At 44.9% G+C, this 69425-nt stretch overlaps 2 protein-coding genes and 2 long non-coding RNA genes across 8 annotated transcripts; 2 read left to right on the forward strand and 2 right to left on the reverse strand.

Annotated features, from left to right (window-relative positions):
• Positions 1-1921: 1921 nt before the first annotated feature.
• Positions 1922-21191, forward strand: LOC138911754 (putative uncharacterized protein DDB_G0271606). Its single transcript, XM_070211136.1, has 15 exons — positions 1922-1933; positions 2023-2253; positions 2887-3063; positions 3134-3286; positions 4862-5317; positions 8724-8954; positions 9588-9764; positions 9835-9987; positions 14333-14563; positions 15197-15373; positions 15444-15596; positions 17089-17466; positions 18223-18382; positions 19313-19785; positions 21126-21191. Exons 1-15 carry the CDS (start codon positions 1922-1924, stop codon positions 21189-21191), a joined length of 3228 nt encoding a protein of 1075 aa, XP_070067237.1.
• Positions 21192-21193: 2 nt separating this feature from the next.
• Positions 21194-34617, forward strand: LOC138911756 (uncharacterized; the record flags this gene model as incomplete). The annotated part of the gene is given in 5 exon segments (XM_070211137.1): positions 21194-24722; positions 24843-24887; positions 25776-28783; positions 28785-32407; positions 34113-34617. Coding segments are annotated over 5 exon segments (8997 nt in total), but the record flags the coding sequence as incomplete, so codon positions are not given.
• LOC138911755 (uncharacterized) lies at positions 32749-33579 on the reverse strand. 3 transcript variants are annotated; one of them, XR_011417396.1, is made up of 3 exons: positions 33543-33579; positions 33026-33449; positions 32749-32971 (listed from the first exon to the last, which is right to left on the reverse strand). It is a non-coding gene; the product is annotated as an uncharacterized lncRNA (long non-coding RNA). The 3 variants fall into 3 exon arrangements; XR_011417395.1 differs by having other exon boundaries at positions 33505-33568; XR_011417394.1 differs by having other exon boundaries at positions 33026-33577.
• A 105-nt stretch (positions 34618-34722) lies between the features above and the next one.
• LOC116650242 (uncharacterized) lies at positions 34723-35553 on the reverse strand. 3 transcript variants are annotated; one of them, XR_004303213.2, is made up of 3 exons: positions 35517-35553; positions 35000-35423; positions 34723-34945 (listed from the first exon to the last, which is right to left on the reverse strand). It is a non-coding gene; the product is annotated as an uncharacterized lncRNA (long non-coding RNA). The 3 variants fall into 3 exon arrangements; XR_004303212.2 differs by having other exon boundaries at positions 35479-35542; XR_004303211.2 differs by having other exon boundaries at positions 35000-35551.
• Between the last annotated feature and the right edge of the window lie 33872 nt (positions 35554-69425).

Here is a 69425-nt window from a genome sequence, read left to right on the forward strand (position 1 = left end):
CGGCTCAACTCCTATGCCAAACAGCCCAAGAACCATAAAAACCTGAACTACCTCACCAGACATCACACCTAAACAACTAATCTATTACTAATCCTCAAGCAGGCGCGCATACTAACCACAACTAACAACCACAATATGCTCTACATTCCAAGCTAACCACCAACGCCCCAATTGCATATCGACCACCTATAAAACAATAAATACTACACCAAGCACAACAACCTCTAACCTGAACAGTCCACCAAGCGCCAAAACAAAGGCTACACCTAGCCTTACTCTGCAGAACCAACAACCGCCTCCCAAAACAACGACCGATTCCGCGTGGTCCGCTCAGCGGCGCAGTGCGGTAAACTTGCCCAGACCCTAGCCATCTCATGGATCTGGACCACCAGCCGTATGCACTGAGTAATAGACCAGTGTATACTACAAAAAAAAAACAAAAAAAAAAAAAAAAAAAAAAAAAAACAATTGCATATCGACCACCTATAAAACAATAAATACTACACCAAGCACAACAACCTCTAACCTGAACAGTCCACCAAGCGCCAAAACAAAGGCTACACCTAGCCTTACTCTGCAGAACCAACAACCGCCTCCCAAAACAACGACCGATTCCGCGTGGTCCGCTCAGCGGCGCAGTGCGGTAAACTTGCCCAGACCCTAGCCATCTCATGGATCTGGACCACCAGCCGTATGCACTGAGTAATAGACCAGTGTATACTACAAAAAAAAAAAAAAAAAAAAAAAAACGCCTCATATCGACCAATAAGCCTGCTTGCAGGTTTCTCCAAAATCTTTGAAAGGCTTCTCATGTACAGGCTCTATGAATGCTCTGAATTTGCAAAGGCCGTGCCACTACATCAATTTGGCTTTCGCAAAGATCATGGCACTGAGCAGCAACTAGCACGGGTAACCCAATTCATCCTGAGTGCATTTGAAAAGAAACAATACTGCTCAGCCGTCTATATCGATATACGCGAAGCATTTGATCGAGTATGGCACGAAGGATTGCTCTTGAAACTTGGCAAGATACTGCCTAATAGGCTGTATAATGTTCTCAAGAGCTATCTACTTGATCGCACATTCATCGTACATGGAAACGAGGGCATTAAATCTAGAATAGGCAAAGTTAGCGCTGGAGTGCCCCAGGGGAGCGTACTTGGGCCAATTCTATATATCATCTACACATCAGATATGCCATTACCACACATTGCAACACCTCCCAATCCAACAACAACAGCAGCAACAATAACAAATACAGAAACGTCCATAACTAACCCATACAACTGCAGCATGCTACTGTCAACGTTTGCCGATGACACAGTCATAATGAGCTCTGCTGACATACTGCAAACATCATACAGTGCAAATCAAACGTATCTGCGCCAATTCACCATTTGGTGCAATCGCTGGTGCATCCAAATTAATGACAGCAAATCAGCTCATGTAGTACATACTCTACGCAATTTAAACAGCCGAATGAATTACCTGACTCCACGACTCAATGGGCAAGAAATCCCCTCTAAACCAAGGCAAAAGTACCTAGGTGTCCATCTGGACCGAAAGCTCCACATGCAACACCATGTTACGCAGCTACGATGCCGTCTTAAAGCACTCTATAATAAACTAGAGTGGCTAATAGGAAACAAAAGCGTACTCTCTGTAGAATGCAAAATCACTATCTACAAGCAGATGATTGCGCCGATATGGAGATATGCTTTGCCGATCTGGGGTGCCATGATCTCTGACACACAGCTACGCCGAATAGAATCCACACAGAACTGGATTCTAAGGAAGATAGTGAAGGCCTCCTGGTGGACTAGAAACAAAGACATACGTGATACTTACGACATAGGCACAGTGGACGAAATATTCCATACTACAAGCAAAAGATTCGCCGACTCACTTGCTATTCATCCTAATGCCAACGCTCGTAAGCTAATCACAAGTCCGTATGTTCCAATTCGTCTTGATCGGCAAAGGTATAGTCTGCAACTACAACAACATGTTCGCCCTCTACAGCAACTAGTGCAGCAATCGCAAGAACAACAACAGCTGCCAACTCTGCTTCGCATGGAGCTTGAAGAAGAAGAAGCAAACTCGCTCAGAATGCAACAGCAGCAGCAACAGCAGACCCCACAACAACAGCCAGCCAGATTCAGCGAAATGAGGATAAATTCGCTAAGAAGGCACTACAGAGAGGGACGAATTACGCTCGAAGAGCTAAAACTAGCAATTAGGGAACAGCCATTGGTGATTCAGCAATTAGTACTGCCTCGCGAGCTGGCTATTCAAATATACCAGCAGCAACAACAGCAGCAGCAACAGCAACAACAGCAGCAGCAACAGCAACAACAGCAGCAGCAACAGCAACAACAGCAGCAGCAACAGCAACAACACCAGCAGCAACAGCAGCAGCAACAGCAACAAGAGCAGCAGCAACAACAGCAGCAGCAACACCAGTACCAACAGCAGCATCAGCAACAGCAACAACAGCAAATACAGCAGCAGCAACAACAGCTCGAGGGACTCCAGCATCAGCCAAATCAGTCGCCTGACGTCGAAATAGTGCTAGATACACCACAGCAGCAACAAGAGCAACAACTAGAACGGCCACTTCCACAACCTCAGCAAGCCAATTTACAACAGCAACGGCTAACTGAGGACGAGCAGCAGCTTGAGCACCGACTTGAAAGACTCAGGCAGCAACTTGAGCGCGAGATGGACGAGGCTGCAAATAACGAGCCAACTCAACAACAGCGAACACCAGAGCAGCAGCAATCAAACCAACAGCAACACACAATAGCCTTAACTGAAAATAAAAATACAAATATTAATCCAAACAACTCAGTCTGTGCCAATATAACAAATTTTTCTATTTCACAGAGCATAATAATAGCCCCATACAGCCTCATAAACATTGCCACAGATGCTCCTTGGCAACAAAATCAGCCCACAACCACACAACAGCTCCGCCAGCAGCACTCGAACCTTCACCAGCAGCACCTACAGCAACAACGGGAGGTAGTGGAGGCGCCCAGCAGCAACAACGCACAGTCAACAGTCAGGGGGGCTAAAAGAAGAAGAAGCAGTTCAACAAGCTGTATTGAACCCAAAAGACGCTCACCTGCAGCTCCTGACAACCAGCAACAGCGGCAACTCCACACTCTACTCGGCAAAAGGCACTCTGGGGGACCAGCTCAACACAACTGCTGGCCTCCAAAGCGCCAGAAGCTCGTGCAACAGCAGCAACAACGTCAAGCATGCCTTCGCAGAACACGGCTGGGTACATGTCAGCTGCAAATGCCCCACAGGCTGGGAATATGGCTCCTACTCTCCTGCTTTGGCATGCAAACACACCATAAGGTGCCCCAGAAGCTTGTGTGGGCACCTCCAGCAGACTACGGTCAATCCTCGACGAACGGCAGACACCTCCAAATTGCCAGAAGGCGCCCGTGGCACTCCTGGCAGCGGCTCCAACGTCGATGGTCCAATTGCGGGCGGCAAACACACAGGAAGGCCAGGCCGTATAACATATTAATCCATGAGACCTGAAATAGATAAATAATAAGTAAATTTGCACCAACTAGAATTATAAATTCCAACAAATCCTTAAATTCGCCCCTCTGGCAAACTATGTTTACAATTTAACTCAATCAATATGTTAACTCAGCTGTTCATAACGCAATCGAAAGCAGCCCTGATAACATTAACAGAGGTATGTTAATAACAGAACCAATTGAGTAATTGCTCAACTGTTCTGAACGCAATCGCCAACAACCCTGATAACGTTAACAGAGGCACTGTTAATAACAGAAATAGTACCGCCAACTGCTAAAATTCAAATAAGCCTGCCAAGCATAGTATTAAGTAATGTTAAATGTAAAAAATAATTGTTAAATGTTTATTTATCGTAATTCGTCACAATTTTCTTTTATGTTGTGATATGCATGTAAAATTTTGTTAAAATATGTCATACATGCCAGTAATTTGTCAGCTAGTCCGTTCCACAATTAGACCTATTTCGTTCCAATTCTGTCTCATATATTGCATTGTGAACTAGAATTAAGCAATGAAAAAGACAATAAAATGCGACTACTAGCTTAATCGCTAGAAGTTCGCCGTAGCGCACGCATGCGCAGCAATTTAAAAAACCGAGCAGAATTGGCGAAACATGGACACACGGTTCGCTTTGCCAGCGTCATTAAACATCGATTTGAGCGACGGCCACTTAACATGTTTGAAGTCGAACTGGCACCAAACGGCGACACCAACGACAAAGTACTGGAACTGAAAACTCTGGGAAACCAACACATTGAAGTAGAAAGACAGCTGAAGCGAGATGAGCCTGTACAGTGTCATCGGTGCCAATCGTTTGGGCATAGCAAGAACTACTGTCGTAGGCCTTTTGCATGTCTCAAATGCGGTGAACAGCACCCGACTACAACGTGTACTAAACCCAGAAACACACCTGCTAAGTGCGTTAACTGCAAGGCTGACCACATAGCCAGCTTTAAGGGATGCAGTGTGTACAAAATGGAGCGGGAAAAAACTAGCAGCAAACCGTGTCCGGGCGGCAATTGATAGGCAACAGCAGCACCAACAACAGCAGCAACAGCAACAACAACAGCAGCAGCAGCAGCAGCAACAGCAGCATCAGCAACAGCAACAGCAACAACAACAGCAACAACAGCAGCAGCAACAACAACAACAAAATCGGCAGCTACAACAACATCAGCAGCAGCAGCAACAACAACATCGGCAGCTACAACAACATCATCAGCAGCAGCAGCAACTACAACACCAACACCAGCAGCCACAATACCTAGCAATTAATACTTCAGCTCCTAGTGGAATTAAGTCGACTAAGGAACGGAAGCAACAGCAACAGCAACTTCGGCAACAACAGCAAAAGCAGCAGCAGCAACAACAGCAGCAACATCAACAGCTGAAGCCAAACAATCAACTGACTTATAGCCAAGTAGCCAGTGGACAAGCAAATACGAGCCTCAGTCACAACCCAGCCATGCAACACCTCAAGAAGTACCAGCAACAGCTACAACTGGAGCAGCAACAGCAGCAACGACAACAGCAGCAACAACAACAGCAGCAGCTACAGCCCGAGCAGCAGCAGCAACTTCAGAGGCAACAGCGACTGAGGCAACAACAACTACCTGAGCAGCAAAAACGGCAGCAATATCAACGACAGCAAGAGCAGCAATCACATGAGCAACAGCAACGACACCAGCAGCAATCGCAACAACAACAACATAGACAACAGGCGGACTCACCACTCTTGGAGGCGCTGCAGCAAAATGTGATAAGTATAAATGAGATGTCCAAGAAAATAGACATGCTAATTAGCCTGTTGCTCACAATGGCAGCAAGCAACACTAATATTAATAAACAAGGAGAACAACAAACAATCCCACTAACAACATCAACCTCTGATACCTTGAACAATGTCAATAAAAAAAACAATTTTCCTAATTTAATGAGTACATTGATTAGCACAGCACAGCCAATAAACAACAGCCAATCGGCAAACGCCAATTGTGAACACATAGCCACTGACAGTAGCCAGTATGTATAGAGCGAACAACACCAACAATGCCAGCGCGACTGCCACATTGAGTCAAGTCAATGATGGCAGACACACCACTCACACTACTAGTGACACCACAACTACTACAACAACACATTTGTCCAACCTTAACAGTCCATTGCTTAACAGGAGAAGGCCAAACATTATTCCAAATACGAACCACAGCAGCGACCAATATGGCAACTCTTTTAAAATTGCATATTGGAACGCTGCTGGCGTTAGAAACAAACTAAATGAATTAGAGGTTTTCATGAATCGACATAAAATTGATATTATGATGCTCGTCGAGCTACGATTGGGCCCCAGCGCTCTCAATCCAGGTCCCCCAATTACTATTAACGGCTACCATACATATGCGGCAACTCGCCCACCACCACACCATAGATGCGGGGGTGTTGCCACTTTAGTAAAACACGGAATCAAACACATTGCCCTGGAAGCAATTGTGTTTGAATCCATGCAATCTGCACCAGTAGCTGTGACCCTGGCAAAAAATGAGACCATTGTCCTAGCTCCAATTTATTGCCCACCGCAATATAATTGGAGCGCTGACATGTTTGCCAAACTTTTCCAACATTTTGAAAAATTGAGCGGGTCCGGGTTCATTTTATGTGGCGACTGGAACGCCAAACATTCCTGGTGGGGCAACCAACGTGCTTGTCGACGAGGGGTAGAGCTGCTAAGAAGCATTCACAGCAACAAGAAGCTGAACATTCTTGCTACAGGTGGGGCTACACACTTCCCATACACAAGTAGGAACAGGCCATCCGCTATCGATATTGCGGTCTACAGTGGCATTAACAATGACCGACTACAAACACACTCTACAATCGATCTAGAATCGGATCATCTACCTATACATATAGGCCTCAGAGTAGGCCGATTCCCGTATAAACAAACAACAATGCGATTGCTACCGATAAATGCAAACGTAAAAAAATTTCAAAACCATTTAGATAAAAACGTTCGTCTTAATACAGAAATAATATCGGGACCCGATATTGAAGACGCCATCGACATATTAAATAAAAACATATATAATGCTTCCTTAGCAGCAACACACCCACCTCGTAGACATCAACAGCAACAAAGACAAGGCACAAATACAAATCGCATGAACCATGGCCGTTTTAAATTAACAAACGAAACAATTAGACTTTTGGCAATAAAACGGCAGCGCAAGAGAGAACATATGGTTATGCGAACACCTCTCACGCGAAGCCGACTTAGCCAGGCCCAAAACAAACTAAAAAAAGCGCTTCGTATGGACAAGAAGAAACAAACGAACAAAATGTTTGAACAAATAGATGCCACTGATCGCTACAAGATACAAAAGCTTTGGCGCATCACAAACAACATCAAAAGGCAACCAGAGCCAAATTGGCCACTTAAAATACAAGCGACTGACAACAACAACAGTCGCAGCAATAGAACACAATGGACTAAAACTAGTAAAGAAAAGGCTGAGGTCTTCGCTGCATACCTGGAGCAACGTTTCAGCCCCATATTCTCAAATACGGCTGAATACAGACTCCAGGTGAATAATGAGATAAACACTAGACAGCAAACTAACGATTGCGACAGCGGCGCTGGCGTCGCTGGTGTTATCCCTTTTCGCCCAATTACATATACTGAGGTGACAAAAGAGATTGGCTGCTTGACAATAAAAAAGGCTGCAGGCATCGATAACATAGACAATAGAGTCATTAAAGCACTACCAAAGAAAGCAATACTGTACCTTGTCATGATATACAACTGCATACTCAGACATGGCCATTTCCCGCGACAGTGGAAATGCGCTGCCATAAAAACAATTTTAAAGCCTGGAAAACCCACAGAAGATGTCGCCTCATATCGACCAATAAGCCTGCTTGCAGGTTTCTCCAAAATCTTTGAAAGGCTTCTCATGTACAGGCTCTATGAATGCTCTGAATTTGCAAAGGCCGTGCCACTACATCAATTTGGCTTTCGCAAAGATCATGGCACTGAGCAGCAACTAGCACGGGTAACCCAATTCATCCTGAGTGCATTTGAAAAGAAACAATACTGCTCAGCCGTCTATATCGATATACGCGAAGCATTTGATCGAGTATGGCACGAAGGATTGCTCTTGAAACTTGGCAAGATACTGCCTAATAGGCTGTATAATGTTCTCAAGAGCTATCTACTTGATCGCACATTCATCGTACATGGAAACGAGGGCATTAAATCTAGAATAGGCAAAGTTAGCGCTGGAGTGCCCCAGGGGAGCGTACTTGGGCCAATTCTATATATCATCTACACATCAGATATGCCATTACCACACATTGCAACACCTCCCAATCCAACAACAACAGCAGCAACAATAACAAATACAGAAACGTCCATAACTAACCCATACAACTGCAGCATGCTACTGTCAACGTTTGCCGATGACACAGTCATAATGAGCTCTGCTGACATACTGCAAACATCATACAGTGCAAATCAAACGTATCTGCGCCAATTCACCATTTGGTGCAATCGCTGGTGCATCCAAATTAATGACAGCAAATCAGCTCATGTAGTACATACTCTACGCAATTTAAACAGCCGAATGAATTACCTGACTCCACGACTCAATGGGCAAGAAATCCCCTCTAAACCAAGGCAAAAGTACCTAGGTGTCCATCTGGACCGAAAGCTCCACATGCAACACCATGTTACGCAGCTACGATGCCGTCTTAAAGCACTCTATAATAAACTAGAGTGGCTAATAGGAAACAAAAGCGTACTCTCTGTAGAATGCAAAATCACTATCTACAAGCAGATGATTGCGCCGATATGGAGATATGCTTTGCCGATCTGGGGTGCCATGATCTCTGACACACAGCTACGCCGAATAGAATCCACACAGAACTGGATTCTAAGGAAGATAGTGAAGGCCTCCTGGTGGACTAGAAACAAAGACATACGTGATACTTACGACATAGGCACAGTGGACGAAATATTCCATACTACAAGCAAAAGATTCGCCGACTCACTTGCTATTCATCCTAATGCCAACGCTCGTAAGCTAATCACAAGTCCGTATGTTCCAATTCGTCTTGATCGGCAAAGGTATAGTCTGCAACTACAACAACATGTTCGCCCTCTACAGCAACTAGTGCAGCAATCGCAAGAACAACAACAGCTGCCAACTCTGCTTCGCATGGAGCTTGAAGAAGAAGAAGCAAACTCGCTCAGAATGCAACAGCAGCAGCAACAGCAGACCCCACAACAACAGCCAGCCAGATTCAGCGAAATGAGGATAAATTCGCTAAGAAGGCACTACAGAGAGGGACGAATTACGCTCGAAGAGCTAAAACTAGCAATTAGGGAACAGCCATTGGTGATTCAGCAATTAGTACTGCCTCGCGAGCTGGCTATTCAAATATACCAGCAGCAACAACAGCAGCAGCAACAGCAACAACAGCAGCAGCAACAGCAACAACAGCAGCAGCAACAGCAACAACAGCAGCAGCAACAGCAACAACACCAGCAGCAACAGCAGCAGCAACAGCAACAAGAGCAGCAGCAACAACAGCAGCAGCAACACCAGTACCAACAGCAGCATCAGCAACAGCAACAACAGCAAATACAGCAGCAGCAACAACAGCTCGAGGGACTCCAGCATCAGCCAAATCAGTCGCCTGACGTCGAAATAGTGCTAGATACACCACAGCAGCAACAAGAGCAACAACTAGAACGGCCACTTCCACAACCTCAGCAAGCCAATTTACAACAGCAACGGCTAACTGAGGACGAGCAGCAGCTTGAGCACCGACTTGAAAGACTCAGGCAGCAACTTGAGCGCGAGATGGACGAGGCTGCAAATAACGAGCCAACTCAACAACAGCGAACACCAGAGCAGCAGCAATCAAACCAACAGCAACACACAATAGCCTTAACTGAAAATAAAAATACAAATATTAATCCAAACAACTCAGTCTGTGCCAATATAACAAATTTTTCTATTTCACAGAGCATAATAATAGCCCCATACAGCCTCATAAACATTGCCACAGATGCTCCTTGGCAACAAAATCAGCCCACAACCACACAACAGCTCCGCCAGCAGCACTCGAACCTTCACCAGCAGCACCTACAGCAACAACGGGAGGTAGTGGAGGCGCCCAGCAGCAACAACGCACAGTCAACAGTCAGGGGGGCTAAAAGAAGAAGAAGCAGTTCAACAAGCTGTATTGAACCCAAAAGACGCTCACCTGCAGCTCCTGACAACCAGCAACAGCGGCAACTCCACACTCTACTCGGCAAAAGGCACTCTGGGGGACCAGCTCAACACAACTGCTGGCCTCCAAAGCGCCAGAAGCTCGTGCAACAGCAGCAACAACGTCAAGCATGCCTTCGCAGAACACGGCTGGGTACATGTCAGCTGCAAATGCCCCACAGGCTGGGAATATGGCTCCTACTCTCCTGCTTTGGCATGCAAACACACCATAAGGTGCCCCAGAAGCTTGTGTGGGCACCTCCAGCAGACTACGGTCAATCCTCGACGAACGGCAGACACCTCCAAATTGCCAGAAGGCGCCCGTGGCACTCCTGGCAGCGGCTCCAACGTCGATGGTCCAATTGCGGGCGGCAAACACACAGGAAGGCCAGGCCGTATAACATATTAATCCATGAGACCTGAAATAGATAAATAATAAGTAAATTTGCACCAACTAGAATTATAAATTCCAACAAATCCTTAAATTCGCCCCTCTGGCAAACTATGTTTACAATTTAACTCAATCAATATGTTAACTCAGCTGTTCATAACGCAATCGAAAGCAGCCCTGATAACATTAACAGAGGTATGTTAATAACAGAACCAATTGAGTAATTGCTCAACTGTTCTGAACGCAATCGCCAACAACCCTGATAACGTTAACAGAGGCACTGTTAATAACAGAAATAGTACCGCCAACTGCTAAAATTCAAATAAGCCTGCCAAGCATAGTATTAAGTAATGTTAAATGTAAAAAATAATTGTTAAATGTTTATTTATCGTAATTCGTCACAATTTTCTTTTATGTTGTGATATGCATGTAAAATTTTGTTAAAATATGTCATACATGCCAGTAATTTGTCAGCTAGTCCGTTCCACAATTAGACCTATTTCGTTCCAATTCTGTCTCATATATTGCATTGTGAACTAGAATTAAGCAATGAAAAAGACAATAAAATGCGACTACTAGCTTAATCGCTAGAAGTTCGCCGTAGCGCACGCATGCGCAGCAATTTAAAACCAGCAGCAATCGCAACAACAACAACATAGACAACAGGCGGACTCACCACTCTTGGAGGCGCTGCAGCAAAATGTGATAAGTATAAATGAGATGTCCAAGAAAATAGACATGCTAATTAGCCTGTTGCTCACAATGGCAGCAAGCAACACTAATATTAATAAACAAGGAGAACAACAAACAATCCCACTAACAACATCAACCTCTGATACCTTGAACAATGTCAATAAAAAAAACAATTTTCCTAATTTAATGAGTACATTGATTAGCACAGCACAGCCAATAAACAACAGCCAATCGGCAAACGCCAATTGTGAACACATAGCCACTGACAGTAGCCAGTATGTATAGAGCGAACAACACCAACAATGCCAGCGCGACTGCCACATTGAGTCAAGTCAATGATGGCAGACACACCACTCACACTACTAGTGACACCACAACTACTACAACAACACATTTGTCCAACCTTAACAGTCCATTGCTTAACAGGAGAAGGCCAAACATTATTCCAAATACGAACCACAGCAGCGACCAATATGGCAACTCTTTTAAAATTGCATATTGGAACGCTGCTGGCGTTAGAAACAAACTAAATGAATTAGAGGTTTTCATGAATCGACATAAAATTGATATTATGATGCTCGTCGAGCTACGATTGGGCCCCAGCGCTCTCAATCCAGGTCCCCCAATTACTATTAACGGCTACCATACATATGCGGCAACTCGCCCACCACCACACCATAGATGCGGGGGTGTTGCCACTTTAGTAAAACACGGAATCAAACACATTGCCCTGGAAGCAATTGTGTTTGAATCCATGCAATCTGCACCAGTAGCTGTGACCCTGGCAAAAAATGAGACCATTGTCCTAGCTCCAATTTATTGCCCACCGCAATATAATTGGAGCGCTGACATGTTTGCCAAACTTTTCCAACATTTTGAAAAATTGAGCGGGTCCGGGTTCATTTTATGTGGCGACTGGAACGCCAAACATTCCTGGTGGGGCAACCAACGTGCTTGTCGACGAGGGGTAGAGCTGCTAAGAAGCATTCACAGCAACAAGAAGCTGAACATTCTTGCTACAGGTGGGGCTACACACTTCCCATACACAAGTAGGAACAGGCCATCCGCTATCGATATTGCGGTCTACAGTGGCATTAACAATGACCGACTACAAACACACTCTACAATCGATCTAGAATCGGATCATCTACCTATACATATAGGCCTCAGAGTAGGCCGATTCCCGTATAAACAAACAACAATGCGATTGCTACCGATAAATGCAAACGTAAAAAAATTTCAAAACCATTTAGATAAAAACGTTCGTCTTAATACAGAAATAATATCGGGACCCGATATTGAAGACGCCATCGACATATTAAATAAAAACATATATAATGCTTCCTTAGCAGCAACACACCCACCTCGTAGACATCAACAGCAACAAAGACAAGGCACAAATACAAATCGCATGAACCATGGCCGTTTTAAATTAACAAACGAAACAATTAGACTTTTGGCAATAAAACGGCAGCGCAAGAGAGAACATATGGTTATGCGAACACCTCTCACGCGAAGCCGACTTAGCCAGGCCCAAAACAAACTAAAAAAAGCGCTTCGTATGGACAAGAAGAAACAAACGAACAAAATGTTTGAACAAATAGATGCCACTGATCGCTACAAGATACAAAAGCTTTGGCGCATCACAAACAACATCAAAAGGCAACCAGAGCCAAATTGGCCACTTAAAATACAAGCGACTGACAACAACAACAGTCGCAGCAATAGAACACAATGGACTAAAACTAGTAAAGAAAAGGCTGAGGTCTTCGCTACATACCTGGAGCAACGTTTCAGCCCCATATTCTCAAATACGGCTGAATACAGACTCCAGGTGAATAATGAGATAAACACTAGACAGCAAACTAACGATTGCGACAGCGGCGCTGGCGTCGCTGGTGTTATCCCTTTTCGCCCAATTACATATACTGAGGTGACAAAAGAGATTGGCTGCTTGACAATAAAAAAGGCTGCAGGCATCGATAACATAGACAATAGAGTCATTAAAGCACTACCAAAGAAAGCAATACTGTACCTTGTCATGATATACAACTGCATACTCAGACATGGCCATTTCCCGCGACAGTGGAAATGCGCTGCCATAAAAACAATTTTAAAGCCTGGAAAACCCACAGAAGATGTCGCCTCATATCGACCAATAAGCCTGCTTGCAGGTTTCTCCAAAATCTTTGAAAGGCTTCTCATGTACAGGCTCTATGAATGCTCTGAATTTGCAAAGGCCGTGCCACTACATCAATTTGGCTTTCGCAAAGATCATGGCACTGAGCAGCAACTAGCACGGGTAACCCAATTCATCCTGAGTGCATTTGAAAAGAAACAATACTGCTCAGCCGTCTATATCGATATACGCGAAGCATTTGATCGAGTATGGCACGAAGGATTGCTCTTGAAACTTGGCAAGATACTGCCTAATAGGCTGTATAATGTTCTCAAGAGCTATCTACTTGATCGCACATTCATCGTACATGGAAACGAGGGCATTAAATCTAGAATAGGCAAAGTTAGCGCTGGAGTGCCCCAGGGGAGCGTACTTGGGCCAATTCTATATATCATCTACACATCAGATATGCCATTACCACACATTGCAACACCTCCCAATCCAACAACAACAGCAGCAACAATAACAAATACAGAAACGTCCATAACTAACCCATACAACTGCAGCATGCTACTGTCAACGTTTGCCGATGACACAGTCATAATGAGCTCTGCTGACATACTGCAAACATCATACAGTGCAAATCAAACGTATCTGCGCCAATTCACCATTTGGTGCAATCGCTGGTGCATCCAAATTAATGACAGCAAATCAGCTCATGTAGTACATACTCTACGCAATTTAAACAGCCGAATGAATTACCTGACTCCACGACTCAATGGTCAAGAAATCCCCTCTAAACCAAGGCAAAAGTACCTAGGTGTCCATCTGGACCGAAAGCTCCACATGCAACACCATGTTACGCAGCTACGATGCCGTCTTAAAGCACTCTATAATAAACTAGAGTGGCTAATAGGAAACAAAAGCGTACTCTCTGTAGAATGCAAAATCACTATCTACAAGCAGATGATTGCGCCGATATGGAGATATGCTTTGCCGATCTGGGGTGCCATGATCTCTGACACACAGCTACGCCGAATAGAATCCACACAGAACTGGATTCTAAGGAAGATAGTGAAGGCCTCCTGGTGGACTAGAAACAAAGACATACGTGATACTTACGACATAGGCACAGTGGACGAAATATTCCATACTACAAGCAAAAGATTCGCCGACTCACTTGCTATTCATCCTAATGCCAACGCTCGTAAGCTAATCACAAGTCCGTATGTTCCAATTCGTCTTGATCGGCAAAGGTATAGTCTGCAACTACAACAACATGTTCGCCCTCTACAGCAACTAGTGCAGCAATCGCAAGAACAACAACAGCTGCCAACTCTGCTTCGCATGGAGCTTGAAGAAGAAGAAGCAAACTCGCTCAGAATGCAACAGCAGCAGCAACAGCAGACCCCACAACAACAGCCAGCCAGATTCAGCGAAATGAGGATAAATTCGCTAAGAAGGCACTACAGAGAGGGACGAATTACGCTCGAAGAGCTAAAACTAGCAATTAGGGAACAGCCATTGGTGATTCAGCAATTAGTACTGCCTCGCGAGCTGGCTATTCAAATATACCAGCAGCAACAACAGCAGCAGCAACAGCAACAACAGCAGCAGCAACAGCAACAACAGCAGCAGCAACAGCAACAACAGCAGCAGCAACAGCAACAACACCAGCAGCAACAGCAGCAGCAACAGCAACAAGAGCAGCAGCAACAACAGCAGCAGCAACACCAGTACCAACAGCAGCATCAGCAACAGCAACAACAGCAAATACAGCAGCAGCAACAACAGCTCGAGGGACTCCAGCATCAGCCAAATCAGTCGCCTGACGTCGAAATAGTGCTAGATACACCACAGCAGCAACAAGAGCAACAACTAGAACGGCCACTTCCACAACCTCAGCAAGCCAATTTACAACAGCAACGGCTAACTGAGGACGAGCAGCAGCTTGAGCACCGACTTGAAAGACTCAGGCAGCAACTTGAGCGCGAGATGGACGAGGCTGCAAATAACGAGCCAACTCAACAACAGCGAACACCAGAGCAGCAGCAATCAAACCAACAGCAACACACAATAGCCTTAACTGAAAATAAAAATACAAATATTAATCCAAACAACTCAGTCTGTGCCAATATAACAAATTTTTCTATTTCACAGAGCATAATAATAGCCCCATACAGCCTCATAAACATTGCCACAGATGCTCCTTGGCAACAAAATCAGCCCACAACCACACAACAGCTCCGCCAGCAGCACTCGAACCTTCACCAGCAGCACCTACAGCAACAACGGGAGGTAGTGGAGGCGCCCAGCAGCAACAACGCACAGTCAACAGTCAGGGGGGCTAAAAGAAGAAGAAGCAGTTCAACAAGCTGTATTGAACCCAAAAGACGCTCACCTGCAGCTCCTGACAACCAGCAACAGCGGCAACTCCACACTCTACTCGGCAAAAGGCACTCTGGGGGACCAGCTCAACACAACTGCTGGCCTCCAAAGCGCCAGAAGCTCGTGCAACAGCAGCAACAACGTCAAGCATGCCTTCGCAGAACACGGCTGGGTACATGTCAGCTGCAAATGCCCCACAGGCTGGGAATATGGCTCCTACTCTCCTGCTTTGGCATGCAAACACACCATAAGGTGCCCCAGAAGCTTGTGTGGGCACCTCCAGCAGACTACGGTCAATCCTCGACGAACGGCAGACACCTCCAAATTGCCAGAAGGCGCCCGTGGCACTCCTGGCAGCGGCTCCAACGTCGATGGTCCAATTGCGGGCGGCAAACACACAGGAAGGCCAGGCCGTATAACATATTAATCCATGAGACCTGAAATAGATAAATAATAAGTAAATTTGCACCAACTAGAATTATAAATTCCAACAAATCCTTAAATTCGCCCCTCTGGCAAACTATGTTTACAATTTAACTCAATCAATATGTTAACTCAGCTGTTCATAACGCAATCGAAAGCAGCCCTGATAACATTAACAGAGGTATGTTAATAACAGAACCAATTGAGTAATTGCTCAACTGTTCTGAACGCAATCGCCAACAACCCTGATAACGTTAACAGAGGCACTGTTAATAACAGAAATAGTACCGCCAACTGCTAAAATTCAAATAAGCCTGCCAAGCATAGTATTAAGTAATGTTAAATGTAAAAAATAATTGTTAAATGTTTATTTATCGTAATTCGTCACAATTTTCTTTTATGTTGTGATATGCATGTAAAATTTTGTTAAAATATGTCATACATGCCAGTAATTTGTCAGCTAGTCCGTTCCACAATTAGACCTATTTCGTTCCAATTCTGTCTCATATATTGCATTGTGAACTAGAATTAAGCAATGAAAAAGACAATAAAATGCGACTACTAGCTTAATCGCTAGAAGTTCGCCGTAGCGCACGCATGCGCAGCAATTTAAAAAAAAACAATTAGACCTATTTCGTTCCAATTCTGTCTCATATATTGCATTGTGAACTAGAATTAAGCAATGAAAAAGACAATAAAATGCGACTACTAGCTTAATCGCTAGAAGTTCGCCGTAGCGCACGCATGCGCAGCAATTTAAAAAAGCGCACGCATGCGCAGCAATTTAAAAAGCAATTTAAAAAGCAATTTAAATTAAATTTAAAAAAAAATTTAAAAAAAAGCAATTTAAAAAAAGCAATTTAAAATTAAAAAAAAAAAAAAAAGAATTTTTCAATTCTAACAAATAACATAAAACACAACTTAAAAATCAGAATTTTTCAATTCTAATAATTAACCAAGCTTGCAAATATATTTGTGAAGTTATCTGAGTAATTGCTAAACAGGCATAGTGGCAAGCAAATACAATAAATATTTAAAAGGTGCAAATAGTGGTAAAAGACAAACATAACTGCACCAGAAATAATATATAAAGTGCATAAATGCAAAAACCAACTGTGTCTAAAAGCCCGCCTAAAAGTCCGCATAACGCTTCTGAAATTACCGCAAACTCGGCTGTCCCCCCCCACCGCGCAACCGAAGAATGCAGCATAAGTGAAAGAGCGAAAAGTGAACTTTCACAGTTGCAGCAACAGCTCACAAAAAATCCGCAAAAGCAGCTCAGCCGAGAACACCGGCGACAGCAGTTGCTAAGGCTATGCGAAGAGGAGGAAAGGTTAATGCCCGATGTCCCAGCGCAGCAGCCGACGCTTACGCTCAAGCATAAGCCGAAGCTGAAAACAGTTCTCGCCAACTCTTCACCGCCCAGCTCGGCACCGCTGAGAATGTCTCTGACGAAGTCGTCGAAAGCTAAGGCAAGGAAAGAGAGCCAATCATCTGCCTGCAGAGAGAAAAGTCCAGAAGAGAACATCTATGTCAATGTGTTGGAGTCTGACGATGAAAGCGACATAGCAGCCAATAAAAATTATGACCAGCCGCAACAGCAGACAACTATTGCACAGGTACATAATTTCAATACAAATACTAGCATAACTAGCACTCCCAAAGCAGCCTCTCACTGTGATCCATCGCCAAACGTATCGGCACACGAAGTTGAACTTCATAATGTTGATAACACAAGAGAAGCTAGCTATGTTAATAACATTGATGAACTAACAGACGTCTTTGACGACGAAGATGATGATGATGACTGTTACCGGCCCGCTGCTGTTATTAACAGCTCAGTTGCTGACATGCTTAACAGAACAACTACTGTTGAGCATAACAGCACAGCCACTGCTAACAGAGGGGAAATTCTTGCAAATGTTAAAACATCTGATGCATTTGCTGCCAATAATATTAATAGTATTACTTTTGAAAAAATCGAACCAATTCCACAAACAATAACGCCAACAGTAGCAAAAGGACCTAAATTTAACTGCTCTATGCTACCTACGACTTCCCTGTCTGCCAAGAAAAGTTTAAAACGTAAAGGTACACTGCCGCAACAAAGCAAACAAAAGCGAGCACAGACACTGGCAGTACAAGGAAACTCACGACCAGGCATGAAGATACAGGACTTCTTGAAGTCATCAACAAGAGTAACTAAGGCAACAAATAAAGCAGCTATAATCAACAAATATAAAAAAAGCAATCGTAATACTAAAAAAGTAAACCCCTCTAGCAGCACTAAACTCAACAACAGCAGTATGGATATTGACCTGGATAGCAGCGACATATCAGCAAATAACATAGGCTCTGATGATGACATTGTTCAGATCCAGAGCAATGCACAAGAGGTTACAAACCACGCCACCAAAGTCCAGCAACAACAACAGCATCGACAGCAGCAACAACATCACCAGCAGCAGCAACAACAGCAACAGCAGCAGCCAACTAAAAGCACAAAAATTCCAACAATTTTTCTACCCAGCATAAGTGACATACAACAAATAATTGATATGCTCAATAATACAGTGGGTGCAAATAAATATACAACAAAGTGCACACAAAACGATGGAGTCAGAGTGCAATGCAGCGACTTACTATCGTATAATGCAGCTATAGCAATGCTCGGCGCCAATACGGAAATACAGATGCACACCCACCAGATGCGAAGCGAGCGAGGATACCGTGTTTTACTTAAAAATGTCCACCACTCCACGCCATGCGAGCAAATCCGAGCAGAATTGGCGAAACATGGACACACGGTTCGCTTTGCCAGCGTCATTAAACATCGATTTGAGCGACGGCCACTTAACATGTTTGAAGTCGAACTGGCACCAAACGGCGACACCAACGACAAAGTACTGGAACTGAAAACTCTGGGAAACCAACACATTGAAGTAGAAAGACAGCTGAAGCGAGATGAGCCTGTACAGTGTCATCGGTGCCAATCGTTTGGGCATAGCAAGAACTACTGTCGTAGGCCTTTTGCATGTCTCAAATGCGGTGAACAGCACCCGACTACAACGTGTACTAAACCCAGAAACACACCTGCTAAGTGCGTTAACTGCAAGGCTGACCACATAGCCAGCTTTAAGGGATGCAGTGTGTACAAAATGGAGCGGGAAAAACTAGCAGCAAACCGTGTCCGGGCGGCAATTGATAGGCAACAGCAGCACCAACAACAGCAGCAACAGCAACAACAACAGCAGCAGCAGCAGCAGCAACAGCAGCATCAGCAACAGCAACAGCAACAACAACAGCAACAACAGCAGCAGCAACAACAACAACAAAATCGGCAGCTACAACAACATCAGCAGCAGCAGCAACAACAACATCGGCAGCTACAACAACATCATCAGCAGCAGCAGCAACTACAACACCAACACCAGCAGCCACAATACCTAGCAATTAATACTTCAGCTCCTAGTGGAATTAAGTCGACTAAGGAACGGAAGCAACAGCAACAGCAACTTCGGCAACAACAGCAAAAGCAGCAGCAGCAACAACAGCAGCAACATCAACAGCTGAAGCCAAACAATCAACTGACTTATAGCCAAGTAGCCAGTGGACAAGCAAATACGAGCCTCAGTCACAACCCAGCCATGCAACACCTCAAGAAGTACCAGCAACAGCTACAACTGGAGCAGCAACAGCAGCAACGACAACAGCAGCAACAACAACAGCAGCAGCTACAGCCCGAGCAGCAGCAGCAACTTCAGAGGCAACAGCGACTGAGGCAACAACAACTACCTGAGCAGCAAAAACGGCAGCAATATCAACGACAGCAAGAGCAGCAATCACATGAGCAACAGCAACGACACCAGCAGCAATCGCAACAACAACAACATAGACAACAGGCGGACTCACCACTCTTGGAGGCGCTGCAGCAAAATGTGATAAGTATAAATGAGATGTCCAAGAAAATAGACATGCTAATTAGCCTGTTGCTCACAATGGCAGCAAGCAACACTAATATTAATAAACAAGGAGAACAACAAACAATCCCACTAACAACATCAACCTCTGATACCTTGAACAATGTCAATAAAAAAAACAATTTTCCTAATTTAATGAGTACATTGATTAGCACAGCACAGCCAATAAACAACAGCCAATCGGCAAACGCCAATTGTGAACACATAGCCACTGACAGTAGCCAGTATGTATAGAGCGAACAACACCAACAATGCCAGCGCGACTGCCACATTGAGTCAAGTCAATGATGGCAGACACACCACTCACACTACTAGTGACACCACAACTACTACAACAACACATTTGTCCAACCTTAACAGTCCATTGCTTAACAGGAGAAGGCCAAACATTATTCCAAATACGAACCACAGCAGCGACCAATATGGCAACTCTTTTAAAATTGCATATTGGAACGCTGCTGGCGTTAGAAACAAACTAAATGAATTAGAGGTTTTCATGAATCGACATAAAATTGATATTATGATGCTCGTCGAGCTACGATTGGGCCCCAGCGCTCTCAATCCAGGTCCCCCAATTACTATTAACGGCTACCATACATATGCGGCAACTCGCCCACCACCACACCATAGATGCGGGGGTGTTGCCACTTTAGTAAAACACGGAATCAAACACATTGCCCTGGAAGCAATTGTGTTTGAATCCATGCAATCTGCACCAGTAGCTGTGACCCTGGCAAAAAATGAGACCATTGTCCTAGCTCCAATTTATTGCCCACCGCAATATAATTGGAGCGCTGACATGTTTGCCAAACTTTTCCAACATTTTGAAAAATTGAGCGGGTCCGGGTTCATTTTATGTGGCGACTGGAACGCCAAACATTCCTGGTGGGGCAACCAACGTGCTTGTCGACGAGGGGTAGAGCTGCTAAGAAGCATTCACAGCAACAAGAAGCTGAACATTCTTGCTACAGGTGGGGCTACACACTTCCCATACACAAGTAGGAACAGGCCATCCGCTATCGATATTGCGGTCTACAGTGGCATTAACAATGACCGACTACAAACACACTCTACAATCGATCTAGAATCGGATCATCTACCTATACATATAGGCCTCAGAGTAGGCCGATTCCCGTATAAACAAACAACAATGCGATTGCTACCGATAAATGCAAACGTAAAAAAATTTCAAAACCATTTAGATAAAAACGTTCGTCTTAATACAGAAATAATATCGGGACCCGATATTGAAGACGCCATCGACATATTAAATAAAAACATATATAATGCTTCCTTAGCAGCAACACACCCACCTCGTAGACATCAACAGCAACAAAGACAAGGCACAAATACAAATCACATGAACCATGGCCGTTTTAAATTAACAAACGAAACAATTAGACTTTTGGCAATAAAACGGCAGCGCAAGAGAGAACATATGGTTATGCGAACACCTCTCACGCGAAGCCGACTTAGCCAGGCCCAAAACAAACTAAAAAAAGCGCTTCGTATGGACAAGAAGAAACAAACGAACAAAATGTTTGAACAAATAGATGCCACTGATCGCTACAAGATACAAAAGCTTTGGCGCATCACAAACAACATCAAAAGGCAACCAGAGCCAAATTGGCCACTTAAAATACAAGCGACTGACAACAACAACAGTCGCAGCAATAGAACACAATGGACTAAAACTAGTAAAGAAAAGGCTGAGGTCTTCGCTGCATACCTGGAGCAACGTTTCAGCCCCATATTCTCAAATACGGCTGAATACAGACTCCAGGTGAATAATGAGATAAACACTAGACAGCAAACTAACGATTGCGACAGCGGCGCTGGCGTCGCTGGTGTTATCCCTTTTCGCCCAATTACATATACTGAGGTGACAAAAGAGATTGGCTGCTTGACAATAAAAAAGGCTGCAGGCATCGATAACATAGACAATAGAGTCATTAAAGCACTACCAAAGAAAGCAATACTGTACCTTGTCATGATATACAACTGCATACTCAGACATGGCCATTTCCCGCGACAGTGGAAATGCGCTGCCATAAAAACAATTTTAAAGCCTGGAAAACCCACAGAAGATGTCGCCTCATATCGACCAATAAGCCTGCTTGCAGGTTTCTCCAAAATCTTTGAAAGGCTTCTCATGTACAGGCTCTATGAATGCTCTGAATTTGCAAAGGCCGTGCCACTACATCAATTTGGCTTTCGCAAAGATCATGGCACTGAGCAGCAACTAGCACGGGTAACCCAATTCATCCTGAGTGCATTTGAAAAGAAACAATACTGCTCAGCCGTCTATATCGATATACGCGAAGCATTTGATCGAGTATGGCACGAAGGATTGCTCTTGAAACTTGGCAAGATACTGCCTAATAGGCTGTATAATGTTCTCAAGAGCTATCTACTTGATCGCACATTCATCGTACATGGAAACGAGGGCATTAAATCTAGAATAGGCAAAGTTAGCGCTGGAGTGCCCCAGGGGAGCGTACTTGGGCCAATTCTATATATCATCTACACATCAGATATGCCATTACCACACATTGCAACACCTCCCAATCCAACAACAACAGCAGCAACAATAACAAATACAGAAACGTCCATAACTAACCCATACAACTGCAGCATGCTACTGTCAACGTTTGCCGATGACACAGTCATAATGAGCTCTGCTGACATACTGCAAACATCATACAGTGCAAATCAAACGTATCTGCGCCAATTCACCATTTGGTGCAATCGCTGGTGCATCCAAATTAATGACAGCAAATCAGCTCATGTAGTACATACTCTACGCAATTTAAACAGCCGAATGAATTACCTGACTCCACGACTCAATGGGCAAGAAATCCCCTCTAAACCAAGGCAAAAGTACCTAGGTGTCCATCTGGACCGAAAGCTCCACATGCAACACCATGTTACGCAGCTACGATGCCGTCTTAAAGCACTCTATAATAAACTAGAGTGGCTAATAGGAAACAAAAGCGTACTCTCTGTAGAATGCAAAATCACTATCTACAAGCAGATGATTGCGCCGATATGGAGATATGCTTTGCCGATCTGGGGTGCCATGATCTCTGACACACAGCTACGCCGAATAGAATCCACACAGAACTGGATTCTAAGGAAGATAGTGAAGGCCTCCTGGTGGACTAGAAACAAAGACATACGTGATACTTACGACATAGGCACAGTGGACGAAATATTCCATACTACAAGCAAAAGATTCGCCGACTCACTTGCTATTCATCCTAATGCCAACGCTCGTAAGCTAATCACAAGTCCGTATGTTCCAATTCGTCTTGATCGGCAAAGGTATAGTCTGCAACTACAACAACATGTTCGCCCTCTACAGCAACTAGTGCAGCAATCGCAAGAACAACAACAGCTGCCAACTCTGCTTCGCATGGAGCTTGAAGAAGAAGAAGCAAACTCGCTCAGAATGCAACAGCAGCAGCAACAGCAGACCCCACAACAACAGCCAGCCAGATTCAGCGAAATGAGGATAAATTCGCTAAGAAGGCACTACAGAGAGGGACGAATTACGCTCGAAGAGCTAAAACTAGCAATTAGGGAACAGCCATTGGTGATTCAGCAATTAGTACTGCCTCGCGAGCTGGCTATTCAAATATACCAGCAGCAACAACAGCAGCAGCAACAGCAACAACAGCAGCAGCAACAGCAACAACAGCAGCAGCAACAGCAACAACAGCAGCAGCAACAGCAACAACACCAGCAGCAACAGCAGCAGCAACAGCAACAAGAGCAGCAGCAACAACAGCAGCAGCAACACCAGTACCAACAGCAGCATCAGCAACAGCAACAACAGCAAATACAGCAGCAGCAACAACAGCTCGAGGGACTCCAGCATCAGCCAAATCAGTCGCCTGACGTCGAAATAGTGCTAGATACACCACAGCAGCAACAAGAGCAACAACTAGAACGGCCACTTCCACAACCTCAGCAAGCCAATTTACAACAGCAACGGCTAACTGAGGACGAGCAGCAGCTTGAGCACCGACTTGAAAGACTCAGGCAGCAACTTGAGCGCGAGATGGACGAGGCTGCAAATAACGAGCCAACTCAACAACAGCGAACACCAGAGCAGCAGCAATCAAACCAACAGCAACACACAATAGCCTTAACTGAAAATAAAAATACAAATATTAATCCAAACAACTCAGTCTGTGCCAATATAACAAATTTTTCTATTTCACAGAGCATAATAATAGCCCCATACAGCCTCATAAACATTGCCACAGATGCTCCTTGGCAACAAAATCAGCCCACAACCACACAACAGCTCCGCCAGCAGCACTCGAACCTTCACCAGCAGCACCTACAGCAACAACGGGAGGTAGTGGAGGCGCCCAGCAGCAACAACGCACAGTCAACAGTCAGGGGGGCTAAAAGAAGAAGAAGCAGTTCAACAAGCTGTATTGAACCCAAAAGACGCTCACCTGCAGCTCCTGACAACCAGCAACAGCGGCAACTCCACACTCTACTCGGCAAAAGGCACTCTGGGGGACCAGCTCAACACAACTGCTGGCCTCCAAAGCGCCAGAAGCTCGTGCAACAGCAGCAACAACGTCAAGCATGCCTTCGCAGAACACGGCTGGGTACATGTCAGCTGCAAATGCCCCACAGGCTGGGAATATGGCTCCTACTCTCCTGCTTTGGCATGCAAACACACCATAAGGTGCCCCAGAAGCTTGTGTGGGCACCTCCAGCAGACTACGGTCAATCCTCGACGAACGGCAGACACCTCCAAATTGCCAGAAGGCGCCCGTGGCACTCCTGGCAGCGGCTCCAACGTCGATGGTCCAATTGCGGGCGGCAAACACACAGGAAGGCCAGGCCGTATAACATATTAATCCATGAGACCTGAAATAGATAAATAATAAGTAAATTTGCACCAACTAGAATTATAAATTCCAACAAATCCTTAAATTCGCCCCTCTGGCAAACTATGTTTACAATTTAACTCAATCAATATGTTAACTCAGCTGTTCATAACGCAATCGAAAGCAGCCCTGATAACATTAACAGAGGTATGTTAATAACAGAACCAATTGAGTAATTGCTCAACTGTTCTGAACGCAATCGCCAACAACCCTGATAACGTTAACAGAGGCACTGTTAATAACAGAAATAGTACCGCCAACTGCTAAAATTCAAATAAGCCTGCCAAGCATAGTATTAAGTAATGTTAAATGTAAAAAATAATTGTTAAATGTTTATTTATCGTAATTCGTCACAATTTTCTTTTATGTTGTGATATGCATGTAAAATTTTGTTAAAATATGTCATACATGCCAGTAATTTGTCAGCTAGTCCGTTCCACAATTAGACCTATTTCGTTCCAATTCTGTCTCATATATTGCATTGTGAACTAGAATTAAGCAATGAAAAAGACAATAAAATGCGACTACTAGCTTAATCGCTAGAAGTTCGCCGTAGCGCACGCATGCGCAGCAATTTAAAAAAAAAGCAATTTAAAAAAGCGCACGCATGCGCAGCAATTTAAAAAGCAATTTAAAAAGCAATTTAAATTAAATTTAAAAAAAAATTTAAAAAAAAGCAATTTAAAAAAAGCAATTTAAAATTAAAAAAAAAAAAAAAAGAATTTTTCAATTCTAACAAATAACATAAAACACAACTTAAAAATCAGAATTTTTCAATTCTAATAATTAACCAAGCTTGCAAATATATTTGTGAAGTTATCTGAGTAATTGCTAAACAGGCATAGTGGCAAGCAAATACAATAAATATTTAAAAGGTGCAAATAGTGGTAAAAGACAAACATAACTGCACCAGAAATAATATATAAAGTGCATAAATGCAAAAACCAACTGTGTCTAAAAGCCCGCCTAAAAGTCCGCATAACGCTTCTGAAATTACCGCAAACTCGGCTGTCCCCCCCCACCGCGCAACCGAAGAATGCAGCATAAGTGAAAGAGCGAAAAGTGAACTTTCACAGTTGCAGCAACAGCTCACAAAAAATCCGCAAAAGCAGCTCAGCCGAGAACACCGGCGACAGCAGTTGCTAAGGCTATGCGAAGAGGAGGAAAGGTTAATGCCCGATGTCCCAGCGCAGCAGCCGACGCTTACGCTCAAGCATAAGCCGAAGCTGAAAACAGTTCTCGCCAACTCTTCACCGCCCAGCTCGGCACCGCTGAGAATGTCTCTGACGAAGTCGTCGAAAGCTAAGGCAAGGAAAGAGAGCCAATCATCTGCCTGCAGAGAGAAAAGTCCAGAAGAGAACATCTATGTCAATGTGTTGGAGTCTGACGATGAAAGCGACATAGCAGCCAATAAAAATTATGACCAGCCGCAACAGCAGACAACTATTGCACAGGTACATAATTTCAATACAAATACTAGCATAACTAGCACTCCCAAAGCAGCCTCTCACTGTGATCCATCGCCAAACGTATCGGCACACGAAGTTGAACTTCATAATGTTGATAACACAAGAGAAGCTAGCTATGTTAATAACATTGATGAACTAACAGACGTCTTTGACGACGAAGATGATGATGATGACTGTTACCGGCCCGCTGCTGTTATTAACAGCTCAGTTGCTGACATGCTTAACAGAACAACTACTGTTGAGCATAACAGCACAGCCACTGCTAACAGAGGGGAAATTCTTGCAAATGTTAAAACATCTGATGCATTTGCTGCCAATAATATTAATAGTATTACTTTTGAAAAAATCGAACCAATTCCACAAACAATAACGCCAACAGTAGCAAAAGGACCTAAATTTAACTGCTCTATGCTACCTACGACTTCCCTGTCTGCCAAGAAAAGTTTAAAACGTAAAGGTACACTGCCGCAACAAAGCAAACAAAAGCGAGCACAGACACTGGCAGTACAAGGAAACTCACGACCAGGCATGAAGATACAGGACTTCTTGAAGTCATCAACAAGAGTAACTAAGGCAACAAATAAAGCAGCTATAATCAACAAATATAAAAAAAGCAATCGTAATACTAAAAAAGTAAACCCCTCTAGCAGCACTAAACTCAACAACAGCAGTATGGATATTGACCTGGATAGCAGCGACATATCAGCAAATAACATAGGCTCTGATGATGACATTGTTCAGATCCAGAGCAATGCACAAGAGGTTACAAACCACGCCACCAAAGTCCAGCAACAACAACAGCATCGACAGCAGCAACAACATCACCAGCAGCAGCAACAACAGCAACAGCAGCAGCCAACTAAAAGCACAAAAATTCCAACAATTTTTCTACCCAGCATAAGTGACATACAACAAATAATTGATATGCTCAATAATACAGTGGGTGCAAATAAATATACAACAAAGTGCACACAAAACGATGGAGTCAGAGTGCAATGCAGCGACTTACTATCGTATAATGCAGCTATAGCAATGCTCGGCGCCAATACGGAAATACAGATGCACACCCACCAGATGCGAAGCGAGCGAGGATACCGTGTTTTACTTAAAAATGTCCACCACTCCACGCCATGCGAGCAAATCCGAGCAGAATTGGCGAAACATGGACACACGGTTCGCTTTGCCAGCGTCATTAAACATCGATTTGAGCGACGGCCACTTAACATGTTTGAAGTCGAACTGGCACCAAACGGCGACACCAACGACAAAGTACTGGAACTGAAAACTCTGGGAAACCAACACATTGAAGTAGAAAGACAGCTGAAGCGAGATGAGCCTGTACAGTGTCATCGGTGCCAATCGTTTGGGCATAGCAAGAACTACTGTCGTAGGCCTTTTGCATGTCTCAAATGCGGTGAACAGCACCCGACTACAACGTGTACTAAACCCAGAAACACACCTGCTAAGTGCGTTAACTGCAAGGCTGACCACATAGCCAGCTTTAAGGGATGCAGTGTGTACAAAATGGAGCGGGAAAAACTAGCAGCAAACCGTGTCCGGGCGGCAATTGATAGGCAACAGCAGCACCAACAACAGCAGCAACAGCAACAACAACAGCAGCAGCAGCAGCAGCAACAGCAGCATCAGCAACAGCAACAGCAACAACAACAGCAACAACAGCAGCAGCAACAACAACAACAAAATCGGCAGCTACAACAACATCAGCAGCAGCAGCAACAACAACATCGGCAGCTACAACAACATCATCAGCAGCAGCAGCAACTACAACACCAACACCAGCAGCCACAATACCTAGCAATTAATACTTCAGCTCCTAGTGGAATTAAGTCGACTAAGGAACGGAAGCAACAGCAACAGCAACTTCGGCAACAACAGCAAAAGCAGCAGCAGCAACAACAGCAGCAACATCAACAGCTGAAGCCAAACAATCAACTGACTTATAGCCAAGTAGCCAGTGGACAAGCAAATACGAGCCTCAGTCACAACCCAGCCATGCAACACCTCAAGAAGTACCAGCAACAGCTACAACTGGAGCAGCAACAGCAGCAACGACAACAGCAGCAACAACAACAGCAGCAGCTACAGCCCGAGCAGCAGCAGCAACTTCAGAGGCAACAGCGACTGAGGCAACAACAACTACCTGAGCAGCAAAAACGGCAGCAATATCAACGACAGCAAGAGCAGCAATCACATGAGCAACAGCAACGACACCAGCAGCAATCGCAACAACAACAACATAGACAACAGGCGGACTCACCACTCTTGGAGGCGCTGCAGCAAAATGTGATAAGTATAAATGAGATGTCCAAGAAAATAGACATGCTAATTAGCCTGTTGCTCACAATGGCAGCAAGCAACACTAATATTAATAAACAAGGAGAACAACAAACAATCCCACTAACAACATCAACCTCTGATACCTTGAACAATGTCAATAAAAAAAACAATTTTCCTAATTTAATGAGTACATTGATTAGCACAGCACAGCCAATAAACAACAGCCAATCGGCAAACGCCAATTGTGAACACATAGCCACTGACAGTAGCCAGTATGTATAGAGCGAACAACACCAACAATGCCAGCGCGACTGCCACATTGAGTCAAGTCAATGATGGCAGACACACCACTCACACTACTAGTGACACCACAACTACTACAACAACACATTTGTCCAACCTTAACAGTCCATTGCTTAACAGGAGAAGGCCAAACATTATTCCAAATACGAACCACAGCAGCGACCAATATGGCAACTCTTTTAAAATTGCATATTGGAACGCTGCTGGCGTTAGAAACAAACTAAATGAATTAGAGGTTTTCATGAATCGACATAAAATTGATATTATGATGCTCGTCGAGCTACGATTGGGCCCCAGCGCTCTCAATCCAGGTCCCCCAATTACTATTAACGGCTACCATACATATGCGGCAACTCGCCCACCACCACACCATAGATGCGGGGGTGTTGCCACTTTAGTAAAACACGGAATCAAACACATTGCCCTGGAAGCAATTGTGTTTGAATCCATGCAATCTGCACCAGTAGCTGTGACCCTGGCAAAAAATGAGACCATTGTCCTAGCTCCAATTTATTGCCCACCGCAATATAATTGGAGCGCTGACATGTTTGCCAAACTTTTCCAACATTTTGAAAAATTGAGCGGGTCCGGGTTCATTTTATGTGGCGACTGGAACGCCAAACATTCCTGGTGGGGCAACCAACGTGCTTGTCGACGAGGGGTAGAGCTGCTAAGAAGCATTCACAGCAACAAGAAGCTGAACATTCTTGCTACAGGTGGGGCTACACACTTCCCATACACAAGTAGGAACAGGCCATCCGCTATCGATATTGCGGTCTACAGTGGCATTAACAATGACCGACTACAAACACACTCTACAATCGATCTAGAATCGGATCATCTACCTATACATATAGGCCTCAGAGTAGGCCGATTCCCGTATAAACAAACAACAATGCGATTGCTACCGATAAATGCAAACGTAAAAAAATTTCAAAACCATTTAGATAAAAACGTTCGTCTTAATACAGAAATAATATCGGGACCCGATATTGAAGACGCCATCGACATATTAAATAAAAACATATATAATGCTTCCTTAGCAGCAACACACCCACCTCGTAGACATCAACAGCAACAAAGACAAGGCACAAATACAAATCGCATGAACCATGGCCGTTTTAAATTAACAAACGAAACAATTAGACTTTTGGCAATAAAACGGCAGCGCAAGAGAGAACATATGGTTATGCGAACACCTCTCACGCGAAGCCGACTTAGCCAGGCCCAAAACAAACTAAAAAAAGCGCTTCGTATGGACAAGAAGAAACAAACGAACAAAATGTTTGAACAAATAGATGCCACTGATCGCTACAAGATACAAAAGCTTTGGCGCATCACAAACAACATCAAAAGGCAACCAGAGCCAAATTGGCCACTTAAAATACAAGCGACTGACAACAACAACAGTCGCAGCAATAGAACACAATGGACTAAAACTAGTAAAGAAAAGGCTGAGGTCTTCGCTGCATACCTGGAGCAACGTTTCAGCCCCATATTCTCAAATACGGCTGAATACAGACTCCAGGTGAATAATGAGATAAACACTAGACAGCAAACTAACGATTGCGACAGCGGCGCTGGCGTCGCTGGTGTTATCCCTTTTCGCCCAATTACATATACTGAGGTGACAAAAGAGATTGGCTGCTTGACAATAAAAAAGGCTGCAGGCATCGATAACATAGACAATAGAGTCATTAAAGCACTACCAAAGAAAGCAATACTGTACCTTGTCATGATATACAACTGCATACTCAGACATGGCCATTTCCCGCGACAGTGGAAATGCGCTGCCATAAAAACAATTTTAAAGCCTGGAAAACCCACAGAAGATGTCGCCTCATATCGACCAATAAGCCTGCTTGCAGGTTTCTCCAAAATCTTTGAAAGGCTTCTCATGTACAGGCTCTATGAATGCTCTGAATTTGCAAAGGCCGTGCCACTACATCAATTTGGCTTTCGCAAAGATCATGGCACTGAGCAGCAACTAGCACGGGTAACCCAATTCATCCTGAGTGCATTTGAAAAGAAACAATACTGCTCAGCCGTCTATATCGATATACGCGAAGCATTTGATCGAGTATGGCACGAAGGATTGCTCTTGAAACTTGGCAAGATACTGCCTAATAGGCTGTATAATGTTCTCAAGAGCTATCTACTTGATCGCACATTCATCGTACATGGAAACGAGGGCATTAAATCTAGAATAGGCAAAGTTAGCGCTGGAGTGCCCCAGGGGAGCGTACTTGGGCCAATTCTATATATCATCTACACATCAGATATGCCATTACCACACATTGCAACACCTCCCAATCCAACAACAACAGCAGCAACAATAACAAATACAGAAACGTCCATAACTAACCCATACAACTGCAGCATGCTACTGTCAACGTTTGCCGATGACACAGTCATAATGAGCTCTGCTGACATACTGCAAACATCATACAGTGCAAATCAAACGTATCTGCGCCAATTCACCATTTGGTGCAATCGCTGGTGCATCCAAATTAATGACAGCAAATCAGCTCATGTAGTACATACTCTACGCAATTTAAACAGCCGAATGAATTACCTGACTCCACGACTCAATGGGCAAGAAATCCCCTCTAAACCAAGGCAAAAGTACCTAGGTGTCCATCTGGACCGAAAGCTCCACATGCAACACCATGTTACGCAGCTACGATGCCGTCTTAAAGCACTCTATAATAAACTAGAGTGGCTAATAGGAAACAAAAGCGTACTCTCTGTAGAATGCAAAATCACTATCTACAAGCAGATGATTGCGCCGATATGGAGATATGCTTTGCCGATCTGGGGTGCCATGATCTCTGACACACAGCTACGCCGAATAGAATCCACACAGAACTGGATTCTAAGGAAGATAGTGAAGGCCTCCTGGTGGACTAGAAACAAAGACATACGTGATACTTACGACATAGGCACAGTGGACGAAATATTCCATACTACAAGCAAAAGATTCGCCGACTCACTTGCTATTCATCCTAATGCCAACGCTCGTAAGCTAATCACAAGTCCGTATGTTCCAATTCGTCTTGATCGGCAAAGGTATAGTCTGCAACTACAACAACATGTTCGCCCTCTACAGCAACTAGTGCAGCAATCGCAAGAACAACAACAGCTGCCAACTCTGCTTCGCATGGAGCTTGAAGAAGAAGAAGCAAACTCGCTCAGAATGCAACAGCAGCAGCAACAGCAGACCCCACAACAACAGCCAGCCAGATTCAGCGAAATGAGGATAAATTCGCTAAGAAGGCACTACAGAGAGGGACGAATTACGCTCGAAGAGCTAAAACTAGCAATTAGGGAACAGCCATTGGTGATTCAGCAATTAGTACTGCCTCGCGAGCTGGCTATTCAAATATACCAGCAGCAACAACAGCAGCAGCAACAGCAACAACAGCAGCAGCAACAGCAACAACAGCAGCAGCAACAGCAACAACAGCAGCAGCAACAGCAACAACACCAGCAGCAACAGCAGCAGCAACAGCAACAAGAGCAGCAGCAACAACAGCAGCAGCAACACCAGTACCAACAGCAGCATCAGCAACAGCAACAACAGCAAATACAGCAGCAGCAACAACAGCTCGAGGGACTCCAGCATCAGCCAAATCAGTCCGCCTGACGTCGAAATAGTGCTAGATACACCACAGCAGCAACAAGAGCAACAACTAGAACGGCCACTTCCACAACCTCAGCAAGCCAATTTACAACAGCAACGGCTAACTGAGGACGAGCAGCAGCTTGAGCACCGACTTGAAAGACTCAGGCAGCAACTTGAGCGCGAGATGGACGAGGCTGCAAATAACGAGCCAACTCAACAACAGCGAACACCAGAGCAGCAGCAATCAAACCAACAGCAACACACAATAGCCTTAACTGAAAATAAAAATACAAATATTAATCCAAACAACTCAGTCTGTGCCAATATAACAAATTTTTCTATTTCACAGAGCATAATAATAGCCCCATACAGCCTCATAAACATTGCCACAGATGCTCCTTGGCAACAAAATCAGCCCACAACCACACAACAGCTCCGCCAGCAGCACTCGAACCTTCACCAGCAGCACCTACAGCAACAACGGGAGGTAGTGGAGGCGCCCAGCAGCAACAACGCACAGTCAACAGTCAGGGGGGCTAAAAGAAGAAGAAGCAGTTCAACAAGCTGTATTGAACCCAAAAGACGCTCACCTGCAGCTCCTGACAACCAGCAACAGCGGCAACTCCACACTCTACTCGGCAAAAGGCACTCTGGGGGACCAGCTCAACACAACTGCTGGCCTCCAAAGCGCCAGAAGCTCGTGCAACAGCAGCAACAACGTCAAGCATGCCTTCGCAGAACACGGCTGGGTACATGTCAGCTGCAAATGCCCCACAGGCTGGGAATATGGCTCCTACTCTCCTGCTTTGGCATGCAAACACACCATAAGGTGCCCCAGAAGCTTGTGTGGGCACCTCCAGCAGACTACGGTCAATCCTCGACGAACGGCAGACACCTCCAAATTGCCAGAAGGCGCCCGTGGCACTCCTGGCAGCGGCTCCAACGTCGATGGTCCAATTGCGGGCGGCAAACACACAGGAAGGCCAGGCCGTATAACATATTAATCCATGAGACCTGAAATAGATAAATAATAAGTAAATTTGCACCAACTAGAATTATAAATTCCAACAAATCCTTAAATTCGCCCCTCTGGCAAACTATGTTTACAATTTAACTCAATCAATATGTTAACTCAGCTGTTCATAACGCAATCGAAAGCAGCCCTGATAACATTAACAGAGGTATGTTAATAACAGAACCAATTGAGTAATTGCTCAACTGTTCTGAACGCAATCGCCAACAACCCTGATAACGTTAACAGAGGCACTGTTAATAACAGAAATAGTACCGCCAACTGCTAAAATTCAAATAAGCCTGCCAAGCATAGTATTAAGTAATGTTAAATGTAAAAAATAATTGTTAAATGTTTATTTATCGTAATTCGTCACAATTTTCTTTTATGTTGTGATATGCATGTAAAATTTTGTTAAAATATGTCATACATGCCAGTAATTTGTCAGCTAGTCCGTTCCACAATTAGACCTATTTCGTTCCAATTCTGTCTCATATATTGCATTGTGAACTAGAATTAAGCAATGAAAAAGACAATAAAATGCGACTACTAGCTTAATCGCTAGAAGTTCGCCGTAGCGCACGCATGCGCAGCAATTTAAAATCGCTAAGAAGGCACTACAGAGAGGGACGAATTACGCTCGAAGAGCTAAAACTAGCAATTAGGGAACAGCCATTGGTGATTCAGCAATTAGTACTGCCTCGCGAGCTGGCTATTCAAATATACCAGCAGCAACAACAGCAGCAGCAACAGCAACAACAGCAGCAGCAACAGCAACAACAGCAGCAGCAACAGCAACAACAGCAGCAGCAACAGCAACAACACCAGCAGCAACAGCAGCAGCAACAGCAACAAGAGCAGCAGCAACAACAGCAGCAGCAACACCAGTACCAACAGCAGCATCAGCAACAGCAACAACAGCAAATACAGCAGCAGCAACAACAGCTCGAGGGACTCCAGCATCAGCCAAATCAGTCGCCTGACGTCGAAATAGTGCTAGATACACCACAGCAGCAACAAGAGCAACAACTAGAACGGCCACTTCCACAACCTCAGCAAGCCAATTTACAACAGCAACGGCTAACTGAGGACGAGCAGCAGCTTGAGCACCGACTTGAAAGACTCAGGCAGCAACTTGAGCGCGATATGGACGAGGCTGCAAATAACGAGCCACCTCAACAACAGCGAACACCAGAGCAGCAGCAATCAAACCAACAGCAACACACAATAGCCTTAACTGAAAATAAAAATACAAATATTAATCCAAACAACTCAGTCTGTGCCAATATAACAAATTTTTCTATTTCACAGAGCATAATAATAGCCCCATACAGCCTCATAAACATTGCCACAGATGCTCCTTGGCAACAAAATCAGCCCACAACCACACAACAGCTCCGCCAGCAGCACTCGAACCTTCACCAGCAGCACCTACAGCAACAACGGGAGGTAGTGGAGGCGCCCAGCAGCAACAACGCACAGTCAACAGTCAGGGGGGCTAAAAGAAGAAGAAGCAGTTCAACAAGCTGTATTGAACCCAAAAGACGCTCACCTGCAGCTCCTGACAACCAGCAACAGCGGCAACTCCACACTCTACTCGGCAAAAGGCACTCTGGGGGACCAGCTCAACACAACTGCTGGCCTCCAAAGCGCCAGAAGCTCGTGCAACAGCAGCAACAACGTCAAGCATGCCTTCGCAGAACACGGCTGGGTACATGTCAGCTGCAAATGCCCCACAGGCTGGGAATATGGCTCCTACTCTCCTGCTTTGGCATGCAAACACACCATAAGGTGCCCCAGAAGCTTGTGTGGGCACCTCCAGCAGACTACGGTCAATCCTCGACGAACGGCAGACACCTCCAAATTGCCAGAAGGCGCCCGTGGCACTCCTGGCAGCGGCTCCAACGTCGATGGTCCAATTGCGGGCGGCAAACACACAGGAAGGCCAGGCCGTATAACATATTAATCCATGAGACCTGAAATAGATAAATAATAAGTAAATTTGCACCAACTAGAATTATAAATTCCAACAAATCCTTAAATTCGCCCCTCTGGCAAACTATGTTTACAATTTAACTCAATCAATATGTTAACTCAGCTGTTCATAACGCAATCGAAAGCAGCCCTGATAACATTAACAGAGGTATGTTAATAACAGAACCAATTGAGTAATTGCTCAACTGTTCTGAACGCAATCGCCAACAACCCTGATAACGTTAACAGAGGCACTGTTAATAACAGAAATAGTACCGCCAACTGCTAAAATTCAAATAAGCCTGCCAAGCATAGTATTAAGTAATGTTAAATGTAAAAAATAATTGTTAAATGTTTATTTATCGTAATTCGTCACAATTTTCTTTTATGTTGTGATATGCATGTAAAATTTTGTTAAAATATGTCATACATGCCAGTAATTTGTCAGCTAGTCCGTTCCACAATTAGACCTATTTCGTTCCAATTCTGTCTCATATATTGCATTGTGAACTAGAATTAAGCAATGAAAAAGACAATAAAATGCGACTACTAGCTTAATCGCTAGAAGTTCGCCGTAGCGCACGCATGCGCAGCAATTTAAAAAAAGCAATTTAAAAAAAAAAGCAATTTAAAGCAATTTAAAAAAGCAATTTAAAAAAAGCAATTTAAAAAAAAAAAAAGCAATTTAAAAAGCAATTTAAAAAAAGCAATTTAAAATTAAAAAAAAAAAAAAAGAATTTTTCAATTCTAACAAATAACATAAAACACAACTTAAAAATCAGAATTTTTCAATTCTAATAATTAACCAAGCTTGCAAATATATTTGTGAAGTTATCTGAGTAATTGCTAAACAGGCATAGTGGCAAGCAAATACAATAAATATTTAAAAGGTGCAAATAGTGGTAAAAGACAAACATAACTGCACCAGAAATAATATATAAAGTGCATAAATGCAAAAACCAACTGTGTCTAAAAGCCCGCCTAAAAGTCCGCATAACGCTTCTGAAATTACCGCAAACTCGGCTGTCCCCCCCCACCGCGCAACCGAAGAATGCAGCATAAGTGAAAGAGCGAAAAGTGAACTTTCACAGTTGCAGCAACAGCTCACAAAAAATCCGCAAAAGCAGCTCAGCCGAGAACACCGGCGACAGCAGTTGCTAAGGCTATGCGAAGAGGAGGAAAGGTTAATGCCCGATGTCCCAGCGCAGCAGCCGACGCTTACGCTCAAGCATAAGCCGAAGCTGAAAACAGTTCTCGCCAACTCTTCACCGCCCAGCTCGGCACCGCTGAGAATGTCTCTGACGAAGTCGTCGAAAGCTAAGGCAAGGAAAGAGAGCCAATCATCTGCCTGCAGAGAGAAAAGTCCAGAAGAGAACATCTATGTCAATGTGTTGGAGTCTGACGATGAAAGCGACATAGCAGCCAATAAAAATTATGACCAGCCGCAACAGCAGACAACTATTGCACAGGTACATAATTTCAATACAAATACTAGCATAACTAGCACTCCCAAAGCAGCCTCTCACTGTGATCCATCGCCAAACGTATCGGCACACGAAGTTGAACTTCATAATGTTGATAACACAAGAGAAGCTAGCTATGTTAATAACATTGATGAACTAACAGACGTCTTTGACGACGAAGATGATGATGATGACTGTTACCGGCCCGCTGCTGTTATTAACAGCTCAGTTGCTGACATGCTTAACAGAACAACTACTGTTGAGCATAACAGCACAGCCACTGCTAACAGAGGGGAAATTCTTGCAAATGTTAAAACATCTGATGCATTTGCTGCCAATAATATTAATAGTATTACTTTTGAAAAAATCGAACCAATTCCACAAACAATAACGCCAACAGTAGCAAAAGGACCTAAATTTAACTGCTCTATGCTACCTACGACTTCCCTGTCTGCCAAGAAAAGTTTAAAACGTAAAGGTACACTGCCGCAACAAAGCAAACAAAAGCGAGCACAGACACTGGCAGTACAAGGAAACTCACGACCAGGCATGAAGATACAGGACTTCTTGAAGTCATCAACAAGAGTAACTAAGGCAACAAATAAAGCAGCTATAATCAACAAATATAAAAAAAGCAATCGTAATACTAAAAAAGTAAACCCCTCTAGCAGCACTAAACTCAACAACAGCAGTATGGATATTGACCTGGATAGCAGCGACATATCAGCAAATAACATAGGCTCTGATGATGACATTGTTCAGATCCAGAGCAATGCACAAGAGGTTACAAACCACGCCACCAAAGTCCAGCAACAACAACAGCATCGACAGCAGCAACAACATCACCAGCAGCAGCAACAACAGCAACAGCAGCAGCCAACTAAAAGCACAAAAATTCCAACAATTTTTCTACCCAGCATAAGTGACATACAACAAATAATTGATATGCTCAATAATACAGTGGGTGCAAATAAATATACAACAAAGTGCACACAAAACGATGGAGTCAGAGTGCAATGCAGCGACTTACTATCGTATAATGCAGCTATAGCAATGCTCGGCGCCAATACGGAAATACAGATGCACACCCACCAGATGCGAAGCGAGCGAGGATACCGTGTTTTACTTAAAAATGTCCACCACTCCACGCCATGCGAGCAAATCCGAGCAGAATTGGCGAAACATGGACACACGGTTCGCTTTGCCAGCGTCATTAAACATCGATTTGAGCGACGGCCACTTAACATGTTTGAAGTCGAACTGGCACCAAACGGCGACACCAACGACAAAGTACTGGAACTGAAAACTCTGGGAAACCAACACATTGAAGTAGAAAGACAGCTGAAGCGAGATGAGCCTGTACAGTGTCATCGGTGCCAATCGTTTGGGCATAGCAAGAACTACTGTCGTAGGCCTTTTGCATGTCTCAAATGCGGTGAACAGCACCCGACTACAACGTGTACTAAACCCAGAAACACACCTGCTAAGTGCGTTAACTGCAAGGCTGACCACATAGCCAGCTTTAAGGGATGCAGTGTGTACAAAATGGAGCGGGAAAAACTAGCAGCAAACCGTGTCCGGGCGGCAATTGATAGGCAACAGCAGCACCAACAACAGCAGCAACAGCAACAACAACAGCAGCAGCAGCAGCAGCAACAGCAGCATCAGCAACAGCAACAGCAACAACAACAGCAACAACAGCAGCAGCAACAACAACAACAAAATCGGCAGCTACAACAACATCAGCAGCAGCAGCAACAACAACATCGGCAGCTACAACAACATCATCAGCAGCAGCAGCAACTACAACACCAACACCAGCAGCCACAATACCTAGCAATTAATACTTCAGCTCCTAGTGGAATTAAGTCGACTAAGGAACGGAAGCAACAGCAACAGCAACTTCGGCAACAACAGCAAAAGCAGCAGCAGCAACAACAGCAGCAACATCAACAGCTGAAGCCAAACAATCAACTGACTTATAGCCAAGTAGCCAGTGGACAAGCAAATACGAGCCTCAGTCACAACCCAGCCATGCAACACCTCAAGAAGTACCAGCAACAGCTACAACTGGAGCAGCAACAGCAGCAACGACAACAGCAGCAACAACAACAGCAGCAGCTACAGCCCGAGCAGCAGCAGCAACTTCAGAGGCAACAGCGACTGAGGCAACAACAACTACCTGAGCAGCAAAAACGGCAGCAATATCAACGACAGCAAGAGCAGCAATCACATGAGCAACAGCAACGACACCAGCAGCAATCGCAACAACAACAACATAGACAACAGGCGGACTCACCACTCTTGGAGGCGCTGCAGCAAAATGTGATAAGTATAAATGAGATGTCCAAGAAAATAGACATGCTAATTAGCCTGTTGCTCACAATGGCAGCAAGCAACACTAATATTAATAAACAAGGAGAACAACAAACAATCCCACTAACAACATCAACCTCTGATACCTTGAACAATGTCAATAAAAAAAACAATTTTCCTAATTTAATGAGTACATTGATTAGCACAGCACAGCCAATAAACAACAGCCAATCGGCAAACGCCAATTGTGAACACATAGCCACTGACAGTAGCCAGTATGTATAGAGCGAACAACACCAACAATGCCAGCGCGACTGCCACATTGAGTCAAGTCAATGATGGCAGACACACCACTCACACTACTAGTGACACCACAACTACTACAACAACACATTTGTCCAACCTTAACAGTCCATTGCTTAACAGGAGAAGGCCAAACATTATTCCAAATACGAACCACAGCAGCGACCAATATGGCAACTCTTTTAAAATTGCATATTGGAACGCTGCTGGCGTTAGAAACAAACTAAATGAATTAGAGGTTTTCATGAATCGACATAAAATTGATATTATGATGCTCGTCGAGCTACGATTGGGCCCCAGCGCTCTCAATCCAGGTCCCCCAATTACTATTAACGGCTACCATACATATGCGGCAACTCGCCCACCACCACACCATAGATGCGGGGGTGTTGCCACTTTAGTAAAACACGGAATCAAACACATTGCCCTGGAAGCAATTGTGTTTGAATCCATGCAATCTGCACCAGTAGCTGTGACCCTGGCAAAAAATGAGACCATTGTCCTAGCTCCAATTTATTGCCCACCGCAATATAATTGGAGCGCTGACATGTTTGCCAAACTTTTCCAACATTTTGAAAAATTGAGCGGGTCCGGGTTCATTTTATGTGGCGACTGGAACGCCAAACATTCCTGGTGGGGCAACCAACGTGCTTGTCGACGAGGGGTAGAGCTGCTAAGAAGCATTCACAGCAACAAGAAGCTGAACATTCTTGCTACAGGTGGGGCTACACACTTCCCATACACAAGTAGGAACAGGCCATCCGCTATCGATATTGCGGTCTACAGTGGCATTAACAATGACCGACTACAAACACACTCTACAATCGATCTAGAATCGGATCATCTACCTATACATATAGGCCTCAGAGTAGGCCGATTCCCGTATAAACAAACAACAATGCGATTGCTACCGATAAATGCAAACGTAAAAAAATTTCAAAACCATTTAGATAAAAACGTTCGTCTTAATACAGAAATAATATCGGGACCCGATATTGAAGACGCCATCGACATATTAAATAAAAACATATATAATGCTTCCTTAGCAGCAACACACCCACCTCGTAGACATCAACAGCAACAAAGACAAGGCACAAATACAAATCGCATGAACCATGGCCGTTTTAAATTAACAAACGAAACAATTAGACTTTTGGCAATAAAACGGCAGCGCAAGAGAGAACATATGGTTATGCGAACACCTCTCACGCGAAGCCGACTTAGCCAGGCCCAAAACAAACTAAAAAAAGCGCTTCGTATGGACAAGAAGAAACAAACGAACAAAATGTTTGAACAAATAGATGCCACTGATCGCTACAAGATACAAAAGCTTTGGCGCATCACAAACAACATCAAAAGGCAACCAGAGCCAAATTGGCCACTTAAAATACAAGCGACTGACAACAACAACAGTCGCAGCAATAGAACACAATGGACTAAAACTAGTAAAGAAAAGGCTGAGGTCTTCGCTGCATACCTGGAGCAACGTTTCAGCCCCATATTCTCAAATACGGCTGAATACAGACTCCAGGTGAATAATGAGATAAACACTAGACAGCAAACTAACGATTGCGACAGCGGCGCTGGCGTCGCTGGTGTTATCCCTTTTCGCCCAATTACATATACTGAGGTGACAAAAGAGATTGGCTGCTTGACAATAAAAAAGGCTGCAGGCATCGATAACATAGACAATAGAGTCATTAAAGCACTACCAAAGAAAGCAATACTGTACCTTGTCATGATATACAACTGCATACTCAGACATGGCCATTTCCCGCGACAGTGGAAATGCGCTGCCATAAAAACAATTTTAAAGCCTGGAAAACCCACAGAAGATGTCGCCTCATATCGACCAATAAGCCTGCTTGCAGGTTTCTCCAAAATCTTTGAAAGGCTTCTCATGTACAGGCTCTATGAATGCTCTGAATTTGCAAAGGCCGTGCCACTACATCAATTTGGCTTTCGCAAAGATCATGGCACTGAGCAGCAACTAGCACGGGTAACCCAATTCATCCTGAGTGCATTTGAAAAGAAACAATACTGCTCAGCCGTCTATATCGATATACGCGAAGCATTTGATCGAGTATGGCACGAAGGATTGCTCTTGAAACTTGGCAAGATACTGCCTAATAGGCTGTATAATGTTCTCAAGAGCTATCTACTTGATCGCACATTCATCGTACATGGAAACGAGGGCATTAAATCTAGAATAGGCAAAGTTAGCGCTGGAGTGCCCCAGGGGAGCGTACTTGGGCCAATTCTATATATCATCTACACATCAGATATGCCATTACCACACATTGCAACACCTCCCAATCCAACAACAACAGCAGCAACAATAACAAATACAGAAACGTCCATAACTAACCCATACAACTGCAGCATGCTACTGTCAACGTTTGCCGATGACACAGTCATAATGAGCTCTGCTGACATACTGCAAACATCATACAGTGCAAATCAAACGTATCTGCGCCAATTCACCATTTGGTGCAATCGCTGGTGCATCCAAATTAATGACAGCAAATCAGCTCATGTAGTACATACTCTACGCAATTTAAACAGCCGAATGAATTACCTGACTCCACGACTCAATGGGCAAGAAATCCCCTCTAAACCAAGGCAAAAGTACCTAGGTGTCCATCTGGACCGAAAGCTCCACATGCAACACCATGTTACGCAGCTACGATGCCGTCTTAAAGCACTCTATAATAAACTAGAGTGGCTAATAGGAAACAAAAGCGTACTCTCTGTAGAATGCAAAATCACTATCTACAAGCAGATGATTGCGCCGATATGGAGATATGCTTTGCCGATCTGGGGTGCCATGATCTCTGACACACAGCTACGCCGAATAGAATCCACACAGAACTGGATTCTAAGGAAGATAGTGAAGGCCTCCTGGTGGACTAGAAACAAAGACATACGTGATACTTACGACATAGGCACAGTGGACGAAATATTCCATACTACAAGCAAAAGATTCGCCGACTCACTTGCTATTCATCCTAATGCCAACGCTCGTAAGCTAATCACAAGTCCGTATGTTCCAATTCGTCTTGATCGGCAAAGGTATAGTCTGCAACTACAACAACATGTTCGCCCTCTACAGCAACTAGTGCAGCAATCGCAAGAACAACAACAGCTGCCAACTCTGCTTCGCATGGAGCTTGAAGAAGAAGAAGCAAACTCGCTCAGAATGCAACAGCAGCAGCAACAGCAGACCCCACAACAACAGCCAGCCAGATTCAGCGAAATGAGGATAAATTCGCTAAGAAGGCACTACAGAGAGGGACGAATTACGCTCGAAGAGCTAAAACTAGCAATTAGGGAACAGCCATTGGTGATTCAGCAATTAGTACTGCCTCGCGAGCTGGCTATTCAAATATACCAGCAGCAACAACAGCAGCAGCAACAGCAACAACAGCAGCAGCAACAGCAACAACAGCAGCAGCAACAGCAACAACAGCAGCAGCAACAGCAACAACACCAGCAGCAACAGCAGCAGCAACAGCAACAAGAGCAGCAGCAACAACAGCAGCAGCAACACCAGTACCAACAGCAGCATCAGCAACAGCAACAACAGCAAATACAGCAGCAGCAACAACAGCTCGAGGGACTCCAGCATCAGCCAAATCAGCCGCCTGACGTCGAAATAGTGCTAGATACACCACAGCAGCAACAAGAGCAACAACTAGAACGGCCACTTCCACAACCTCAGCAAGCCAATTTACAACAGCAACGGCTAACTGAGGACGAGCAGCAGCTTGAGCACCGACTTGAAAGACTCAGGCAGCAACTTGAGCGCGAGATGGACGAGGCTGCAAATAACGAGCCAACTCAACAACAGCGAACACCAGAGCAGCAGCAATCAAACCAACAGCAACACACAATAGCCTTAACTGAAAATAAAAATACAAATATTAATCCAAACAACTCAGTCTGTGCCAATATAACAAATTTTTCTATTTCACAGAGCATAATAATAGCCCCATACAGCCTCATAAACATTGCCACAGATGCTCCTTGGCAACAAAATCAGCCCACAACCACACAACAGCTCCGCCAGCAGCACTCGAACCTTCACCAGCAGCACCTACAGCAACAACGGGAGGTAGTGGAGGCGCCCAGCAGCAACAACGCACAGTCAACAGTCAGGGGGGCTAAAAGAAGAAGAAGCAGTTCAACAAGCTGTATTGAACCCAAAAGACGCTCACCTGCAGCTCCTGACAACCAGCAACAGCGGCAACTCCACACTCTACTCGGCAAAAGGCACTCTGGGGGACCAGCTCAACACAACTGCTGGCCTCCAAAGCGCCAGAAGCTCGTGCAACAGCAGCAACAACGTCAAGCATGCCTTCGCAGAACACGGCTGGGTACATGTCAGCTGCAAATGCCCCACAGGCTGGGAATATGGCTCCTACTCTCCTGCTTTGGCATGCAAACACACCATAAGGTGCCCCAGAAGCTTGTGTGGGCACCTCCAGCAGACTACGGTCAATCCTCGACGAACGGCAGACACCTCCAAATTGCCAGAAGGCGCCCGTGGCACTCCTGGCAGCGGCTCCAACGTCGATGGTCCAATTGCGGGCGGCAAACACACAGGAAGGCCAGGCCGTATAACATATTAATCCATGAGACCTGAAATAGATAAATAATAAGTAAATTTGCACCAACTAGAATTATAAATTCCAACAAATCCTTAAATTCGCCCCTCTGGCAAACTATGTTTACAATTTAACTCAATCAATATGTTAACTCAGCTGTTCATAACGCAATCGAAAGCAGCCCTGATAACATTAACAGAGGTATGTTAATAACAGAACCAATTGAGTAATTGCTCAACTGTTCTGAACGCAATCGCCAACAACCCTGATAACGTTAACAGAGGCACTGTTAATAACAGAAATAGTACCGCCAACTGCTAAAATTCAAATAAGCCTGCCAAGCATAGTATTAAGTAATGTTAAATGTAAAAAATAATTGTTAAATGTTTATTTATCGTAATTCGTCACAATTTTCTTTTATGTTGTGATATGCATGTAAAATTTTGTTAAAATATGTCATACATGCCAGTAATTTGTCAGCTAGTCCGTTCCACAATTAGACCTATTTCGTTCCAATTCTGTCTCATATATTGCATTGTGAACTAGAATTAAGCAATGAAAAAGACAATAAAATGCGACTACTAGCTTAATCGCTAGAAGTTCGCCGTAGCGCACGCATGCGCAGCAATTTAAAACTGTGGCGGTCGTGGCGAGCGGACGTGTTTGCGGACAGCGCCCGGTCGGCCAACCAGACGAACAACTAAAAAAACTTTTACAAGTGTCTTTATTTCTGCCAGTAAATTAAAATTAAATTCAATAAAAATTAAATAAAATAAAATGCTTGTGCCAAACAATTAAAAATAATAAAGTTTAAACAAATAAACTGCCAATCAGCATTTTTAAATGCTAAAATAATCTCAAAAAAAAATTTAAATAAAAGCCACAATGGAGAGAAAAAGTCAAAAACTAATAAAATCAAGTATTCTAACTATTTAAATACGGCCAATCAGCATTTTTAAATGCTAAACAATAAAATAAAATAAATAAATAAAATTAAATATATAAAACCTAACTTGTGTGCTGTATATATATTTATATATGGCAGAGCAGCAACATATTGTTAATTCTATTAACAAAAGAAGCCATCACAGACGAGATACCTGACGACAGCGAGGGAAAACTACGCCAAAAAAAAAAAAAACTCATAAATATATACATAATGATATGTATATAAGGCAAAAAGGGCAAGTACATAGACAAGTAAATAAGGAAAAAAATGCGCGAAAAGGCGGCGTCCAAGCCGGCGGCCATTGCTGCATCCAAAGCTACAAAAGCTATAGCCCCCCCCCATACCCCGGCACCTGTTGCTGAAAATGTCGCCATTGGCGCACCAATACAGCTGCAGCTGCAGCATCAGCAGCAGCAGCTTACAGCTCAACACCAGCAACGGCACCAGCTACCCAAGCAGCAGCAACAACATCAACGCCAGCTGAAACGGAGAAAGCCGAAGCCGAAGCACAAGAGAGCGCCAATGCTCTCTACGGCTCAGTCGCTATCGGCGCTTGCGCCGGCAGAAGCGCCAATCGAGCGTTTGAGTGTCGGCAGCAGAGCGGCATCGAACACGAGCAAATTCAGCAGCAGCAGCAGCTATGAACGTAGTGAGAGCGATCATGGCAACATGTTTGTCTCGAGCTGCGAACAAAATGTTGAGAGCGACAGTATGGGGCTACAGCAACATGTTGTTAGAGCGCAAGTTCATAGCAACATGCTTGCTGATAGCCCAACCAATTCTGACTCAGAAATTATCTGTGTCACATATAGCCGGGAAATGGAGGAAATTAATAAAAATAAAAATATAAATAAAAATAATGCCGATGCTGCTCCATCGGCTAGTCAATTAATTCCTAATAATTATGCGGGAATGATGCCAGCTGAAATTATGCAAGTTTCAGAAAATGAACTAGAGGCGAGTGGGCAACAATCGCTGCCAATAAATGAGGATATGTTGGGTACTAGAATCTGTGGATCACCCAAAGCCAATACGGTCATTAAACGACCTATTAAGCGCAAATTCTCACCAACTATGCCAGCGAATAAGAGTGACAAGCGTGCACTATTATTAGCATACGCTGAGTATATTACGAACGCAGACAGTGTCAGGGATACTCCTTCGTATTCTGATTTCTTTAAATCAAATACAGCCAATAAAGTATCCGACAATCTGTCAAGCGACATTAATATACCAGCAGCCAAAGCTAGAAAGAGCACGCAGACAAATAATGGCACGAATGTTGGCAAAACTAACAATGCTACATTCGTTGCTAACGACAACAGCAACGAGGACAGTGATGACATTGACATCATGGAAGTTGAAGATGAGGCAACAGATTGCAACCCAAATGTAATCTCTGGTCAGACAATGCAGCTGAATCTAGCTCAACGGGTCAAGGTGCCCACCATATACCTGCCCAATATTGATGATATTCAAAGAATTATCAAAGATATCTCAAATAATGTGGGTGCTAATAAGTTTGCAACTAAAAGTACGCAGACAGGTGGTGTGAGAGTGCAATGTGCGGACATTGAGGCATACAATGCAACAATTGCGTTGCTTGATGCCTCTAATGTTCACCGGCACACCCATCAAATGCGCAATGAGCGCGGATTTAGAATAATTATTCGCCATTTACACCACACAACTCCATGCGACTGGGTACGCATAGAATTGCGAAGAATGGGGCATGAGGTTAGGTATGTGGGCGTGATAAAACAACGCTTCACTGCCAAACCGATCAATACGTTCGAAATTGAGCTAGTGAAAAACGAGAACAACACTAAGATACTGGAATTGAAACAACTTGGCAGCCAGGAAATCAAAGTGGAGAGGCAGCGGAAGCGCACTGATCCTGTTCAGTGCCACCGTTGCCAGGCATACGGGCATAGTAAAAACTATTGCCGACGACCATTTGTATGCCTTAAATGCGGACAAGGACACCCGACCACGACATGCTCCAAGACAAGAGGCGAGCCTTCAAAGTGCGCCAATTGTCAGGGCCAGCATGTAGCCAATTATAAAGGCTGCAAAGCTTTTAAAGATGAGCGAGCTAGGCTATCAGCAAACCGGGCACGAGTCATGCCCATCCAGCACGAGCACAAGCAGCCATCAGTCAATAAGCGTCAACATGGAACGCAAAACGTGGTGTCCAACCAGGACCGTGAACAACATCAGCAGCAGAAGAACCAGAAGATGCAAAGCAACATTGCCAACTCGACGATGACTTATAGTCAGGTGACCAGCGGGCGAGTCAATACTGGTCGGATGCATAATCCGGCCATGCAACACCTACTCAAGTTTCAGAAGAAGCTTCAGATGGAACAAGAGGAAGAGCGCCAGAAAAATCAATCAGGAGCGGCGAATGCTTCAAACACAACAGGCGCTAGTCATCATCAGCAGCAGCAGCAGCAAAAGCAACATAAAAATAAGCAACGGCAACAAAAAGAAAGCCAAGAGCCGGTCAATAATGCAGCCATTGATGCTTTAAATAGCAACATGGCTGCTATTATGCAAATGACCACGAAATTGGACCAAGTAGTTGCACTACTTTTGAAAATAGTGGCCAAAAATAATATTAATGCATATCCTGCAACCAAATTGCACGGAACAGCCACTAGGACGCTAGCTAGTTTAACGGCTAGTAGCTCCTCAGACGCCAATGATACTCGAAATGAGTAAAAAAAGTAATATGCTGAGATACGGCCATAGAGTGAAGGAGCTTACAACAAACTCTCGAAACATACAATTCATTAAAAATTCAGAATATAGCAGATTTACTCCAAATCGGATAACTGCATTCAATATTGATAAAATCAGCGAAAAATTCATATACTCAAAAATGGCTTTCAGCCGTACTATAGATAAGGCGACTATAATAAAATGCCTATTATCGGACCCAGAAGCTATCTGTTTACTAAGCAAATGCGTCAGTCATGACATTCAAGCAGCCTTGGAAAGCTATTTTAATTTTAGCACCAAGGATGCTATCGAAACTACAAATTACTTACTAGAGTATTCTACTGAATATGTTTCTCCTCCACTCAGCCGTAGCCAAAAAGGCAACTCAAATGCTAAATATTACAGAGGGCACACGCTGCTACGCGCATCAATAGCGCGTAGTAAAAACAAACACAGCGTGCCCAAAAATTCCAAGCATGTTACTCAGATGGATAACTTAGAGTTGCCATCTGAAAATAATTCAAAAGTAGTACAATTACCTTTTACCCAACAGACATCAATGCACTCTGTGCAACACAAACTGCTGACTGACAAAGTACCGCAGCCACCAACACTTACTCACCTCAAACAGACAATAACAAACAAACTGACAACACTGGACACAAACACGGACTGTTATGATATTCAAAATTTTATTAAATTGCAGAACAATCCCACTACAGATCAGCCCACTCCGCCGCCTACATGGCAGCAGCAGAAGCATCTCCAACTCCAATACATATGCCAGCCCATGCACTGGGCTCAGCATCAGCAGCATAAGCAGCTCTCTGCTGAGCATAATATGAGCATCGGGCTGCAACATCATCCACTAGTCCAGCAAACTGCCATCTGGGGGCTTCAGAACCAGCAACAGTGGTCGACATTGGCCAAAAATGACCAGAAATTGCAGCAGCCTGACCTTTGGGGACACCAGCTGCAGCGACAATGGTCTATGGTGGCCCAAACGGACTCCATGGGCCAACAGAAGAATCAGCCAATACAGCTGCACCAATACATAGGCGTGCAGCCACAAAAAAATCGATTGACGGTCACCAAGACAGCCTCTACAGACTGTCAACCATATCCGCCAATCCAACTGCACGCCTACGTACCAGAGCAGCTACAGAAGCTATGGTCGACGGTGGACATACCGGATTCACTTGGCCAGCAACAGCAGCTACAAACACAATTGCCTCACCTGCAGCCTTCTCCAATGGAGCAACAGTTCCCGCAGCAGCAGCCGACGGCTTCCACCACGCCCTTATTTGGGCACCTGCAACGCCCGCTAAATCCGCAGCCTGTCCTTATGGGGCAGCAAGCACAGCAGCGATGGTTGATAGGAGCCTCCAATGCCTCCTATGGTCACCAGCAACGCCCCCTAAATCTGCAGCCTGTCCTGCGAGAGCAGCCGAACGTGCAACAGCAGTCGACGGCAGCCGCCACGCCCACCTACGGGCACATGCACAAGCTGCAAATTGCACAAACTGTACCTGAGTACAGGCAGACGCAACAGCATCAGTCGACGGCGTCTTCACTGGACTCCCTTGGCACGAAAAAGCAGCCACTTATTGAGCATACAGTCCTTAAGGGGCAGCAGCTTCTCCAGCAATGGGACATTGTGGTCAAAACGGCCTCCCTTGGCCAGACGCAGCGACTCCAAATTGAGCAGAATGCCCAGCCGGGCATGCATCTGCACAACACGCACCGCACGACGGTGGTCACTACGGCAAATAAATGCCACCAAATCCAGCTGAAAATGGCTCAAACTGCCAAATTGGAGCGGCGACGAAGATGCAGGCGTAGGATGACTACCCAGACGCCATCTATCCAGCCCAGCAGACGCCGTACCTGCAATAAAAACAGAAAAGTTAAAAAATGCAAATTCCAAAAAATGCCATGCATCCACTTACCTGCACAAATGGACCAGCGAATGCGTCAGCGGCCTGCTCAGCACACACGGAAGCCGGCGAAACGTCATCCACTCGACGCCGAGTGGCCAGACACAGCGCCACCCGTACGTGCAAAAATGATGCAGCGCAGGCTGCATATCACTCCGCCCTCAGGCAAAAACAGGCGCGATAACACGGCGATCCGCTATCCATTCATCCTGGGTGTGTGGATGGTGTTGCTCATTGCCAGTCATCCGCTCCAGCAGCTGAAGTTATGCCCTTCCAAAGCGATGCAACTTCCAGCAGATGTAGCGGCAGCCATCACGCAATGCAAATTGCAAACCAATGCGACAATAAGTCGGCCAGGTACCCGGTGGAGGCCAATTGTCCACCGCAAGGCCAGAGGCAGGCGGCCAGCGCATCGTAAGGCGGTGCGATATAAAATAAATTAATTAATTAGATTATTTAGCCACAAAATTGTTAAATTTAAAATTTTCAACTACTCACATGTACTTAGCGTGCCCAATTGATACTTATGTTATTCTTGCCATTCACACGACAGCATTGCCAGCTGATCGTGCAGAAATTTCCCCCAGCGAACTGACCTACGACAATAATGTTAATCGAACAGAGTCTGTTATGTTATGTTATGTCCAAATGTAGGTCAGTCGAGATTAAATGTTAAATGTATCTCCCCCGTCATGTCGCTCTCCACCTTGCAAACTGGAGATCGTTGCATAGTTTTAAGTGCTCCCATGAATGTTCTAAAATTTCTGTTTGCAAAACTATATGTAGAAATGAGCAACAATAAAAATCTCTCTGTGGCGGTCGTGGCGAGCGGACGTGTTTGCGGACAGCGCCCGGTCGGCCAACCAGACGAACAACTAAAAAAAACTTTTACAAGTGTCTTTATTTCTGCCAGTAAATTAAAATTAAATTCAATAAAAATTAAATAAAATAAAATGCTTGTGCCAAACAATTAAAAATAATAAAGTTTAAACAAATAAACTGCCAATCAGCATTTTTAAATGCTAAAATAATCTCAAAAAAAAATTTAAATAAAAGCCACAATGGAGAGAAAAAGTCAAAAACTAATAAAATCAAGTATTCTAACTATTTAAATACGGCCAATCAGCATTTTTAAATGCTAAACAATAAAATAAAATAAATAAATAAAATTAAATATATAAAACCTAACTTGTGTGCTGTATATATATTTATATATGGCAGAGCAGCAACATATTGTTAATTCTATTAACAAAAGAAGCCATCACAGACGAGATACCTGACGACAGCGAGGGAAAACTACGCCAAAAAAAACTCATAAATATATACATAATGATATGTATATAAGGCAAAAAGGGCAAGTACATAGACAAGTAAATAAGGAAAAAAATGCGCGAAAAGGCGGCGTCCAAGCCGGCGGCCATTGCTGCATCCAAAGCTACAAAAGCTATAGCCCCCCCCCATACCCCGGCACCTGTTGCTGAAAATGTCGCCATTGGCGCACCAATACAGCTGCAGCAGCAGCTTACAGCTCAACACCAGCAACGGCACCAGCTACCCAAGCAGCAGCAACAACATCAACGCCAGCTGAAACGGAGAAAGCCGAAGCCGAAGCACAAGAGAGCGCCAATGCTCTCTACGGCTCAGTCGCTATCGGCGCTTGCGCCGGCAGAAGCGCCAATCGAGCGTTTGAGTGTCGGCAGCAGAGCGGCATCGAACACGAGCAAATTCAGCAGCAGCAGCAGCTATGAACGTAGTGAGAGCGATCATGGCAACATGTTTGTCTCGAGCTGCGAACAAAATGTTGAGAGCGACAGTATGGGGCTACAGCAACATGTTGTTAGAGCGCAAGTTCATAGCAACATGCTTGCTGATAGCCCAACCAATTCTGACTCAGAAATTATCTGTGTCACATATAGCCGGGAAATGGAGGAAATTAATAAAAATAAAAATATAAATAAAAATAATGCCGATGCTGCTCCATCGGCTAGTCAATTAATTCCTAATAATTATGCGGGAATGATGCCAGCTGAAATTATGCAAGTTTCAGAAAATGAACTAGAGGCGAGTGGGCAACAATCGCTGCCAATAAATGAGGATATGTTGGGTACTAGAATCTGTGGATCACCCAAAGCCAATACGGTCATTAAACGACCTATTAAGCGCAAATTCTCACCAACTATGCCAGCGAATAAGAGTGACAAGCGTGCACTATTATTAGCATACGCTGAGTATATTACGAACGCAGACAGTGTCAGGGATACTCCTTCGTATTCTGATTTCTTTAAATCAAATACAGCCAATAAAGTATCCGACAATCTGTCAAGCGACATTAATATACCAGCAGCCAAAGCTAGAAAGAGCACGCAGACAAATAATGGCACGAATGTTGGCAAAACTAACAATGCTACATTCGTTGCTAACGACAACAGCAACGAGGACAGTGATGACATTGACATCATGGAAGTTGAAGATGAGGCAACAGATTGCAACCCAAATGTAATCTCTGGTCAGACAATGCAGCTGAATCTAGCTCAACGGGTCAAGGTGCCCACCATATACCTGCCCAATATTGATGATATTCAAAGAATTATCAAAGATATCTCAAATAATGTGGGTGCTAATAAGTTTGCAACTAAAAGTACGCAGACAGGTGGTGTGAGAGTGCAATGTGCGGACATTGAGGCATACAATGCAACAATTGCGTTGCTTGATGCCTCTACTGTTCACCGGCACACCCATCAAATGCGCAATGAGCGCGGATTTAGAATAATTATTCGCCATTTACACCACACAACTCCATGCGACTGGGTACGCATAGAATTGCGAAGAATGGGGCATGAGGTTAGGTATGTGGGCGTGATAAAACAACGCTTCACTGCCAAACCGATCAATACGTTCGAAATTGAGCTAGTGAAAAACGAGAACAACACTAAGATACTGGAATTGAAACAACTTGGCAGCCAGGAAATCAAAGTGGAGAGGCAGCGGAAGCGCACTGATCCTGTTCAGTGCCACCGTTGCCAGGCATACGGGCATAGTAAAAACTATTGCCGACGACCATTTGTATGCCTTAAATGCGGACAAGGACACCCGACCACGACATGCTCCAAGACAAGAGGCGAGCCTTCAAAGTGCGCCAATTGTCAGGGCCAGCATGTAGCCAATTATAAAGGCTGCAAAGCTTTTAAAGATGAGCGAGCTAGGCTATCAGCAAACCGGGCACGAGTCATGCCCATCCAGCACGAGCACAAGCAGCCATCAGTCAATAAGCGTCAACATGGAACGCAAAACGTGGTGTCCAACCAGGACCGTGAACAACATCAGCAGCAGAAGAACCAGAAGATGCAAAGCAACATTGCCAACTCGACGATGACTTATAGTCAGGTGACCAGCGGGCGAGTCAATACTGGTCGGATGCATAATCCGGCCATGCAACACCTACTCAAGTTTCAGAAGAAGCTTCAGATGGAACAAGAGGAAGAGCGCCAGAAAAATCAATCAGGAGCGGCGAATGCTTCAAACACAACAGGCGCTAGTCATCATCAGCAGCAGCAGCAGCAAAAGCAACATAAAAATAAGCAACGGCAACAAAAAGAAAGCCAAGAGCCGGTCAATAATGCAGCCATTGATGCTTTAAATAGCAACATGGCTGCTATTATGCAAATGACCACGAAATTGGACCAAGTAGTTGCACTACTTTTGAAAATAGTGGCCAAAAATAATATTAATGCATATCCTGCAACCAAATTGCACGGAACAGCCACTAGGACGCTAGCTAGTTTAACGGCTAGTAGCTCCTCAGACGCCAATGATACTCGAAATGAGTAAAAAAAGTAATATGCTGAGATACGGCCATAGAGTGAAGGAGCTTACAACAAACTCTCGAAACATACAATTCATTAAAAATTCAGAATATAGCAGATTTACTCCAAATCGGATAACTGCATTCAATATTGATAAAATCAGCGAAAAATTCATATACTCAAAAATGGCTTTCAGCCGTACTATAGATAAGGCGACTATAATAAAATGCCTATTATCGGACCCAGAAGCTATCTGTTTACTAAGCAAATGCGTCAGTCATGACATTCAAGCAGCCTTGGAAAGCTATTTTAATTTTAGCACCAAGGATGCTATCGAAACTACAAATTACTTACTAGAGTATTCTACTGAATATGTTTCTCCTCCACTCAGCCGTAGCCAAAAAGGCAACTCAAATGCTAAATATTACAGAGGGCACACGCTGCTACGCGCATCAATAGCGCGTAGTAAAAACAAACACAGCGTGCCCAAAAATTCCAAGCATGTTACTCAGATGGATAACTTAGAGTTGCCATCTGAAAATAATTCAAAAGTAGTACAATTACCTTTTACCCAACAGACATCAATGCACTCTGTGCAACACAAACTGCTGACTGACAAAGTACCGCAGCCACCAACACTTACTCACCTCAAACAGACAATAACAAACAAACTGACAACACTGGACACAAACACGGACTGTTATGATATTCAAAATTTTATTAAATTGCAGAACAATCCCACTACAGATCAGCCCACTCCGCCGCCTACATGGCAGCAGCAGAAGCATCTCCAACTCCAATACATATGCCAGCCCATGCACTGGGCTCAGCATCAGCAGCATAAGCAGCTCTCTGCTGAGCATAATATGAGCATCGGGCTGCAACATCATCCACTAGTCCAGCAAACTGCCATCTGGGGGCTTCAGAACCAGCAACAGTGGTCGACATTGGCCAAAAATGACCAGAAATTGCAGCAGCCTGACCTTTGGGGACACCAGCTGCAGCGACAATGGTCTATGGTGGCCCAAACGGACTCCATGGGCCAACAGAAGAATCAGCCAATACAGCTGCACCAATACATAGGCGTGCAGCCACAAAAAAATCGATTGACGGTCACCAAGACAGCCTCTACAGACTGTCAACCATATCCGCCAATCCAACTGCACGCCTACGTACCAGAGCAGCTACAGAAGCTATGGTCGACGGTGGACATACCGGATTCACTTGGCCAGCAACAGCAGCTACAAACACAATTGCCTCACCTGCAGCCTTCTCCAATGGAGCAACAGTTCCCGCAGCAGCAGCCGACGGCTTCCACCACGCCCTTATTTGGGCACCTGCAACGCCCGCTAAATCCGCAGCCTGTCCTTATGGGGCAGCAAGCACAGCAGCGATGGTTGATAGGAGCCTCCAATGCCTCCTATGGTCACCAGCAACGCCCCCTAAATCTGCAGCCTGTCCTGCGAGAGCAGCCGAACGTGCAACAGCAGTCGACGGCAGCCGCCACGCCCACCTACGGGCACATGCACAAGCTGCAAATTGCACAAACTGTACCTGAGTACAGGCAGACGCAACAGCATCAGTCGACGGCGTCTTCACTGGACTCCCTTGGCACGAAAAAGCAGCCACTTATTGAGCATACAGTCCTTAAGGGGCAGCAGCTTCTCCAGCAATGGGACATTGTGGTCAAAACGGCCTCCCTTGGCCAGACGCAGCGACTCCAAATTGAGCAGAATGCCCAGCCGGGCATGCATCTGCACAACACGCACCGCACGACGGTGGTCACTACGGCAAATAAATGCCACCAAATCCAGCTGAAAATGGCTCAAACTGCCAAATTGGAGCGGCGACGAAGATGCAGGCGTAGGATGACTACCCAGACGCCATCTATCCAGCCCAGCAGACGCCGTACCTGCAATAAAAACAGAAAAGTTAAAAAATGCAAATTCCAAAAAATGCCATGCATCCACTTACCTGCACAAATGGACCAGCGAATGCGTCAGCGGCCTGCTCAGCACACACGGAAGCCGGCGAAACGTCATCCACTCGACGCCGAGTGGCCAGACACAGCGCCACCCGTACGTGCAAAAATGATGCAGCGCAGGCTGCATATCACTCCGCCCTCAGGCAAAAACAGGCGCGATAACACGGCGATCCGCTATCCATTCATCCTGGGTGTGTGGATGGTGTTGCTCATTGCCAGTCATCCGCTCCAGCAGCTGAAGTTATGCCCTTCCAAAGCGATGCAACTTCCAGCAGATGTAGCGGCAGCCATCACGCAATGCAAATTGCAAACCAATGCGACAATAAGTCGGCCAGGTACCCGGTGGAGGCCAATTGTCCACCGCAAGGCCAGAGGCAGGCGGCCAGCGCATCGTAAGGCGGTGCGATATAAAATAAATTAATTAATTAGATTATTTAGCCACAAAATTGTTAAATTTAAAATTTTCAACTACTCACATGTACTTAGCGTGCCCAATTGATACTTATGTTATTCTTGCCATTCACACGACAGCATTGCCAGCTGATCGTGCAGAAATTTCCCCCAGCGAACTGACCTACGACAATAATGTTAATCGAACAGAGTCTGTTATGTTATGTTATGTCCAAATGTAGGTCAGTCGAGATTAAATGTTAAATGTATCTCCCCCGTCATGTCGCTCTCCACCTTGCAAACTGGAGATCGTTGCATAGTTTTAAGTGCTCCCATGAATGTTCTAAAATTTCTGTTTGCAAAACTATATGTAGAAATGAGCAACAATAAAAATCTCTCTGTGGCGGTCGTGGCGAGCGGACGTGTTTGCGGACAGCGCCCGGTCGGCCAACCAGACGAACAACTAAAAAAAACTTTTACAAGTGTCTTTATTTCTGCCAGTAAATTAAAATTAAATTCAATAAAAATTAAATTAAATAAAATGCTGGTGCCAAACAATTAAAAATAATAAAGTTTAAACAAATAAACTGCCAATCAGCATTTTTAAATGCTAAAAATAAATTCAAAAAAAAAAAAAAAAAAAATTTAAATAAAAGCCACAATGGAGAGAAAAAGTGAAAAACTAATAAAATAAAGTATTCTAACAAATTAAATACGGCCAATCAGCATTTTTAAATGCTAAACAATAAAATAAATAAATAAATAAAATCAAATATATAAAACCTAACCTGTGTGCTGTATATATACTTATATACAGCAGAGCAGCAACATATTGTTAATTCTATTAACAAAAGAAGCCATCACAGACGAGATACCTGACGACAGCGAGGGAAAACTACGCCAAAAAAAAAACTCATAAATATATACATAATGATATGTATATAAGGCAAAAAGGGCAAGTACATAGACAAGTAAATAAGGAAAAAATGCGCGAAAAGGCGGCGTCCAAGCCGGCGGCCATTGCTGCATCCAAAGCTACAAAAGCTATAGCCCCCCCCCATACCCCGGCACCTGTTGCTGAAAATGTCGCCATTGGCGCACCAATACAGCTGCAGCTGCAGCATCACCAGCAGCAGCTTACAGCTCAACACCAGCAACGGCACCAGCTACCCAAACAGCAGCAACAACACCAGCTGAAACGGAGAAAGCCGAAGCCGAAGCACAAGAGAGCGCCAATGCTCTCTACGGCTCAGTCGCTGTCGGCGCTTGCGTCGGCAGAAGCGCCAATCGAGCGTTTGAGTGTCGGCAGCAGAGCGGCATCGAACACGAGCAAATTCAGCAGCAGCAGCAGCTATGAACGTAGTGAGAGCGATCATGGCAACATGTTTGTCTCGAGCTGCGAACAAAATGTTGAGAGCGACAGTATGGGGCTACAGCAACATGTTGTTAGAGCGCAAGTTCATAGCAACATGCTTGCCGATAGCCCAACCAATTCTGACTCAGAAATTATCTGTGTCACACATAGCCAGGAAATGGAGGAAATTAATAAAAATAATGCCGATGCTGCTCCATCGGCTAGTCAATTAATTCCTAATAATTATGCGGGAATGATGCCAGCTGAAATTATGCAAGTTTCAGAAAATGAACTGGAGGCGAGTGGGCAACAATCGCTGCCAATAAATGAGGATATGTTGGGTACTAGAATCTGTGGATCACCCAAAGCCAATACGGTCATTAAACGACCTATTAAGCGCAAATTCTCACCAACTATGCCAGCGAATAAGAGTGACAAGCGTGCACTACTATTAGCATACGCTGAGTATATTACGAACGCAGACAGTGTCAGGGATACTCCTTCGTATTCTGATTTCTTTAAATCAAATACAGCCAATAAAGTATCCGACAATCTGTCAAGCGACAATAATATACCAGCAGCCAAAGCTAGAAAGAGCACGCAGACAAATAATGGCACGAATGTTGGCAAAACTAACAATGCTACATTCGTTGCTAACGACAACAGCAACGAGGACAGTGATGACATTGACATCATGGAAGTTGAAGATGAGGCAACAGATTGCAATCCAAATGTGATCTCTGGTCAGACAATGCAGCTGAATCTAGCTCAACGGGTCAAGGTGCCCACCATATACCTGCCCAATATTGATGATATTCAAAGAATTATCAAAGATATCTCAAATAATGTGGGTGCTAATAAGTTTGCTACTAAAAGTACGCAGACAGGTGGTGTGAGAGTGCAATGTGCGGACATTGAGGCATACAATGCAACAATCGCGTTGCTTGATGCCTCTAATGTTCACCGGCACACCCATCAAATGCGCAATGAGCGCGGATTTAGAATCATTATTCGCCATTTACACCACACAACTCCATGCGACTGGGTACGCATGGAATTGCGAAGATTGGGGCATGAGGTTAGGTATGTGGGCGTGATAAAACAACGCTTCACTGCCAAACCGATCAATACGTTCGAAATTGAGCTAGTGAAAAACGAGAATAACACTAAGATACTGGAATTGAAACAACTTGGCAGCCAGGAAATCAAAGTGGAGAGGCAGCGGAAGCGCACTGATCCTGTTCAGTGCCACCGTTGCCAGGCATACGGGCATAGTAAAAACTATTGCCGACGACCATTTGTATGCCTTAAATGCGGACAAGGACACCCGACCACGACATGCTCCAAGACAAGAGGCGCACCTTCAAAGTGCGCCAATTGTCAGGGCCAGCATGTAGCCAATTATAAAGGCTGCAAAGCTTTTAAAGATGAGCGAGCTAGGCTATCAGCAAACCGGGCACGAGTCATGCCCATCCAGCACGAGCACAAGCAGCCATCAGTCAATAAGCGTCAACATGGAACGCAAAACGTGGTGTCCAACCAGGACCGTGAACAACATCAGCAGCAGAAGAACCAGAAGATGCAAAGCAACATTGCCAACTCGACGATGACTTATAGTCAGGTGACCAGCGGGCGAGTCAATACAGGTCGGATGCATAATCCGGCCATGCAACACCTCCTAAAGTTCCAGAAGAAACTTCAGATGGAACAAGAGGAAGAGCGCCAGAAAAATCAATCAGGAGCGGCGAATGCTTCAAACACAACAGGCGCTAGTCATCATCAGCAGCAGCAGCAGCAAAAGCAACATAAAAATAAGCAACGGCAACAAAAAGAAAGACAAGAGCCGGTCAATAATGCAGCCATTGATGCTTTAAATAGCAACATGGCTGCTATTATGCAAATGACCACGAAATTGGACCAAGTAGTTGCACTACTTTTGAAAATAGTGGCCAAAAATAAAATTAATGCATATCCTGCAACCAAATTGCACGGAACAGCCACTAGGACGCTAGCTAGTTTAACGGCTAGTAGCTCCTCAGACGCCAATGATACTCGAAATGAGTAAAAAAAGTAATATGCTGAGATACGGCCATAGAGTGAAGGAGCTTACAACAAACTCTCGAAACATACAATTCATTAAAAATTCAGAATATAGCAGATTTACTCCAAATCGGATAACTGCATTCAATATTGATAAAATCAGCGAAAAATTCATATACTCAAAAATGGCTTTCAGCCGTACTATAGATAAGGCGACTATAATAAAATGCCTATTATCGGACCCAGAAGCTATCTATTTACTAAGCAAATGCGTCAGTCATGACATTCAAGCAGCCTTGGAAAGCTATTTTAATTTTAGCACCAAGGATGCTATCGAAACTACAAATTACTTACTAGAGTATTCTACTGAATATGTTTCTCCTCCACTCAGCCGTAGCCAAAAAGGCAACTCAAATGCTAAATATTACAGAGGGCACACGCTGCTACGCGCATCAATAGCGCGTAGTAAAAACAAACACAGCGTGCCCAAAAATTCCAAGCATGTTACTCAGATGGATAACTTAGAGTTGCCATCTGAAAATAATTCAAAAGTAGTACAATTACCTTCTACCCAACAGACATCAATGCACTCTGTGCAACACAAACTGCTGACTGACAAAGTACCGCAGCCACCAACACTTACTCACCTCAAACAGACAATAACAAACAAACTGACAACACTGGACACAAACACGGACTGTTATAATATACAAAATTTTATTAAATTGCAGAACAATCCCACTAGAGACCAGCCCACTCCGCCGCCTACATGGCAGCAGCAGAAGCATCTCCAACTCCAATACATATGCCAGCCCATGCACTGGGCTCAGCATCAGCAGCATAAGCAGCTCTCTGCTGAGCATAATATGAGCATCGGGCTGCAACATCATCCACTAGTCCAGCAAACTGCCATCTGGGGGCTTCAGAACCAGCAACAGTGGTCGACTTTGGCCAAAAATGACCAGAAATTGCAGCAGCCTGACCTTTGGGGACACCAGCTGCAGCGACAATGGTCTATGGTGACCCAAACGGACTCCATGGGCCAACAGAAGAATCAGCCAATACAGCTGCACCAATACATAGGCGTGCAGCCACAAAAAAATCGATTGACGGTCACCAAGACAGCCTCTACAGACCGTCAGCCATATCCGCCAATCCAACTGCACGCCTACGTACCAGAGCAGCTACAGAAGCTATGGTCGACGGTGGACATACCGGATTCATTTGGCCAGCAACAGCAGCTACAAACACAATTGCCTCACCTGCAGCCTTCTCCAATGGAGCAACAGCTCCCGCAGCTACAGCCGATGGCATCCATCATGCCCTCCTCTGGGCACCAGCAGCAGCCGCTAAATCCGCAGCCTCTCCTATGGGGGCAGCAGAACCAGCAGCGCTGGTCAATAGGAGCCTCCAGTGCCGCCTATGGTCACCAGCAGCAGCTGCATAATCCGCAGCCTCGTCTATGGGGGCAGCAGAACCAGCAGCGATGGTCAACTGGAGCCTCCAATGCCGCCTATGGACACCAGGAGCAGCCGCAAAATCCTCGGTCCGTCCTATGGGGACAGCTGAGCACGCAGCAACAGCCGACGGCATCCACCACGCCCTCATTTGGGCACCAGCAGCAGCCGCAAAATCTGCAGCCTCGTCTATGGGGGCAGCAAGCACAGCAGCGATGGTCAATAGGAGCCTCCAATGCCTCCTATGGTCACCAGCAACGCCCGCCAAATCGGCAGCCGAACGTGCAACAGCAGCCGACGGCAGCCGCCACGCCCACCTTCGGGCTCAAGCACGAGGCTCAAAATGCACAATCTGTACCTGAGTACAGGCAGACACAACAGCATCAGTCGACGGCGTCTTCACTGGACTCCCTTGGCACTAAAAAGCAGCCCCTTATTGATCATCCAGTCCTTAAGGGGCAGCAGCTTCTCCAGCAATGGGACATTGTGGTCAAAACGGCCTCCCTTGGCCAGACGCAGCGACTCCAAATTGAGCAGAATGCCCAGCCGGGCATGCATCTGCACAACACGCACCGCACGACGGTGGTCACTACGGCAAATAAATGCCACCAAATCCAGCTGAAAATGGCGCAAGCTGCCAAATTGGAGCGGCGACGAAGATGCAGGCGAAGGATGACTACCCAGAGGCCATCTATCCAGCCCAGCAGACGCCGTACCTGCAAGCAATGCAAAAATCTTAAAATATGCAAATTGCAAAAAATGCCATGTATCCACCTACCTGCACAAATGGACCAGCGAATGCGTCAGCGGCCTGCTCAGCACACACGGAAGCCGGCGAAACGTCATCCACTCGACGCCGAGTGGCCAGACACAGCGCCACCCGTACGTGCAAAAATGATGCAGCGCAGGCTGCATATCACTCCGCCCTCGGGCAAAAACATGCGCGATAACACGGCGATCCGCTATCCATGCATCCTGGGTGTGTGGATGGTGTTGCTCATTGCCAGTCATCCGCTCCAGCAGCTGAAGTTATGCCCTTCCAAAGCGATGCAACTTCCAACAGATGTAGCGGCAGCCATCACGCAATGCAAATTGCAAATTTATGCGACAATAAGCCGGCCAGGTACCAGGTGGAAGCCAATTGTCCACCGCAAGGCCAGAGGCAGACGGCCAGCGCATCGTAAGGCGGTGCGATATAAAATAAATTAATTAATTAGATTATTTAGCCATAAAATTGTTAAAATTTAAATTTTTGTCCACTCACATGTACTTAGCGTGCCCAATTGATACTTATGTTATTCTTGCCATTCACACGACAGCATTGCCAACTGATCGTGCATAAATTTCCCCCAGCGAACTGACCTACGACAATAATGTTAATCGAACAGAGTCTGTTATGTTATGTTATGTTCTAATGTAGGTCAGTCGAGATCAAATGTTAAATGTATCTCCCCCGTCATGTCGCTCTCCACCTTGCAAACTGGAGATCGTTGCATAGTTTTAAGTGCTCCCATAAATGTTCTAAAATTTCTGTTTGCAAAACTATATGTAGAAATGAGCAACAATAAAAATCTCTCTGTGGCGGTCGTGGCGAGCGGACGTGTTTGCGGACAGCGCCCGGTCGGCCAACCAGACGAACAACTAAAAAAAAACTTTTACAAGTGTCTTTATTTCTGCCAGTAAATTAAAATTAAATTCAATAAAAATTAAATTAAATAAAATGCTGGTGCCAATCAATTTAAAATAATAAAGTTTAAACAAATAAACTGCCAATCAGCATTTTTAAATGCTAAAAATAAACTCAAAAAAAAAAAAAAAAAAAATTATTAAATTAAAGCCACAATGGAGAGAAAAAAGTGAAAAACTAATAAAATAAAGTATTCTAACAAATTAAATACGGCCAATCAGCATTTTTAAATGCTAAACAATAAAATAAATAAATAAATAAAATTAAATATATAAAACCTAACCTGTGTGCTGTATATATACTTATATACAGCTGAGCAGCAACATATTGTTAATTCTATTAACAAAAGAAGCCATCACAGACGAGATACCTGACGACAGCGAGGGAAAACTACGCCAAAAAAAAAAAACTCATAAATATATACATAATGATATGTATATAAGGCAAAAAGGGCAAGTACATAGACAAGTAAATAAGGAAAAAAATGCGCGAAAAGGCGGCGTCCAAGCCGGCGGCCATTGCTGCATCCAAAGCTACAAAAGCTATAGCCCCCCCCCATACCCCGGCACCTGTTGCTGAAAATGTCGCCATTGGCGCACCAATACAGCTGCAGCAGCAGCTTACAGCTCAACACCAGCAACGGCACCAGCTACCCAAGCAGCAGCAACAACATCAACGCCAGCTGAAACGGAGAAAGCCGAAGCCGAAGCACAAGAGAGCGCCAATGCTCTCTACGGCTCAGTCGCTGTCGGCGCTTGCGTCGGCAGAAGCGCCAATCGAGCGTTTGAGTGTCGACAGCAGAGCGGCATCGAACACGAGCAAATTCTGCAGCAGCAGCAGCTATGAACGTAGTGAGAGCGATCATGGCAACATGTTTGCCTCTAGCTGCGAACAAAATGTTGAGAGCGACAGTATGGGGCTACAGCAACATGTTGTTAGAGCGCAAGTTCATAGCAACATGCTTGCTGATAGCCCAACCAATTCTGACTCAGAAATTATCTGTGTCACATATAGCCGGGAAATGGAGGAAATTAATAAAAATAAAAATATAAATAAAAATAATGCCGATGCTGCTCCATCGGCTAGTCAATTAATTCCTAATAATTATGCGGGAATGATGCCAGCTGAAATTATGCAATTTTCAGAAAATGAACTAGAGGCGAGTGGGCAACAATCGCTGCCAATAAATGAGGATATGTTGGGTACTAGAATCTGTGGATCACCCAAAGCCAATACGGTCATTAAACGACCTATTAAGCGCAAATTCTCACCATCCATGCCAGCGAATAAGAATGACAAGCGTGCACTACTATTAGCATACGCTGAGTATATTTCGAACGCAGACAGTGTCAGGGATACTCCTTCGTATTCTGATTTCTTTAAATCAAGTACAGCCAATAAAGTATCCGACAATCTGTCAAGCGACAATAATATACCAGCAGCCAAAGCTAGAAAGAGCACGCAGACAAATAATGGCACGAATGTTGGCAAAACTAACAATGCTACATTCGTTGCTAACGACAACAACAACGAGGACAGTGATGACATTGACATCATGGAAGTTGAAGACGAGGCAACAGATTGCAATCCAAATGTAATCTCTGGCCAGACAATACAGCTGAATCTAGCTCAACGGGTCAAGGTGCCCACCATATACCTGCCCAATATTGATGATATTCAAAGAATTATCAAAGATATCTCAAATAATGTGGGTGCTAATAAGTTTGCTACTAAAAGTACGCAGACAGGTGGTGTGAGAGTGCAATGTGCGGACATTGAGGCATACAATGCAACAATTGCGTTGCTTGATGCCTCTAATGTTCACCGGCACACCCATCAAATGCGCAATGAGCGCGGATTTAGAATAATTATTCGCCATTTACACCACACAACTCCATGCGACTGGGTACGCATGGAATTGCGAAGATTGGGGCATGAGGTTAGGTATGTGGGCGTGATAAAACAACGCTTCACTGCCAAACCGATCAATACGTTCGAAATTGAGCTAGTGAAAAACGAGAACAACACTAAGATACTGGAATTGAAACAACTTGGCAGCCAGGAAATCAAAGTGGAGAGGCAGCGGAAGCGCACTGATCCTGTTCAGTGCCACCGTTGCCTGGCATACGGGCATAGTAAAAACTATTGCCGACGACCATTTGTATGCCTTAAATGCGGACAAGGACACCCGACCACGACATGCTCCAAGACAAGAGGCGAGCCTTCAAAGTGCGCCAATTGTCAGGGCCAGCATGTAGCCAATTATAAAGGCTGCAAAGCTTTTAAAGATGAGCGAGCTAGGCTATCAGCAAACCGGGCACGAGTCATGCCCATCCAGCACGAGCACAAGCAGCCATCAGTCAATAAGCGTCAACATGGAACGCAAAACGTGGTGTCCAACCAGGACCGTGAACAACATCAGCAGCAGAAGAACCAGAAGATGCAAAGCAACATTGCCAACTCGACGATGACTTATAGTCAGGTGACCAGCGGGCGAGTCAATACAGGTCGGATGCATAATCCGGCCATGCAACACCTCCTAAAGTTCCAGAAGAAACTTCAGATGGAACAAGAGGAAAAGCGCCAGAAAAATCAAACAGGAGCAGCGAATGCTTCAAACACAACAGGCGCTAGTCATCATCAGCAGCAGCAGCAGCAAAAGCAACAGAAAAATAAGCAACGGCAACAAAAAGAAAGCCAAGAGCCGGTCAATAATGCAGCCATTGATGCTTTAAATAGCAACATGGCTGCTATTATGCAAATGACCACGAAATTGGACCAAGTAGTTGCACTACTTTTGAAAATAGTGGCCAAAAATAAAATTAATGCATATCCTGCAACCAAATTGCACGGAACAGCCACTAGGACGCTAGCTAGTTTAACGGCTAGTAGCTCCTCAGACGCCAATGATACTCGAAATGAGTAATACAAGAGACACTATGATAAACGGCCAGCGAGTGAGGGAGTACACAAAAAACTCTCGGAACAAACAAACAGTCACTAATTTAGAAACAGGCAGAGCCGCAACCTATCCCTTAAAACAAGGTAATCGGCTACCTGCGTTTAACTTTGCAAACATCGGCAATTATGCCAATGATCAACAACTGGCTATCGGCCAGCCCACTAATAAGGCGAATATTAAAAAACGCTATCTAGAATATACAGAATCTATCGACGAAATAAACAATCATATATATAATGATATGCAAGCAGCCTTGGAGTTTGAATTTGATTTCAACTCTGAGGATGCAATCGAATTTTTAAATGAATTATTTACTCATAATCAACATGATACTCCCCCACGCAGCCGTAGCCAAAAAGGCAAATCATATGTCAAACAATATAGAGGGCACACGCTGCTACGCGCACCTATAGCGCGTAGTAAAAATAAATATAGCGTGCCCAAAACTAATTGGCAGTCTACTCAGGTGTGCAACTTAGAATGGACACCAAAAGACAACAAAGTTCAACTACCAACTACTCAACAGACACTCATGCACAATGTGCAACAAAATCAACTGACTGATGACCTAGAAATTGACAATCTGCAGCCAGCTGACCCACTAGTCGAACATATCTTCAACGTCTTGGAGAAAAAACTTGTACGGGACGTAGATAATACGGACCCGCACGAAAAACTTATGCTTGAGAACCTGTTGCAAGGTATGATGCAACTAGGTAACAATTACGAAGCCAAGCAACCACTAACTGACAGCGAGCACTGTCGGACAGAACAATACAAACTGACAAATTCGGACTCGACCACGGACATAAACTCTAATTCAAATCTGAATACATTCCAGACTTCACTTACCCAATATTGGCCTATCCAGCGGCCTGAAGGGCATCCACAGCACCAGCAACTCCATTCGGCGAAGCAGCAGCCGACGGCATCCACCACGCCCTTATTTGGGCACCAGCAGCAGCCGCAAAATCCGCAGCCTCTCCTATGGGGACAGCAGAACCAGCAGCGATGGCCAATTGGAGCCTCCAATGCCTCCTATGGATACCAGCAGCAGCCGCAAAATCCTCGGTCCGTCCTATGGGGACAGCTGAGCACGCAGCAACAGCCGACGGCATCCACCACGCCCTCATTTGGGCACCAGCAGCAGCCGCAAAATCTGCAGCCTCCCCTATGGGAGCAGCAAGAACAGCAGCGATGGTCAATTGGAGCCTCCAGTGCCGCCTATGGTCACCAGCAGCAGCCGCAAAATCCGCAGCCTCTCCTATGGGAGCAGCAAGAACAGCAGCGATGGTCAATTGGAGCCTCCAGTGCCGCCTATGGTCACCAGCAGCAGCCGCAAAATCCTCAGTCCGTGCTATGGGGACAGCCGAGCATGCAGCAACAGCCGACGGCATCCACCACGCCCTCCTCTGGGCACCAGCAGCAGCCGCAAAATCTGCAGCCTCGTCTATGGGGGCAGCAAGCACAGCAGCGGTGGTCTATAGGAGCCTCCAATGCCTCCTATGGACACCAGGAGCAGCCGCAAAATCCTCGGTCCGTCCTATGGGGACAGCTGAGCACGCAGCAACAGCCGACGGCATCCACCACGCCCTTATTTGGGCATCAGCAGCAGCCGCAAAATCCGCAGCCTCTCCTATGGGAGCAGCAGAACCAGCAGCGATGGTCAATAGGAGCCTCTAGTGCCGCCTATGGTCACCAGCAGCAGCTGCAAAATCCGGAGCCTCGTCTATGGGGGCAGCAGAACCAGCAGCGCTGGTCAATAGGAGCCCCCAGTGCCGCCTATGGTCACCAGCAGCAGCCGCAAAATCCTCAGTCCGTGCTATGGGGACAGCCGAGCATGCAGCAACAGCCGACGGCATTCACCACGCCCTCCTCTGGGCACCAGCAGCAGCCGCAAAATCTGCAGCCTCGTCTATGGGGTCAGCAGAACCAGCAGCGATGGTCAACTGGAGCCTCCAGTGCCGCCTATGGACACCAGGAGCAGCCGCAAAATCCTCGGTCCGTCCTATGGGGACAGCTGAGCACGCAGCAACAGCCGACGGCATCCACCACGCCCTCATTTGGGCACCAGCAGCAGCCGCAAAATCTGCAGCCTCGTCTATGGGGGCAGCAAGCACAGCAGCGATGGTCAATAGGAGCCTCCAATGCCTCCTATGGTCACCAGCAACGCCCGCCAAATCTGCAGCCGAACGTGCAACAGCAGCCGACGGCAGCCGCCACGCCCACCTACGGGCTCAAGCACGAGGCTCAAAATGCACAATCTGTACCTGAGTACAGGCAGACACAACAGCATCAGTCGACGGCGTCTTCACTGGACTCCCTTGGCACTAAAAAGCAGCCCCTTATTGATCATCCAGTCCTTAAGGGGCAGCAGCTTCTCCAGCAATGGGACATTGTGGTCAAAACGGCCTCCCTTGGCCAGACGCAGCGACTCCAAATTGAGCAGAATGCCCAGCCGGACACGCAGCTGCACAACACGCACCGCACGACGGTGGTCACTACGGCAAATAAATGCCACCAAATCCAGCTGAAAATGGCACAAACTGCCAAATTGGAGCGGCGACGAAGATGCAGGCGTAGGATGACTACCCAGAGGCCATCTATCCAGCCCAGCAGACGCCGTACCTGCAAGCAATGCAAAAATCTTAAAATATGCAAATTGCAAAAAATGCCATTTATTCACTTACCTGCACAAATGGACCAGCGAATGCGTCAGCGGCCTGCTCAGCACACACGGAAGCCGGCGAAACGTCATCCACTCGACGCCGAGTGGCCAGACACAGCGCCACCCGTACGTGCAGAAATGATGCAGCGCAGGCTGCATATCACTCCGCCCTCGGGCAAAAACAGGCGCGATAACACGGCGATCCGCTATCCATGCATCCTGGGTGTGTGGATGGTGTTGCTCATTGCCAGTCATCCGCTCCAGCAGCTGAAGTTATGCCCTTCCAAAGCGATGCAACTTCCAACAGATGTAGCGGCAGCCATCACGCAATGCAAATTGCAAATTTATGCGACAATAAGCCGGCCAGGTACCAGGTGGAAGCCAATTGTCCACCGCAAGGCCAGAGGCAGGCGGCCAGCGCATCGTAAGGCGGTGCGATACAAAATAAATTAATCAATTAGATTATTTAGCCATAAAATTGTTAAAATTTAAATTTTTGTCCACTCACATGTACTTAGCGTGCCCATTTGTTTCTTATGTTATTCTTGCCATTCACACGACAGCATTGCCAGCTGATCGTGCATAAATTTCCCCCAGCGAACTGACCTACGACAATAATGTTAATCGAACAGAGTCTGTTATGTTATGTTATGTCCAAATGTAGGTCAGTCGAGATTAAATGTTAAATGTATCTCCCCCGTCATGTCGCTCTCCACCTTGCAAACTGGAGATCGTTGCATAGTTTTAAGTGCTCCCATGAATGTTCTAAAATTTCTGTTTGCAAAACTATATGTAGAAATGAGCAACAATAAAAATCTCTCTGTGGCGGTCGTGGCGAGCGGACGTGTTTGCGGACAGCGCCCGGTCGGCCAACCAGACGAACAACTAAAAAAAAAAGCCAATTGTGGAACTTTCTTGCTAAAATTTTTAAGAATACTAGTTGGGCTACCAATTAGTTCTTTTAAATTATAACGATTATCAATTAACAATCAATTCAGAACTGGCACGGACTTGGGGAATCCGACTGTCTAATTAAAACAAAGCATTGTGATGGCCCTAGCGGGTGTTGACACAATGTGATTTCTGCCCAGTGCTCTGAATGTCAAAGTGAAGAAATTCAAGTAAGCGCGGGTCAACGGCGGGAGTAACTATGACTCTCTTAAGGTAGCCAAATGCCTCGTCATCTAATTAGTGACGCGCATGAATGGATTAACGAGATTCCTACTGTCCCTATCTACTATCTAGCGAAACCACAGCCAAGGGAACGGGCTTGGAATAATTAGCGGGGAAAGAAGACCCTTTTGAGCTTGACTCTAATCTGGCAGTGTAAGGAGACATAAGAGGTGTAGAATAAGTGGGA

The sequence above is a fragment of the Drosophila virilis genome, unplaced genomic scaffold, assembly GCF_030788295.1.
Source record: "Drosophila virilis strain 15010-1051.87 unplaced genomic scaffold, Dvir_AGI_RSII-ME tig00002586, whole genome shotgun sequence".
Classification (NCBI taxonomy): Eukaryota; Metazoa; Arthropoda; class Insecta; order Diptera; family Drosophilidae; genus Drosophila; species Drosophila virilis.

What these genes read in the sequence shown, in the direction of transcription:
- LOC138911754 (XM_070211136.1), top strand. An exon ending in TGGAGGCGCTGCAGCAAAAT is followed by an intron (nt 5,318 to 8,723) that starts GTGATAAGTATA and finishes CGCCCTCTACAG; the next exon opens with CAACTAGTGCAGCAATCGCA. An exon ending in AGCAGACAACTATTGCACAG is followed by an intron (nt 17,467 to 18,222) that starts GTACATAATTTC and finishes GACATTGTTCAG; the next exon opens with ATCCAGAGCAATGCACAAGA.